Source organism: Salvia hispanica, chromosome 4 (assembly GCF_023119035.1).
Source record: "Salvia hispanica cultivar TCC Black 2014 chromosome 4, UniMelb_Shisp_WGS_1.0, whole genome shotgun sequence".
In the NCBI taxonomy this organism is placed as follows: Eukaryota; Viridiplantae; Streptophyta; class Magnoliopsida; order Lamiales; family Lamiaceae; genus Salvia; species Salvia hispanica.
Genome location: NC_062968.1, coordinates 32378719 through 32441039, shown reverse-complemented (window position 1 = coordinate 32441039; position 62321 = coordinate 32378719). Strand labels below are relative to the sequence as shown.

The 62321-nt window shown below is 35.7% G+C and overlaps 5 protein-coding genes, 1 non-coding gene and 2 pseudogenes across 10 annotated transcripts; 5 read left to right on the top strand and 3 right to left on the bottom strand.

Annotated features, from left to right (window-relative positions):
• Positions 1 to 7226: 7226 nt before the first annotated feature.
• On the top strand, positions 7227 to 12250 carry LOC125222730 (CAAX prenyl protease 1 homolog). Of its 2 annotated transcripts, none has more exons than XM_048125496.1 (14): positions 7227 to 7344; positions 7860 to 8007; positions 8117 to 8201; positions 8312 to 8407; positions 8610 to 8675; positions 8815 to 8913; positions 9111 to 9224; positions 9329 to 9439; positions 10586 to 10648; positions 10812 to 10904; positions 11098 to 11211; positions 11500 to 11571; positions 11655 to 11720; positions 11955 to 12250. In XM_048125496.1, exons 1-14 carry the CDS (start codon positions 7314 to 7316, stop codon positions 12069 to 12071), a joined length of 1275 nt encoding a protein of 424 aa, XP_047981453.1. In that variant the 5' UTR covers positions 7227 to 7313; the 3' UTR covers positions 12072 to 12250. The 2 variants fall into 2 exon arrangements, with proteins under 2 accessions (XP_047981453.1, XP_047981454.1); XM_048125497.1 differs by lacking the exon at positions 7227 to 7344 and adding an exon at positions 7636 to 7654.
• A 4226-nt stretch (positions 12251 to 16476) lies between these two features.
• On the top strand, positions 16477 to 19643 carry LOC125224123 (annotated as a pseudogene).
• A 1359-nt stretch (positions 19644 to 21002) lies between these two features.
• On the bottom strand, positions 21003 to 21074 carry TRNAC-GCA. Its single transcript has one exon. It is a non-coding gene; the product is annotated as a tRNA-Cys (tRNA).
• A 717-nt stretch (positions 21075 to 21791) lies between these two features.
• On the bottom strand, positions 21792 to 24298 carry LOC125222664 (peroxisomal membrane protein 11C-like). Its single transcript, XM_048125397.1, has 8 exons — positions 24121 to 24298; positions 23138 to 23346; positions 22945 to 23019; positions 22785 to 22859; positions 22623 to 22703; positions 22449 to 22523; positions 22195 to 22368; positions 21792 to 21990 (listed from the first exon to the last, which is right to left on the bottom strand). Exons 2-8 carry the CDS (start codon positions 23327 to 23329, stop codon positions 21955 to 21957), a joined length of 708 nt encoding a protein of 235 aa, XP_047981354.1. The 5' UTR covers positions 23330 to 23346; positions 24121 to 24298; the 3' UTR covers positions 21792 to 21954.
• A 7844-nt stretch (positions 24299 to 32142) lies between these two features.
• On the top strand, positions 32143 to 33998 carry LOC125219330 (RING-H2 finger protein ATL67-like). The gene is made up of 3 exons (XM_048121278.1): positions 32143 to 32730; positions 33292 to 33389; positions 33482 to 33998. Exons 1-3 carry the CDS (start codon positions 32572 to 32574, stop codon positions 33774 to 33776), a joined length of 552 nt encoding a protein of 183 aa, XP_047977235.1. The 5' UTR covers positions 32143 to 32571; the 3' UTR covers positions 33777 to 33998.
• A 1247-nt stretch (positions 33999 to 35245) lies between these two features.
• LOC125218694 (ATPase GET3A-like) lies at positions 35246 to 37879 on the top strand. The gene is made up of 7 exons (XM_048120430.1): positions 35246 to 35613; positions 35895 to 36019; positions 36260 to 36410; positions 36740 to 36850; positions 37039 to 37177; positions 37262 to 37377; positions 37567 to 37879. Exons 1-7 carry the CDS (start codon positions 35353 to 35355, stop codon positions 37741 to 37743), a joined length of 1080 nt encoding a protein of 359 aa, XP_047976387.1. The 5' UTR covers positions 35246 to 35352; the 3' UTR covers positions 37744 to 37879.
• A 150-nt stretch (positions 37880 to 38029) lies between these two features.
• Positions 38030 to 42162, bottom strand: LOC125218695 (agamous-like MADS-box protein MADS3). 4 transcript variants are annotated; one of them, XM_048120431.1, is made up of 9 exons: positions 41880 to 42162; positions 40299 to 40374; positions 40134 to 40195; positions 39815 to 39914; positions 39435 to 39476; positions 39024 to 39083; positions 38687 to 38823; positions 38570 to 38613; positions 38030 to 38165 (listed from the first exon to the last, which is right to left on the bottom strand). In XM_048120431.1, exons 1-9 carry the CDS (start codon positions 42059 to 42061, stop codon positions 38077 to 38079), a joined length of 792 nt encoding a protein of 263 aa, XP_047976388.1. In that variant the 5' UTR covers positions 42062 to 42162; the 3' UTR covers positions 38030 to 38076. The 4 variants fall into 4 exon arrangements, with proteins under 4 accessions (XP_047976388.1, XP_047976391.1, XP_047976390.1 ...); XM_048120434.1 differs by lacking the exon at positions 41880 to 42162 and adding an exon at positions 41159 to 41752; XM_048120433.1 differs by having other exon boundaries at positions 38111 to 38203; positions 41880 to 42161.
• A 15202-nt stretch (positions 42163 to 57364) lies between these two features.
• The window catches only part of LOC125220920, a 5667-nt pseudogene continuing 710 nt past the window's right edge, over positions 57365 to 62321 (top strand).

Below are 62321 nucleotides of genomic sequence, written 5' to 3'. Positions count from 1 at the left end.
ATGAGACAGCTTGGCGCGAGTCACGCACAAAGGCTCGTCATGATTCTGGGGTGGCTTCTGGGGCAGCTTCTAGTTCTTCACTATCCACTAGAGGATTGGCGCGGAATGTAACAAAATTCTTTACTAGGAGAACATCCTCGCGTACATCCAAAGGGGTAGCTGCAAACAAGTTTACACCTAGTACTTTGTGGTTGTTTGTTAGACGTAGACATTTGTGATATTCAACTTAACTACATTTTGTTTAATTTTTAGTCCATTTTTCTACATTTGATTTCATCTCTACATTTTTCTCCATTTAATATTGTTATACACTCCATACATTTACATAGCATACATGCTTAGAAAAATGAAAGAGTTATTAATCTTAAAAATCATAAAATTTAAGCAAATATTAGTACTACTATTTTCTGTTCACACTTAAAAAACTCATTTGTGTTTTTAAATGAAACAGTCAATTAGTAATATTACTACAATTGAGTCAACAAATAATGTCCAAATATAAATAATGTCTAGCTACAAACCAACAACATCAAATAGTATTAAATAATGTTCAACTACAAACCAAATCAAAATAGTAGTAAATAATGTTCAGCTACAAACCAACAAAATCCAATAGTAATAGATGCTACAAACCAAATCAAACTAGTAGTAAATAATGTTCAGCTACAAACCAACAACATCCAATAGTAGTAAATAATGTTCAACTACTAACCAAATCAAAATAGTAGTAAATAATGTTCAGCTACAAACCAACAACATCAAATAGTAGTAAATAATGTTCAACTACAAACCACAAACAATCACACAGTGCGCCCCGTTGTGCAGTTACGCCTGTCATGCCCTACTTGTCTACAGATCTTGCAACTCCTCTGTCGCCTGGGTTGATCAGGTTCATTTTCGTCCATCTGGTTCTGTATTCTTGCTTTTCTGTATCGACCGCGAGAACGAGGAACAAATTGCCCTACTGAACACTCCAATGTCTATGGTGGTATCTCCCAATAGTCCTAGTGCCTAAGTGAACGAAAACCAAAAGAATATTGTTTCACCCAATTTGACTTCAAATAGTTCTTACTCACAAGGCGTAGAATGTTATCTCCTCGATCTCTAGCAACTGCCGCAGCGTGAGAACAAGACAACCTCCACATCTGTCATTTCCCACAACTACACCTTTTTCTCAAATACTTGACCTCATAAGAGTTTCCACCCTTCCCTTTGGATCGTGCCTCGGATAAGACATCATATCTGCCCTCATGGATGTTGACTCGTCTTACCACATGTTTTCGGCCTCTTGCATCATTATCATTCAATTTGTCATGCGCCCATAGGCTCAAATCAGTTTGGCATTGTGCCGCTTCTGTTGATCTTGTCTGGAACCATTTAATTGTTCTCCAGAATGTCAAATTGATACAAGCCCTAATAGGTAGATCTCTGGCTCCTTTCAAGACGTTGTTATATGCCTCCACCATGTTCGTCGTTGCTTCACCCCATCTACGACCTTTATCGTATGCCATTGTCCATTGCTCCGCATCAATACGCCGAAGGTACTCAACTGCCTCTGGACTAACATATCCTAGGTGACGTCTTCTCCTAAAATATTTTCTCTCCTTCGTGGCTATCCCCATTTTCCACACTAGACTCTTCACCTTCACACCCTTGTGATGCTGCAACACATTTTTTCGTACATGTACTAAACAAAATCGGTGAATGCCTCGTGGCGGTTGTTCCCATATACCAGACTCCATTGCATTCAGCATTCATGGGTGTCTATCAGATATAATGCAAACATCTCTATCGCCTTTCATAACATGAAGTTTGATTAACTTTATAAACCAATTCCAACTGTCACTTGTTTCATTATCAACAATTGCGTAAGCAACAGGTAAACACTTCTTGTTTGCATCAAACCCAACAGCGCAAAGAAGTTTACCTTTGAGCCTTCCACGCAAATGAATTCCGTCAACTGCTAGCACTGGCTTGCAAAGCTGAAAAGCCTCCACACACGGCCCGAATGCCCAAAATACATACTTGAACAACTTTCGTGTCTCGGTACTATGTCTTTCATCATGATGCCACTTAACAATTGTTCCACGGGTGCGCTTCTGCAACTCAATCATATAACTAGGCAAATCTTCGAATGATGACTCACATCCACCAAAAGCAAGCTCTATAGCCTTCCTCCGAGCATACCATGCTTTCTTGTAGGATATTTCAACATGATACTTTTGCTTCACATCCTCAATAATGGAGTTAGGCGTATACTCGGGGTCCTTTAGAATATGATGCTTAACACACAAAGCCACCATATCTGATGAAACGTTGGCGTGGTCCCTGGAGTTGGGATTACCTACACAAGTATGTCTATTAGTCCATTGTCTGATTTTCCATTTACGGTCGCGCTTCCTCAATGTTGCTCGAAGTTTCCAAATACAACCGGTTTGATTATGTCGTCTCCTATTTGTGGTCGTGCTCCCCGCCTCTTTGGGTGGCTTCAGAGTTTTGCATTCCACATTCCACTTTGTTGGTTTACTTTCCACCACGTAGTATTCTTTTGTGGATGACTCCAAATGCCACAAAGTAACAGCAGTCTTTAATTGTAGCTTGGTATCAAATTTGGTTCCTAACCCAATCCGTGTAGGATTCTTCTCATCCCAAAATCAACTGCTAGATTCAGAATCATCATGGTTACTTTCATAGTAATTACCTTATGTCGTCGGTAGAGTACGAAAATAAGGTAACCCTGGATGCTCATACTCCTGCTCACTTTGCGGGACTACTGGGACATACCTACGAGGCGCATTCAATGTCTCATCATCAGATGCATCTTCGGTTGCTTCTGATTCTTCACTCAATTCAGGTGAGGTTGTTGATTTTTCTAACACAGCGTCTTCAGATTCAGAATCGTCACTAACTTCATTATGGGGAGATAGTGCACCATCCCCAAAATCAGGCCCATCATCCCCAAAATTAGCCGGCTCGTGACTAACTTCATTATGTCCAGATGGCCCATCATCAAATTGTACTCTATCTTGAACTTGTCGTTGTCCCCTTCTAGATATCATAGACAACGACCGTATGTGGAGTACGTTGTTGTGCTAACTTAGCTTGATAGTCAACAAATAACTCAATTTGACCTGATTGAATAGCTGTTGCAAACATATCCCTCATATATGCATCGCAAAGTCGAACGCCAACAAAGTTATATCCACGACCCACTTGAATTGCACGCTTCCATGTCAAACTAATCATATACTCATTAACATTAATTCCAATGTAATCACATGTTCTGTTAACCAACTCATTGTATGCAACAAACTTATCTAACACAAGGTATGCATTTGCCACGGGTGGCTCATAAGACAAACCAATTCCTCCAATTTGTACTATTCTTCCATCCCAATATAAAAGGACACAAATAGATTCTGTGTCCATAATCCTGCAATACATACACAACTTTATCTCAAAATTTAAATAATTCAAAATAAACTATATACCAAATCTTTAGAAATTAACAATTTAAAAGACACTACATACCAAATCCTAGTAGCTAATAACACACATTGAACATACAATTTATACCAATAGCATAAAATTTTAATTTTTAACTTCAAAACCTAAAATTACAATTTTCACCGTAAACTATGAATACATGCTAAATGAAGAAGAAAAGCATGTAACTTACCTTGAGGGAGAAACAATTAGACGAATTTGGGCGATTTATGCAAGAAACGGACGACAAGGTAGCATCTTCGAAGGGTTTCGCGAGGGCAGGCAGGGAAGAGAAGCAGCGGCGCGTTCTGTTCTGAAATGCCAATTTTATTCAGGTGAAATACGCATTCTTAGAATGCGTATTTCAAATACGCATTTTTGAATACGTTTTATGTTTGAACTTTGACTTGTTGTTTGACTGGCGAAATCACCTTAGTTGCGCATTCTAAGAATGCGTGTTTAAATACGCATTCAATGCGTATTTAAACACGCATTCTTAGAATGCGCAACACCCATTTACAGAAATTAAAAAAAAAAACCCACCTATTAATGGAAGCATTTTTTCAGAATGCCCTATTTATAGAATTTAGCCAAATTAATAGTATAACCTCCGTCCTCCGCCTCATCATTTTTTTTGAAGTCTTGTTCAGTGAGTTAGTTCTGTTTTATCTTATATATTTTTATTTTGTAAACTACTGTCAAGATTGCTATGCAAAATTGATGTTATCAACAATTCGTGAATTTCGTGATAATGTCAAATTTTATTATCAAATTATATTTACTTTTTTCCTTACGTGATACTTCTCCCGTCCCCCATTAAGAGTCACACTATTCCATTTCGGTTTGTTCCTAATTAAGAGTCACACTTCATTTTTATCATAAATAGTAAGTAGGTCTCACATTCCACTAACTCAATTCACTCACATTTTATTATAAAATCAATATAAAAAAATGGATCTCATATTCCACTAACTTTTTCAACAAACTTTTTTTTACATTTCTTAAAACTCGTGCTCGGTTAAAGAGTGACTCTTAATAGGGGACGGAGGGAGTAATTAAAAATGATGCATTGAATGTGGTTACGCAAAAACACAAACACATCTACAGATAATAAAATATTTCAAAACTTAGAATTCACAAAATTCTCTCAATCTAAATTGAGTTTATATAAAAATATAATCAAATTTAAAACAATTTTAACAATCCTCTCCTATTAAATATGTAAATATATTTGTATCAATACACAAAATATGTTTTTTCACAAATTCAATTCATGTTGTTTCACTAAATTTGAGTATTTTATTATATATTTCTTGAAATTATATTTTTCTTAATTTCTTACCGTATTGTTTAATCGACGTCGCAGAAGTTATCCCAAAGCATTATAGTAGAAAAAATCATGAAACTTCTATTGTGGAGATTGTTAAATATAGTATATTTGCTCATAATTACTAAATTTAGAGAAAGTCTTTAATGGTAAAGACAAAGACAGACATGCGTCGTCTTCACTAGATTTTCAGACGATAAATATGCTAGTATTCCGTTCCTTAGGCAATATAAATATACTAATAGTGATAAAATGCAAACTCCACATATCGTATAAACTCCAAACTTTTCAATATGGTGTCAACATAATATTAACACAGTGTAAAATTTCAAGATTTTAATATCAAGACAACGTCAACATGGTGTCAACCGTGGACACTATGTTGATATTTTCTATTATTGTTATTTTGTTATATGTTGACATTTTTTACTATCCAAATCATAGTTTAGAATTTGTATAATATCTAAAGTTTGCATTTGATTACAATCAAATAGTCCCTCCGTTCCACAGTAATAGAGGCGTTTCGTTTTGAGCTCTCATTTTGAAAAAATGATAAATAGTTAAAATAAAGAAAGAGTAAAGTAAGAGAGAAAATAATGTAGTGAAGAGTCTTATCTACAATATTCTTTCTCTTACTTTACTCTTTCTCCACTTTAACTATTTATTATTATTTTTTCAAAATGAGTGCTTAAAACGAAACGCCTCTGTTACTGTGGAACGGAGGGAGTAGTATATTTCCTCATTTGTTCAATAATAGAGCAAGGAAATTACATAAGAAAATAACCACAAATATGGTTCCTCTTTGTTTTAGCTTGTATTATAGTAGAACTTATGAAGCTTGGAATTTACGCATCTGAGTATAGGAATGTATTTATTACTACAATCCAATTAATGTTAACCTTAAAATATTTATTTTTTTAATCAACCATAAAAGAGATTTGAACATGTGCAGAAGCTTTAGACACATTTTGCTTATCTATGTATTAGAATATTAAAAATAATTCATAAATATATAAATAAATCACATTGTAATAAAATATTCATTCTTAAAATATGGGAAAAAAAAAATAGATAATGAGTTTTTTTCAATATACAAACTCTATCTCTATAAGCAGAACAGTTTTTTTAGCACAAAATTTAATAAATTGTTATTTAAAATGTTTTTATTAAAGAGCTAAGTATATAGAAAATAAAATATTAGAGAGAAAAAGTAGAGGGGTGAAGTGAGTACAAAATATGTGAAAGAATAAATTAGGAGAGATGCAATGTACTATCTTTTGCTAAATAAAACAATTCACTTATATGGAACATTTAAAAAGACAAAGTGACTTAGCTTATGTTGGGATGGAGGGAGTGTATTTCTCATACTTATTATTTTTATCACTTAAGTAATTTATAATCTCTCCTATTAACTTTATCCATTAAGTACTTATTTTTTAATCTTCTTATCCATTATGCACTTAATTTTTAATCTTCTTATGTAATTTGTCACTAAGTACTTAGTGTTAAATTTTCAAAATGGCTCAGATTCTTAAAGTTGGCCATTGGTAAAATATTAGATTTCTTATATAACTGTAACAATTTATACTAAAACTTTGCCTTCATTTTGACGTGGGATGCCCTACCAAGTACACTTCATTATTAACGATTTAATTTTAAATAATTTCTCACCTTTATGCATTCGAGTATATATCTTCATCTTTGAGATTGAGATTCCATAATTTCAATCGGCAAATTAATCTTTTTTAAATGCCACTGACATAGCATCTTGGACATTAATTATTATGAACATAAAAAGAAAATAAAACTTACAAATAAATTATACTCTCTCCCCGTCTCAATAAATATGCAACATTTGCTTTTCGGCACAGGATTTTATGCAGTGATGTTTTGTGAGTTAATGAAAAGAGAGTAACGTAAAAGAGAAGAAAAAGTAGAGAGAGTATTGTTTTCATTTTATGAAACGTTTCATTTTAATTAGAACAACCTAAAAAGGAAAACGTTTTATTTCTAATGAGACAGAGGGGATAATACATACAAACACAGAAAATGTTCCTCAAAAGTCAAAATAGAAAGCAAATCAAATGTACCTTATTTTAAAATCTACTAGAAAATATTTTTAATGGAACTGATATAAATATTATCTCTTACTCCACTTAGATTACATCAAACGCCACGTTATTATTAGATTACATGCGGCACTTATCAATTATTATACGGATATTTTTAAAAATGATTATAGTGAAAGATTTACACAAATTGATCTAGCATAAATTTATTTGGATGACTTGGTTGTAATTTGATAACTTTTCTTCCAACTTGAAAAACTTAAATATACTCCATTTAGTGAAAAAGTGAAAAAAGAGAGTAAATGACAAAGCCAATTGAATTACGAAACATTTTCTTATTTGTAGGTCCGTATAAATATTTTATTTAACAGACTTGGCCTCTGAAAATCTCATTTGCATTAGGAAAATCCCCCCTTTCTCTATCCTCCGCCATGGCGTTTCCCTACATGGAGGCGGTCGTCGGTAGGTTTCACTCTCACTATTGCGTCATATTTATACGATTATCGACTTACACATGTATATCACTGATCGTTCTCATTTGATTTGACTTGATTCCCCTTTTGGCGGTTACTGCCCCTTTTGTCTGTATTGTGAGGTTTGTTAGGGTTTAAAGATTAATTCCTTATCGGAACAGTTATTTCCCCCCATTTTCTGTTTGATGTGTGCGTTTTTTATTGATGTGGAGTAAGTCTTAGGGTTTTTACTTATTATAGTGCTATTGATTATTGCTACTTTCAGATTTTGAGCTTCATGTCATGGTTCTTGAACTAAGGTGGATTTTTTAAAACTCTCTCTCTTGCTCCCTCTCTGTTTAGAATGCTAATGAAATGCGTTCGTGTGATTTTGTGGTTATTTATGTTTTGAATTAGTTTTGCTTGAAGAGGATGACATTACCATCCCCTTTTTGGGGACACTAGCTACGGGTTTTGCCACTCTATATTTTTCGTCAGTCCTTATTTGGCTTCTATTTGATCCAGGTTTTATGATACTGGTGTACATTTTCGAGACTTATCTTGATTTGAGGCAGCATGCTGCTCTTAAGTTGCCAAATTTGCCAAAGCCATTGGTAGGAGTAATCAGCCAAGAAAAGTTTGAAAAGTCGCGTGCTTATAGTCTTGACAAAAGGTATTGACCATTGGACAGTCATTTAAAAACTCATATTAACAACATGCATATGTTCTTTTAACTAACCAGTTGTATCTTGGGTGTCTTGGTTATAAATGGTTATTTTCAGCAATTTCCATTTTGTGCACGAATTTGTAACTATACTCATGGACTCCGCAATTTTGTACTTCGGCGTATTGCCCTGGTTTTGGAAGGTGAGTCATTTTATAGTGTGCCATCTTTATTTGTTTGGTGGTTGTTGACTTTCTGTTCTCTTACTTTGTTTTTTTGTCTTACTGTTTTTTTGTTTTCTTGTTAACCACAGAGGTGTGGAGAGGTTCTGGTGTATGCTGGCTTTAATGCTGAAAATGAGATAATACACACTCTTGCATTTTTAGCTGGTGTTATGTTTTGGTCACAGGTGTGTTTATGAGTTCCATTTATTTTTTTCGCACAGACTAACAAATGGTTACATGGTGGATTTGTGGACTGTTTTAAGATCGCCATAATCTACCAAAATATTACATGTCTTGGCTCTTTATTGCTGTAAATAGTTACAAAATGATGGTTTATTTTTGTAACAATTTGGTACCTAACTAACTAACTAAGTATCTCTTCTGCAGATAACCGATTTACCATTTTCTTTGTACTCAACTTTTGTCATTGAGGCCCGCCATGGTTTCAACAAGGTGTGTAGTTTACTTTGATAGTTCGGTCATAATCCATACTCCAATTAAATATCAACTTGATTTCTACAGTTTCCTTTAATTTAGTTGTGCTTAGTTACCAATACATTTGTTGTGATTAATTTATTTTTTTATTTTACAGCAAACACTTCTGTTATTCTTTAGGGACATGATCAAAGGGATTATATTAGCTATAGTGATCGGTCCTCCAATTGTAGCTGCTATCATCACTATAGTGCAGGTACTTCCGTCTTCTGTACATGATTATATTTAAGAGATTGTATAGATTCTAAGCCACAAGCAATAGTCAGTTATGGCAGCACAGTAATGCTTTACATGTTGATATCCTTTCTACGTCTCTCTCTCTCTCTCTGCATTTTTCATGTTAAGAATTTGTATGTGGTGAATTGTATAACATTCTCAAGTGATTGATTGCAGAAAGGAGGTCCTTACTTGGCCATATACCTCTGGGGCTTCATGCTAATTGTGTCCCTTATAATGATGACTGTTTATCCTGTTCTGATTGCCCCTCTTTTCAACAAGTTCACTCCTGTAAGTAATGCAAATGCTGTTTAATGTAATAGCAATATCTCATTTTCTTTTGATTACGCAAAATAACATAAGTGGCTAATCAATGTTGTCTAAAACATGAGCAGCTTCCGGAGGGAGAACTCAGAACCAAGATTGAGAATCTTGCTTCATCTCTCAAATTCCCCTTAAAAAAGTTGTTCGTTGTTGATGGGTCAACAAGGTCAAGTCACAGCAATGTGAGTAATGCTTTGGTTTTTTATTTTTGTAACCTTCTGCTCCCTTCGTCCATTAAAATAGTTTTGCTTTTCCATTTTGGTCCATCCACCAAAATTAGTCCACTTCTATTTATGGTAAGTTTCTCCCTCTAATGAGCTGAGTCCCATTTTCCACTGATAATACTTCAAAGTCTTCAACCACTTTTCTTTTTATCTTTCTTACTTTACCAATTTTGCACTGAAACCCATGCCTTCCACTACCAAGACTATATTTTGTGGACGGAGGGAGTATTATTTTGATTATTTGTTTCTTATAGGGCTATAGGAATAGGAACTGTTTATGTTTTGAAGTACTATATTTCATCAAACTTTGAATATAATTACTTGCTTAAGCATATGAATGATATCTTGAATAGTTTTCGTATACAGTGTCGTGATGTTGTATGATTTGATTATATTTTCTATGGAAAAACTCAATGATGTTTAGGCTTATGTGTTTCTAAAGGGAGAGAATGAAAGGAAAGGTCATGGATAATTGGATATCAAACTGTATTATATTATACATATTAAATTGTTAACTGAATATTTGTGATACCCAGGTTTCATTATTTGATAGCTATTTAGAGGATATTATATTATAATAAGATATAAGTTTGATAAATCATAAATGCATGGGTTTGGGTAAGAAATGAGTTAATGAAAAAGAAAAGCAAACAAAAAAGATTTCACAAGTGCCAGCCCAAGATAAAACCGGATCTGCGTTTCTGGCTGCCTAAGTATTGAATAACAATCCATTCACTTTGAACGACTATATTGATAAACAAAAAATCAATTACCTAGAACTCTCGAACAACCCTCACATATTGGCCCATCTATGTAACCCTATATAACTTTATCAATTATGAAAATACGATATAAACTGCGGAATAGAAGATGTAGAGATGACCATGTCCTGTAGGGACCCAATCTGTAAAAACTGAAGAATTTCTAATTTGCAAGGGGACCTGGGCATTGCAATAACTTAATTTCAAGTTTGCAATGTTTTTTTACGAACTTCATCTGTCCCATGTTTGTCATAGTGATTTGGGGTTGCATTTGTTCTCACACTCTTGGCTCTACCACTCCTTTTTTGCTCATGAAGACTCACTTGTAAACATTTTTCTGCAGGCTTACATGTATGGGTTTTTTAAGAACAAAAGAATTGTCCTGTATGACACTTTAATACAACAGGTAAGGAGTATGCAACTATTGTTTTTATTTGTGTTAGTTCAATGCATGCCAAATTCCCGTTTCGTGGCTGTAGTATATAGCTGCCAACTAAACACAGAGAACCTGGGACTCAGAGTTAACATATGGAATGTTTCTGAACACCCACTTTTCATATTCTATGTAGTGTAAGAATGAGGAAGAAGTTGTTGCTGTAATTGCTCATGAACTTGGTCACTGGAAGCTAAATCATACGATGTACTCCTTCATTGCAGTTCAGGTATGTCGGGTGTTCTAGATGGAATTGCGGTTAAAGTATTTTGTGTGGCCATTTATTTGGAAAATTGCCATAGATGATGAGATTTTTTTGTTAACCTTTTTGAGTTGTTAATATTTTGATTTAAGTCATTTTTACTGATCTGATAATTTAGTGCATATATGTTTCTCATGCTTAATGGTGAATGGCAATGCAGATCCTGACATTGTTGCAGTTTGGGGGTTACACTCTTGTTCGGAACTCAAAAGACCTCTTCCAAAGTTTTGGGTTTGATACACAGCCTGTTCTTATTGGCCTTATCATATTTCAGGTATGAGCTGAATCCTTTAGGGTTGCACGTGCACTGGTTGCTTTTGTGTAATTTGGCTAGCACATGAACTTCATGTTGTTAATTGAGCTATGTGCTTTATCCGCATTACAGTGTCATTTTTAAGCATATTTACATGGCAATGCACATGTAAATAATGAACCAAAACTAGCATGTGTTTTCCCTTTACATTGTATTTTGTGTTGTTTATTGATGCTGAATTGTATACGTGGCAGCACACTCTCTTACAATTTAAATTTGATTATTGTGTCTGGTTTTGGGTCACTGCAGCATACTGTGATACCTCTCCAACATGTTGTGAGCCTTTTACTCAATCTTGTGAGCCGTGCTTTTGAGTTCCAGGTAATCTTCTTGTGTTTTGTCCTAAATTGATTGTCCGTATAAATATATAGCAACTGAGACTAATGTGTTGTATTACTCCGAAGGCTGATGCTTTTGCCAAGAAGCTTGGTTATGCTGTTCCTCTACGAGCTGGTCTTATCAAACTGCAGGTAATTTGTTTTTTGGTTTCCGTTGCATCGCACTTACAACTAAGTCTTGACAAAAAAATTATAGAGAGGTGTGTATACTGAAGTCGGAAGTATTTATGATGGTACTACCATTGCCCTTGTTTGTTTTGAAGCAGAATCCGTTGTGGTCTCTTTGATCTGTGTGCTGTCTTCTGGGATGTGTTATTCTTTTTGTCTCTCGACCATGAAGCTTACTTCTTTGTTGATGTTTTACAGGAGGAGAATCTATCATCCATGAACACTGACCCTTGGTATTCTGCTTACCACTATTCGCATCCACCCTTGGTCGAAAGATTAGCTGCAATCGATGAACCTGATAAGAAGACTGATTAAACCCAGTAAATGAGGTGTTGCATATAAATTAAACCTTGTTAAGTTGTTGCTCCAGTTATGAAAATGTCTGTAATCTTGTTTTTGTGAATTCTGACAGACATTCGCTTACGTGTAACGAGGTTGAAACTAGTACGAGGAAATAGCATTACGAAAAATTACGAAACTGAGATTTTAGTCAAGATTTCCTTGTGGCTGCGTGGAGCATTATGAATTAAGTTTTTTGCCATATCATGCCACACAACATGAAAAATTCGGCTCTTTACATTCATTTTTTTAGGTAGCTATGTCGAGCCAGATGAAAAAAAAAGGATGTTACTACTTACTACTAAACCTTGATTTGCCTCATCTAATTTCATAGTTCTACAGTAATACTTCCGTCCGCCCTTGCTAGTGAAATTGTCTTATTTTGTAAGAAAATGCTTCTCCAACATGAAATTCATCCGCATCATCTTTTTTTGAAAGTCTTGTTCAGTGAGTTCTATTTTATCTTATGGTCTATTTTTATTGTGTAAATAACTATCAAGATTATTATGCAAAATTGATTTTATCGAACAATTCTTGAAACTTTCCATATCTAGAATTAGTCTAATTTTGACGGACAGTCTAAAATGGTAAAATTAGTGTATTTTTATGGAGGGAGGTAGTATTTGTTTAATTGGTGTGGGGGAAGTTATCCCATAGCATTTTCGATAGTAGAAAAAAAATCATGAAACTTCTATTTTGGGTATTTGTTCACAATCGGATTTTAGTAAATTCAGAGATTTAATGGTAAAGACAAAGTCATAATAGACATGCGTTATCTTCACTAGATTTTCAGACGCTAAATATGCTATACCATTCCTTAGCAATATAAATATAGTCATAAACATATAGTTCCTCTTTTGTTATAATAAGAGCAAGCAAATTAACTAATTAAACAAATAACCACAATATATATAGTTCCTCTGTTGTTTTAACGAAAAACTTCGAATGCTTGGAATGCTCTTATATGCATATAAACTTAATACTTTTTGTTTAATTAATTAACTTTATGTGCGAGATTTGAACTCAAGACCTCTCGTTGTTGCGTATTTGACATGGAGCATGTAGCATGCGCATGGCACCGTGTGGAAGCCACAAGATGGTTAGAGGTAATAATACTAAGCCACGAACCATGATAATATAATCTTGCCTACTGTATCTTGATTTTGACCAATATGTATATGCATAGACATAAATACATAAAAAAAAAAAAAAAAAAAAGAAGAGGTAGTACATTACACTTAAAATGAATTTAGAATGCAATTAACAGAAGAAAGCCAAATCCATTTAATTAGAAAACAGCGTCAAACAAGACTGATTAAAATAATCCAAATATCGTCATTGGTATGCTAAGAAATTAAGGCTTAGTTTACAATTTACAAATAAGTTTAGTATAATTATGTTTGCTCAGCTGGCCGGCATTTTCCTTGTATATCTCACTGTGCAAGTATGGAAGTCAAATATTTGAATTTACTCCAATAATTTTTAGTTACTCCTCTATCAAATAAACAATTACTTATACTCCCTTTGTGACGTTTTCTATTTTCTATTATTAGCTTGCGTACAGTTTTATCTAATGTGTAAAGATTTATAATTAATCTACTCGCTGTGATTGATTTGCAAGATTTTTTAAAAATTTAAAATCGACATGTTGCATGGTATAACACATGTGGACCATGAACACAGGTAAAAACCTTGATATTTTAGGGGCAATGAGCAGTTGAGCACGCGCGACTTAAATAGGAGTAAATTTTACACCTTTATTTAGTTACATAAGCTGAATTGCAATTTTGATCATGAAATTAGTTCTTATGATGAATTTATCTCTTTAATGAATTAAGTCTCATTTTTAATAATAATACTTTAGTTATTTTTTCTTTCTAGAATAAGTACTTTTTATACTACTATTTTTACATCAAAATTTATATTGTTGGCTACCAAGACTATTTCTCTTGAACGGATGGAGTATTAGTTCATGGATCTCAAACCAATAGACATGTTTGAGTTGAGTTTTTTTTTTTAATAATAATAGTAATTATTATTATTATTTTTAATTACAAACTAAATTGTTTGGTAGGGATATCAATGAGGTTGACTCATCTGGTTTTAGATCAACCCAATTTGAGCTGCGGGCCAATGGGGTTAAAAAAATTTCTACCCTATATTAACCTTTTATTTTCTATTCTTAATTATCTGTTAATTACTCTATAATATAGTTCTATAATAAACAAATACTGTATTAAAAGTATAAATCACGTGACATCATGAAAAGTCTCTCCAATGAATAATGAGAAAAATAAACCATATATGTATGTTATTTATTTAATCAAGAATATACTTATACTCAAGCATAATCAAACAATAGTAGTATAAAATTTTAGTTATGGTACTGGATCAAAATGATTTAACATATACGAATGTGTTATAGTATATAGTATATTGAAATGGAAATGTAAACACATTTTGATAAATTTTAAATTATGTTCATTGTACTATAAAAATATTAAGCACATATGTATATTCAATATTTTGGAGGTGTAATTTAAATATTTTTTGGAGTTATTCATTTTGTCAATATCCATTAAAGTGTTTAATTAATTATCAAACAATATGAAAGAATAATTTTAAATTGTACTTAGAGCCAGCCAACTCATCAAAATTTAGAACATCTCTACTCATTTGCAAGTTAACCGTTTGTTAAGAGCATCCACAATAGTGGACTAACACCCGCTCTAGCCACTGGCTCGGGCGTGATGTTAGCCCACTATTGCGTTAGGTTAATGCAACGGACGAGTGGGCGGGCGCGGACTAACACGGCTAGCCGATCTTTTTCAATTTTTGTAGTTTTTTTTATAAAGTATCCAATTCTCATTTTATTTTTTTCTATGTGTTTTTCTTCAGTTCATTTCGTTGTTGTTGTTTTTGGTGTTTTTTTTTCTCGGGAGGACTAGGGCATTGGCTATGCTATTGTTTGGTTTACCTATTGCTAGGCTGTGGGAAGGACATGGGAAGGACATGATGATGTGGCAGGAGGAATTTTTGGGTAGATTATTACTAGCTTATGACTATTGTGGATGCTCTAAGTAATTAAGTCCAAATTATTTTAAAAGTATATATTTACAATCCTAACCTTATAGCAATGGGTTTTATACACTCTTCTAACTCATCCAGTCATCCTCATTTATGTAGTACTTATTAATTAAAAAAAAATAGAATCCATAAATATTTTCATGAAGTAAAATCATTGTTGTACATGCAATAACAATGGAAAGTGGAAACAATTACCAAACAAAAGTGTTCATTTCGAATGTTAATTGCAAATATTGCTATAAACGGACTCTAGTAAATATGAATAGAGCTAATACAATAGGGTAAATCGTGTATATAGATTTTTCCACAAGCAACAACATTCCGTTTGAATTATGAAGTTTATGTTTAATTTAGCGCCCAATTCAATTCAATCTGCAATTGTTATTAGGGTTAGGGTCGTGTGGTTTGAATTCATGTGGATGTTGGTGTCAAGCCAGTCTACCCTGAAGTTTCCTCAGATGTTAACATTTTGCTTACAAACTGACTTGTTCAAAGATGCAGCTCATCTGTTTGAATTTATTACTCACAGAAACGAATTCTTGAGGAGTTAATTATAAAGTTCTTTAAATGATCAGGAGATAAGATGGGCGACTATTATTCAATTGTGATTGGATATAGACTGCATGATCTTGAGAGGTTGCTTCTAGTCCATCATCAAGCTCTCCTATATGTGCTACTATGCATTCTATTAGTTGATTTTTTTAGTTTGACATTCCAACTTTGCAGTTGCCAACTTAGCAACTGTTGGCCATGGTACGAACCTTAACATCGAGGTAAATTTTTTTTATCGGTTTTGCTATTTTGGTTAAAAAAGTCGCTTTTGTGAAGTCTAGGTTGCATTTTTCACTCTTCAGTTCAGTAAATGTAACAGAAAGAAATATTAGTAAAATACTAGTAGATCTTAGTTTATGATGTCAACTCTTGATTGTGCCTGCCTATATAGTAATATATGCCTTGAAGATTTGGTCACTTAAAATCTAAGCTTTGGTTCTTGGACAATGATGTAGTAAATTAATTGGAAGACAATTTGGAGTATTATTATATAAGGAGAAAATGCAAGGAATTTTCTAATGATAATGAAGCTGACGAGTACAACCTATTTATTTTCTACGTCATTAACAAAATCTTGTAGGTGCTATATTGTTTATAAGTATGTGGCAGTTATTCAAGGATCATTGTCAAGTCTTCCAAAACAATGTGTTCCTTTTACATGTTTGTGGCACTTGTCTTGCTTCCCCTTTTTAGTTCACAGTCTTTTGCTGCACGTTCTATTGATTTTCATGTTGGCGTGATTCTTGATTTGAATTCAATGGCTTCACCTGTGGGGCGTATAGGAATGAGAAGCTTAAAAATGGCGCTGGATGATTTCCATTCATTTCATAGAGACTACAAAACTAGACTGGTTCTCCATCCAGTAGATTCAAAAGGAAGCTTTGTTGATGCTGCTGGTGGTGGTATGTGACAACTTTTCGCTTGCCATAATATTCTGATCATTGCATCTCTTGCAATTTGATGTATTCTTACTTGTGCATTGCAGCTCTTCATCTGCTGCGAGATGTGAAAGTTGATGCCATAATTGGTCCTCAAAAGTCTGCACAGGTCAACTTTTTGATGGATTTGGGAGATAAGGCTCATGTACCTATTATATCTTTCTCTGCAACAAGTCCCTCCCTTGCTCGTCAAACTCCTTATTTTGTTCAGACGGCTCAGAGTGATGCCAATCAAGTTCAGGCTATTGCTTCCATAATTAAAGCGTTCTCATGGACACAGGTTGTGCTCATCTATGAGGAAACGGAATATGGAAATGGCATTGTCCCTTATCTGTCTAATGCGCTCCAAGATGTCAATGCTCGTGTTCCATATAGAAGCGTGCTTCCCATATCAGCCACCGACGAACTTATAAGCAATGAACTTTACAAAATGATGACCATGCAGACACGAGTTTTTGTAGTGCACATGACTCAATTTCTCGGAACCAGAGTTTTTCTAAAAGCAAGCGAATTAGGGATGATGACTGAAGGATACGTATGGATCATGACCAGTGGGATGACGGATCATTTCAGCTCGTTCAGTTCAGATGTTGCTGAGGCTATGCAAGGGGTTCTTGGTGTAAGGCCTCTAATCCCCAAATCTAATGAACTCAATTCCTTTGTTGCGAGAATGAGGATGATTCGTCAAGATAATCCTGATATAAATCAGGGTGAGATGAGGATATTTGGTCTTTGGGCGTATGATACTCTGTGGGCTCTCGGTCTGGCAGCTGAAAGAGTTGGCAGTAGTAGGTCAAGTTCAAGTACAGCTGAGAATGAAACCAGTTCCAACTTCACTAGCCCTTTTACTTACAGAGTTTCAGAAACAGGTCCCGAGCTTCTCAAAGCATTTTTGGATACGAGGTTCAATGGACTTTCTGGAGAATTTAACCTTGTTGAAGGACAGTTGAAGAAGACATCATTCGAGATAGTTAATGTTGTCGGAAGCATAGAGAGGCCTGTAGGAACCTGGACCCCGTTGTCTACCTCAATGGCAACATTTAGGAGTATCATTTGGCCCGGAGACTCAATAAAACTGCCAAGAGGTTGGGAATTTCCGATAAAAGGTAAAGAACTAAGAATCGCCGTGCCAGAGAAACTTGGTTTCAACGATTTCTTGCAAGTGAAGACAGATAATCGAACAAATGAAACAACTGTCAGTGGATACTACAAAGAGGTGTTTGATTCTGTCATGCACGCGTTGCCCTATGCTCTACTGTACAAATTTGTCCCATATTCATTTATTAAGCCCGACGGTTCAAGATTTGGGAACTACAATGATCTTGTGTTTCAAGTTTCGTTACAGGTGAGTTCTTCATCTTCAGTGAATATGTCACTTTTGTACTTAGCAATACTTTGGCCACGGTTTTGTTTATTTAAAAAATTCTTGGTGATGACAGAAAGATTATGATGGTGCTCTTGGAGATATCACCATTACTTCTAACAGATCTGATCACGCGGATTTCACTATGCCATTTGCAGAAGGAGGTGTTTCCTGTATAGTTCCCATCAAGTACGAGGATGTGAATGATGTGTTAATATTTTTACATCCCCTTACTATACAACTGTGGATAACCACTGCTATTCTTTACATCTCGACCGCTATGGTAACATGGATTCTCGCAAAGAGGGTCGTGCAAAGCTCTAGGGAGTCGCTCAGCCAACATGTTGGCATGAGTTGCCTCTTGCCATTCTTTCCTGGTGAGTAATGATATATCACTACATTTCCTGCTTCTTACATGGCTTCATCTGATTAGTCCTTGTCATAATCATTTGCTTGCAGGAGAACGGATCGAAGTCATCTTGATTTGTCTGATTCTAGTGACGTGGGCTTTTGTAGCAAATCTGCTTAGCTCAACCTACACTGCCAGTTTATCTTCCAGGCTCACGATTGCAAATCTCCGAGGGAGTGTGACAAATGTGTAGCAACTTATCGCCAACGGAGACTATGTTGGGTATCAAGATGGTTCGTTTCTTGAGAGTTACTTGATCAAGTTGGGATTTGATCAAGCAAAACTAAAAAATTATACATCTGCTGATGGTTGTAAACAAGGTTTATCCCTGGGAAGCAAAAAAAATGGTATATCGGCCTACTGCGATGTGTTGCCCCACATCAAGCTTATACTATCTCAAGCGTGTGGCAAGTACGTTATGATCAAACCTGTGTATCGCACAGATGGATTCGCCTTTGTAAGTGCAGCTACCTTTCAACTCCATGGTAGTTGTCATTTTTCTTAATGATAATTGTTCACACTTTCATCCGTCTAGATGCACAGTGCAGACGTCTTGACAGGAGTCTTTTCCTAGTAGTATGAAACATAGCATCATTTGGTATCTGTTTGTGAATGGCAGGCCTTCCCCAAGGCTTTTCCTGCAGTGGCTGCTATCTCCCGGGCCATTATTCAACTGACGGAAAATGGCACTATTCCTAACCTTGAGCGGCACTACTTGCCCAAGCCGGAGTGTGAGATTTCCGACAGTAGTAGCCCCCCGCTTGCCAGAGTGTCGTTGCAAAGCTTCTCTGTGCTCTTCGCCATCACGGGTTTTGTTACTCTGACATGCTTAATTGTTTCACTGGCACTCCATCTACACAAGAAGACACCTCTTGATCAAAGGATTGCAGACTTGGGAACCAATGCCTGCTCAAGAATCCGCCACTATGTGAAGCGAGACCACCGTCCCTCTTCTCCTCCAGCGATAGAGATAGGACAAGTCGAAGAAATTAGGTCGTCTTCAAGTGGTGATGTCGTGGAGATAGAGGTTATACCCTCTGACCACTGATATTCAAATATCTTTGTTGCTTTATGTGTTAGTGTTACAGATATGGTTAGAAGAACAATAGAGAATGTAGTGATTTCTCCTGAATATTATATCGAGTAAATGCCAAAATTGATCCTGAACATATGATCATTTTACGTTTTTGGTCCTAAATTTGATCATTTTGGTCCTCCGTCAATATTTTCGTTAAAAACTAACGGTCAACGGGTTTAATCCCGATTTTGACCAAATTAAACTTTTAATTCTGATTTTTTTACTCCCTAATTAATTCCTAATTATTTTTACACTTCAATTTCATCTTTCTTCCTTCCTCTCATCTTTCATCTTCTTCTTCCTCTCAAATTGCCCCACGGTTCCACCTCCACTTTTCCAATTTTGAGATTTTCTGTGAAAATCAAAAGGCTATTCCAAATATTATGCCTGCCCATCCAATTTGCAAAAAATCTCACCGTCTCTGCCTCCAAAATTCCGCCGATTCCACCTTCGTCTTCCGCGCTCCCTTGACCGCCTCCTCTCCGGCGCATCACGCTGACGCGGCGCCGCCTGTTTTGATCTCCCTCCCTGAGAAGGCTCGGATCTAGGCCGGCGTCGACGGCGAACAAGTGCGAGGAAGAGGTTGGAGTGGTGCTGGCAGCGAGCGGCAGCTCCGTGACGATGGCAAGGCCCGACCTTCCCGGGCACCGGCGCTGAGTAGGCTCGAAGCCGCGACTTTTGTAGCAGATCGGATGTGCGAGGTAGAGATGGCAGACCGCGCTGAGAGAGAGAGAGGAAGAAGATAGGCGGAGGTGGAGCTGAGCTTGTCGAGCTCACCGCCGATGAATTTGACGGTGTAGGCAGTGGACGGTGATGAATGAGGAACGAGGCTGAGTTGAGAGAGGGACTAGATGAGAAATTTCAATCCCATTCTGGAATCTCTGGTAACGATTAAGAATATCAAAATTGGAAAAGTGGAGAAGAAATTGAAGCGTAAAAATAATTAGGGAATTAATTAGGGAGTAAAAAATTAGAACTTAAAATTTAATTTGGTCAAAATCGGAATTAAATCTGTTGATCGTTAATTTTTAACGGAAATATTGACGGAGGACCAAAATGATCAAATTTTCATATGTGCAGGACCAAAAAATTCAAAAGATAATGTTTAGGACCAAAAACATAAAATGACCATATGTTCACGGCCAGTTTTGACATTTACTCTATTATATATACATAGATGCGTTTATAAGTTATATACTTATATTGTTGTGATTCCTAACTTAGAAGAAGCTTCATCTTGTCTATAGCAGCAATGAATACGGAACCCACGTAGCTGAAGAAGACACTGTTAGTTCCATATCATCCAACTTTATTAAACCTATCTCATTTTTCTACTTTTTTGTCCTTAACCCCCTTATCAAAGTCTTTATTTAAGACCCCGTTCAAGAGCTAAATAAAAAAAAATGTTGTAGTTTTATTGAAACAAAAGTGGCTTTAGAATTCAAACATATTAGTAAATTTTGAGAAAAAATAAATTCATAGGGCCCAACCGGGTTAGAACCGGTGACCTATTGATCTGCAGTCAATTGCTCTACCACTGAGCTATGGACCCATTTGTGAATATGACATTTTAATTCTATGGATAAACATTTTTAGATCAAAGTAATTTTTCGATTAGTAAACAAATTAAATTCTTTTATGCAGGAGTTCATTGAGATTTATTCAATTTAAACTCAAATTACCGTTGAAGTGCAGTAGTAGTATAATTTTTTCTACAATAGATTTAATATAACAATGCCCAAAATATTGACTGAAATTACTGCGTCGACTGAGATGCAATTAGAATTCATGACGCTTTAGGATGAATCTTAAGACTTGATTGCAAATGAAAAGTTCTTATTTTCATGTATATCACAACAAAAAGTAAAAACAAAATAAAGAAATCAAGGTCAAGACGTTTTAAATAGACCCTCACAATAATATAGTGAACACGAACATAGTCAAGATATGATATTCAAAAAATTTAAATTGAAAATGTGGAGAATACTCTAAGAATGGAACAACACACGAGGCCCTGTATGGAAAGCAGTTGAGATTGAGCAAGAAAGAAGCACCGGATAGAAATATGCCTACAACTAATATCACAATTTTCCCTTAACACAGGCATATTATCAATCTCCAACCCTCTTCAAGAATGTTTCTGGAATCCACAAATTCAATCCTACTGTGTTGGGATGAACTATGATTCTCAAATGCTATTTGAGCCCAATACAATCATCATCGTAATCACCATCATCAAGAGATTAAGATGCTGAGAATTACACTGGTCTAAACCAGAATAGGTCAATGCATACATTATTCATAAACCGGTTTGCAACAAAGCGAACGACACTGGGAGCAGTACGTACACTAAAGATTACAATCATGCAATGTATAATTCAAAGACACATCAAGTTTTTATCACAAACTTAAACTTAAACCTAAACCAGCCTTCAAGTAGTCTTTGTCTTCTGTGGTGATGGGAGCAACTGTCCAACAAAAGAATGGATTTCATACCGTAAGCACAATTGTAAGAGAAAACAACATATCAAGCGGTTTTCCGTTTGTGACAAGACATGAAATTTTTAAGATTTGTTATATCACAAAAACTACGTTGAGAGAAAACGCTCAGAAACAAACATCACAATGTAACAACAAGGGAAATTGAAATCAATTTAAAGGCAGATACATACCTGGTAGCAGGAGATGAGAGAGCTGGCGAATCCAAAAGCACCAGTTACACGAGGGGTAACTTTCTTGGGTGACAGTTGAAGCAAACCAACAGCAACAACTATGTCCATGCCAGCCTTGATAAGAGCAAGTGATCTCTCATTTGATTTTTGAAGCTTAGCTTGGTATTGTTCATTCTGCACACAAAGAATATCAACTACTAGAATCCAAGCTTGAAACTGCCATATTAAATTTATTAGGTGTCTCAAAAGCAGACCTTATATTTATTAGTGTTCTTCAATTCTTTTTCTAACTTTTTCATCGATCCGGATAGCCTTCCAATTTCCCCAATCTGAAGAGAAAACATAATAAGCACATCAGGTATTGATGAACCTTAAAACTTAACAAAAGTAATATCAAGTTGAAGCGAGAAGACAATGAAAGAGCACACCTCGACAAGGGTGGTGCAAACAGAAGAACTGAGCCAGCAATACAGAGATATCCTTCCAATCAATTCAGTGCGTTCTTTGTTCTGCATAGTAAAATTTGCTACTTACATAAAATGATCTTTCGTTTCACCAAATCTGTCAACTAGGAAAGTTTTAAAGCATACCTTATAGATGCCAGTCCTACCAAGCCACACAATTTGATCCAAAAACAAGAAAGAGGACAAGAGTGCATTTTTCGACTGAAATAAACACCAAAAAAAGAGATCAGTTGTACTAATACAAGATAATATTAGGTTCAGATTTCTATACAAGAAGAACGATTACCTTTCCCAACAAAATCAGAGGAAGTGGAGTTCCTGGAGCATTTGGACTAACAAGAGCATGAAGATCATTGATGAACTGCAAAATGGATATATATTGGAAACTTTTAAGGTTATACGTAAATAGCAGTATATCTCAAAGGGAAAAAGAGTAGGAGTAGTAGTATACTCTAAATAATGAAATCCTCACAACTGACCTTGAACAGTCGAAAAACTTTTCGAGCCAAGCTAGTTGATTTGTCAACATTCTGCGCTGTTCCAGGCTCTCCATTACTCAAGAACTTTGAACCATACTGTATTGCCCTGCATATCTTGTCCCTTGCTTCAGCTTTGTTCAGATATAAAACAGCAAGGGCAAGCTCTGCTCTGGCAACATCCAGTGAACTCATGTTTTATTTCGTTGAAGCTGAAATTTTGAGATGCCACATCAATCAATGAAAATATTGGGTTTAAATTTAATTATAAGTTGCACGCTGTTTAGTGTCATATTCTACTTTTTCAATGGCATAATGAGTAACATATTAGCATGTAAAAGTTTTTTCAACAGAGAATACCAAGATGCGGAGCATGTAACACAGGACTAACTGTTCCAACCCAAATTCATGCTCACAAAATGAATGAAGCACAAGCACCATAGCAAGGAAACAATAAAGCCATAGAGCTGAAATCTAGTAATTCGGTTGACAGAAACGGGAGTATGTGATATTATATGATGCAGTTTAGTGTGATCAGAAACAAGAAAATCACATGATCAAATTCCACAGCCAACACCTCTCATGCTTGATGAGCTATTTAGTAATGAATAGTGCTCACATAAAGAAAACCCCCAATTCCCAACACATAATTCATCAACCTCATAACTAAGTATACTATTGCCCCAAATTTCAACAGACAATTAGATAGAATTAAGCTGATAGCTTAACCAGCAGAAATTCAAACACTGACTACTCTATTTTTGCTGTTTTTAGTTGGCAAACACTGACCACTCTTAGAAAGAGGAAATTACACACACGCAGCACTTGGCTTCAAATAACACGAATCTAAATTTCATTTCCTTAGAAAAACATACAAATCAATCCCTGGACAATCGAATAATAGCATAAAAGTCCAATAATCTACGCAAAATCACAGTATCAGATTTTTACGCTACACAATTTGCCAGATGGAATTGTGCTCAAACCTGTTCTCTTGAAATCCACAACAGAAATTTCTAGCTCCGTCTCTCTCTAAACTCTCACTCTCTCTCTGCACCCTTTAAAATGAGGATTATTTGCTAAGATGATTCAGATAATAGGCCGGCGGCGGAGATGAAGGCGTGTTTGGTCCTCTTCTTTTCTATTTTCATTTTATTTAAGTAATGTGAAGAAAACAAGAAAATTTACAAAGTGCAAATTTTTTATGGCTTTCATTTTGTGGATAGACATCCAACGTCATTAGGATATCTATCGATTAATCCAACGGTCCACATAGCTTGCAATTTGCGTGTGAGATTATATTGTTTTTGTCTGCTACCAATTTTATTTTTATTTCTTTGGGAAAAATCAACCAAGATATTTCCATTATCCCATTTCGAAATATTAATAAATTTAACGTCATAACTGAAAAGTGAGGATATCCAATCTTACCCCATACAAGAACGTTGTGGGGACATGGAGTAAGTAGTAATTTTCGACACAATATTAATTCACTTTTGAGATTATAGGAATTAGTATTTTAGTCGAGGAACTAATTTATTCATATAACTAATTAAATATAAAATCCAATATTTAATGAACCTAAGTACCTAACACATACATATCATATGCTTAATAAATACTCCATTTATATGTTCTCACAATAATGCTTTGGACAAACAAATTTGACCAAGTACTCATCCTCCAAATTGAAAAAAGGAAACTTTTACAATTTGGGCTTGGAGGCCCTAACTACATGATTGGGCTTACCACCTGGATCTATATAGTTTATGATCCATTTCCCAAGGATTACCTATTTATGATATTTAATCTAACTATTTTTGTGATGCTATTTTTAATTTATCAACACAAGACAAAAGATAATAGATGATCCAACCAACAAAAATTGAATCTAAACAAGAAAGAATGGAAGATTAGGAATGGAAAGCATGTGTATAATGATGAGATAAAAGAGCTACAACCATAGGACCTTAACCAAAAAGATGGAGACAACTCTAGGCAACTTTCAATAGCTCTATCACCCCTTGGCTCCACTACTCAATGGATACACCCCATTGATGCATACCTCTACTTGAATCAATCTATGGAATTGAAACAAGCAACCTTCAAGGAAGGAATTGGATACATTCCTCAAAGAGGAAAAACTCACTAGGGAGATAACTTCAATCACAATCTTATCTCAATCTAGAATGAAAAATGACACCAAAAGGTATTTATACTAAGGGCCCAAAATGTGGAAAAAGGCCCTTAAAAACTAAGTCTCAGGTGATTCACCCGGTCGGGTGAATTGCAGGGTGCAAAACACCCGCTCGAGTATTCTCTCTGGACTCCCTCGCCAGTTCTGCGCGACTTCTGTAAAACCATCATAACTCCCTCATTCGGACTCCGATTGAGATGTGCAAGATACTCACGCGAAGCTGTTTCCAAGACGAAGACGATGGTGGTAGTTTCATAGCTTTTGGATATCATCTCGATAGGACGGTTTCTGGTTGAATCCAACTGTAGTTGAAATCCTTGACGCACGGCTTCCATGATCGTATCATCCTCCCCTTCTTGGAAAGGATTTGTCCTCAAATCCAAGCCTTCTCTATTCCTCGCATCCTCGGGAGACCCTCTAGCTTTATTGAATCCTTGGCACGTCTTCACTCTCTTCCTTAGACCCCAATCAATCCATGGCTCACGTCAAGGTGAAAACACTTGATGTCTAGCAATCGTGGTCATATCATTCTCCCCTTCTTGGCAAGGATTTGCCCTCAAATCTGGATTCCGCACACCTATGAAATGGAAAAAGAGTAAATCAAATATCAAAGTATGATGAAAAGGATTAAGACCACTAACGGCTCTAAGAGACAATACTACACCAAAGACGTTGTATGGACCTCTAAATTCATGTTCCCTCAAGCTCAAGGCCAAATCACAATAAATATGAGAACACAAATTAATGAATCATTTCATGTCCAAATCTCACCCATAAGGAATCAAGACAAACTCATCAAGATACCCTTCATACCAAAACTCAAACAATCTCACAATATAGGTACAAGATGTGGGTGCAAATAAACATAGGCATTCCTTCACAATGTAGTCCCAAACAAAGCCATTAGATATAAAGTTCTTCACAAATAGACCATAAAATATCCCAACTCCATTGAATGGTTTGATGGACATGCAATAAAAGCAATCAACATGCCAAAACACACATGCCCCAAGCACCTTGTTTCTATTTGGTTTGACCATCCTCATACAAATGATTTCCAAATTCTTGAACATCTTGACAAAAGATTTGGCATTCCCAACAAGACTAGGCATATACAAGAAAGGGTCCTCATATGGTACAAAATGGAAAGTTATAAAGAGAGGTCTAAGCATAAAAATTTTATTCTCACGCTCATGCAATGAACAATCATTTTCAATCATTAACACACCACTCTTGCTCAAATAAGTTCTCTTCCACAAATTGACAAACTCTTGGTCAAAATATAGAGGTGGTTCATCACAACATACATCAAGTTTGCAAGAAGGATTACCATTCAACAAACAAAGTTCATCACAATGGATTTCACTCACTTGCTTCAACAATTTCAAAAAGTGGTCAAAAGCATATGCACAATGTATCCATAAATTATGCTCCACATGGATCATAATAAGCACAACATCATGCATATGTAACTTGTGTAAAGTCATAGTACGCATCATAAGATTTTTATCAAAATATGCCTTACACAATTCCTCCAACAATATAAAAACAAGACCACAATTATGGGAACAATGCAATTTTATGCTCATATTCACAACATCATCCTCAAGAGACATATAGGTGGAAAAATCCTTCAAAAAACGGCCATAGAACACTCCAATCTCATTGAAGGGTTTAACCACCTTGAAATGAAAACATAGCAAACACCAAGTTCTAAAGTCACTATCCATGTCACTCCTCTTGGTCCTACTATTCTCAGCCGCACACTCATGAAGCTCAAAATTACCAACAAATGAAAGCTTAGGCATCTTAGCATAAAAGAAAGTCACTCCAACATTCAAGGTAGAATCCATAAGAGAAATGCCATGTCTCTCAATGCTTGGGCTTATCAAGAAAGGATCAATATATGGTGCAAAGGTAGATTTAACATTCAAAGATTCAAGCTCATGAGACCACTCTTTACACAAGTCATCAATAACAAATCTATCAACACAAAGAGACTTCTCTAGTGTAATCATATGCAAGGGAGCATCACAAGGAGACAAGGATAGTGCACTTGAACCTTGGGCAAGGAGTTCATCCACTTGCCCTTGTTCCTCTTGGTCCTTCTCCGGGGGCATAGTTTCCAAGCCATGTGCAATTTGATACTTCACTTCCATGTCTTTAATTAAATTTCCTACACATTCATCAACACAAAAAGACATAGAAGAAGTGTTTGTGGGTAAGAGCTTATTTTCTTCACCAAGGGCAAGAGGCAAAAGATCATTTGGTGCCCACCCAAGGTTGGCCTTAGAATCTAACAAGCACCCTTTACTCACTTGTGTTTGTGGTTTTTCTCTCATTTGATATTTTTCTTTTCTCTCACCCCCACCACTCTCTCTTGAATTTTGCACCACACACTCTTGTCTTTTATCACGCTCTCTTGGCTTTTTAGACTCACTTTCACTCTCAAGCCTTTTCTCTCTCTCTCGTTGTTTTTCTCTACTAATTTGGTTTAAGCTCATCGAAGAGGAGACATTTCCATATACATCATGAGGCTTATGTGAGAAATGGAAAGAAGAGGATGTAGTCAAATGACTTGATGAGTTACCTCTTTGGTTCGTGTCAACACCACCATGTAGGTAGGTAGGCCTCAATCGAGCTCTATATGAGACTTCTTCTTCAATTGGCCTCTCAAATCCCTTATGGCTAACATGATCTCTCACCCTCCTAGAATGCCACTCTCTATGAGACTTTGGAACTCGTTCCCCACGACTTCCTCTATCAAGTCCATCTTCATGGTACCTTGATTCATAGTCACCTCTATCATCACCATAGAGCCCAACTCTCCCTTGTTGATTGCCCATCCCAAATCTACCATAGCCTCCATTCTCATCCCGATTTGCCATATTCCCTCCTTCAATTTCCCCACAAGACTCCACCCCTCCATGTTGGTTTCCTACCCCAAAACGACCATACTCCTCATTTCCTCCTCCAAACCACCTATTGGCTCCATTACCCCTCGACACTACATGCTCTATGCCGGAACCTTTGAGATGTAGATGGTCACTTTTAGGAGTGACGGATCTTGATGCACGAACCTCCTTTAAGACTCCAACCAATGTGTTTTGATTGGATTTCCATCGGGTCTCGAACTCCTTCTTCCGGGCATCCATCCGGGCATCCCATTCTCTCATCTCTTGTTTGAGATCACAACTAAAATCTTCCATCATTTGGGACATCATGCTCACTAGATCCCCTTCGGGTTTGGAATTACTTGAGCCCGCGCCCTTCTCGACTTCCTCCTCGTGGATGTCCACCATTTTGTTGGATCGAGTCATAGGAGGCATCAAAGTTTCCTACAAACACAAAAACAAAGACTAGGGACTAGTCTTAGAGATTAGTAAAATTAAGAAAGAGAGATTTAAGAAGCTAACTCACCCCAATGTAGTATCCCAACACCCCCCCAAGTCACTCACCAATGTCACTCGGTAGGTTTAGAATATAGTGGGGCTAGTATCACACACTCTCGATCCAATTCCCACTCGTTGGCGCCCGAACAACTCAATCAAGGTATACACCTCAAGAACATATGGACACCAAGTAGTAAATACCAAAGTAATAATGATTAAACATATGAAAGCAAGGAAAACTAGGCCTAGAGCAAACACACACACTAACGAACACAAGACATGGGATGAAGCTTTTTGCTGAAATCTGGCTGATCTTTATGAATTTTTTTGGTATTGATCCCCGCGCCCAATTTGGATGAATTTTAGTGGATAGATTCTCAAACAACTCTAGATCAAGGGAAAAATAGCCATATATAGTCAGATTTGATAATTTGATAGGTTTTGTATGGTTTTTCCCAACTATGCCAAAACAGGGCAATGATGTTAATCTCCACAGTTAACTAGGCAAACGAAGAAAATTTTTGATGAAATTTTGCAGGTAGCTAGGAAAGATAACATAGATCATACAAACAAAATTTCAGCTTAATCTAAGCACAATTGATCAATCCGATCATCCCAACAAAAACAGAGTCAAAACAAAGAACCAAAGGAAAAATAACCCAACCCAAAGCAACAATAGATCTAACACCTAGTGGGTACTAGGCTCTAGATACCAAATGATAAGGATCCATGTAGTTTATGATCCATTTTCCAAGGATTACCCATTTATGATGCTTGATCTAACTATTTTTGTGATGCTATTTTCAATTTATCAACACAAGACAAAAGATAATAGATGATCCAACCAACAAAAATTGAATCTAAACAAGAAAGGATGGAAGATTAGGAATGGAAAGCATGTGTATAATGATGAGATAAAAGAGCTACAACCATAGGACCTTAACCAAAAAGATGGAGACAACCCTAGGCAACTTTCAATAGCTCTATTACCCCTTGGCTCCACTACTCAATGGATACACCCCATTGATGCATACCTCTACTTGAATCAATCTATGGAATTGAAACAAACAACCTTCAAGAAAGGAATTGGATACATTCCTCAAAGAGGAAAAACTCACTAGGGAGATAACTTCAATCACAATCTTATCTCAATCTAGAATGAAAAATGACACTAAAAGGTATTTATACTAAGGGCCCAAAATGTGGAAAAAGGCCCTCAAAAACTAAGTCTCGGGTGATTCACCCGGTCGGGTGAATTGCAGGGTGCAAAACACCCGCCCGGTGTTCTCTCTGGACTCCCTCGCTAGTTCTGCGCGACTTCTGTAAAACCACCATAACTCCCTCATTCGGACTCCGATTGAGATGTGCAAGATACCCACGCGAAGATGTTTCCACGACGAAGACGATGGTGGTAGTTTCATAGCTTTCGGATATCATCTCAATAGGACAGTTTCTGGTTGAATCCAGCTATAGTTGAAATCCTTGACGCACGGCTTCCATGATCATATCACCACCATTAGTTTTGGAGGATTACATGCAATTAAATATGTGGACAGATCAATGAAATACTATAAAAAGAACTGAAATCTTTTGTTATAATGGATCCCTCGTTCTATAATTAATTGGTTTTAAAATAGAATCCTAAAAATTTCTATTAATATAGATAAATGAGGGGGGAGGAGTGGGGATGCTCCGGCGAGAAATAGTGGCTGAGGCGAAGTCGACATCAATCTTGGGTTGCTTCTATAGAAACCATTTCTAGTAGAACAAACGTTATATTTCTGCCCGTAGGGGCGTAGCGCAGTTGGCAGGATAAATCTTACTGCAACAAACGTTATATTTCATGTTTGTAGCTCAACGTACTGGGATATAATTAGCCCTCCACGCAACACACTTTTTTTTGCAAGTGTAAACAAATAAACAATGTCATTCATCCACTGATATAATTAAAAATATTGTAGACAACAAAATCAACATAACCGTATAATTACTATGAAAAATCCAGTTTCAAAATATATAGGTCAAGCACCACATGTTAGTTATGATGCCCACCACACAATTAGGTTCAATTAATAATGCTTAATGATCATTCCAAATATCACGCAACAAAATTTAACTTTATTAGCCACCAACCAAATTTTGAGATGAAATGATCTTCTTATATGCGAATGCCAACGACTGACTTAGACTTGAACCAATTGCCATAAATCATAGATTTGGAATCTAGGTTTTAGTCAAATATATGAATTTTATGTATTTTGGTGCGTTTACTTTTTATGATTGATAATGCGTGCAAGTGATTTTTTTTCCTTTATTATTATAGTTTCTTCTATGCGCCGGTATTTAGAGATGAGATAGAAAGTATTTGGACGACACATAAATAGTTAATGGAAGAGACTATTTTAGTGACATAATTGCATATGCCCTTATTTATACCTATTATCATATTATCAATATGTGTTTTGAAATAGCGATTAAAGAAGTGCAATTGTGCCATATGAGCTAGTATTAATTATTGGGGTTTGGATCCCCTGCTGTGGCTCCAAGCACAGCAAGGGCTGCTGTCACATACAGCCAAATTTTTAATATTAAAATATAACATTAAAATAATATATAAAATATTAATTTTTTTTATTTTAAAATATTTGCTATGTGTAACAGCAGCCCCTGCTGTGCTTGGAGCCACAGCAGGGGATCCAAATCCTAATTATTGGTAGCGTTTTTTTTTCCATTTTTCGGTTGAGGTACTACTTCTTTTCTCGTGGCTGAGTGGGCTACACTGCACATGCCTTGATGCACTCTTGCATGCCGCTTGCGCGCTCCACAGTGTACAACATGGGAGCGTATGGTCCAGGTCGAGTGCCACAGTTAAAAATTAATTTTAAAGAATTATTATTTAAAATAATATATTCATATAACTAATTTAATTTTATTTTTAAAAAATTATTATAATAATAATAGAAATAAATTATACTCCACATATTTATATAAATATATAGATTTGTTGAAAAGTAGAATTATACAATTAAGGTTAATTAAATAGTTAAAGTTGAGATTACTCTAATAATTGAAGTTAAAATTTTGAAAAAATGTGGATTAATTTTTTATTTTGAGAAACGAGATAGTTGAGGTACGAGGCTTTAAATTAGATAATTCAAATAAGGAGCCCATTGTAGGCCATATCCAATAATGAAAATTAGATAAAATCATAAAATTATATGCCACCCACTGTTTTTTTACTGAGGATTTGAATTGCAGAAGAATGACCTTTTCCACACAGTCCCTTTAGCCGCCATTTTCCCAAGAAAGATTCTTGATCACCAACTGTTCGATGGAAAGACAGTGGGTCCCAGAGAGTTGGCCCTACTGGAAAATTACAAGTGCACAAATGTGGATAGGGGATGGAAGGAAGGAAGACTTGTTTTGCACCTCTTCATTCTCATCCCAAGCGATTAAATAACTGAAGATCCCCATTTTCTAATTCTTGATTAGTGCCGACTTCCTGGTGAACTTGTCTTTATTTTATTGGACGGTTCTATTTTATAATTTATTCTGGTGCATAATTATTGGTTTCTGTTTGTCTATTCACTCATTTGGCCTTTCTTCTTGCTGTTTCTAAAGATGTGTAATGTCTCCTCATTGGCTCCCACAGAAATACACCCTTTTTTCCTCTCCCATTTCTTGAAAAATCTTCATGTGTGCTTTACCTGCCCATTTTGCAGTTGATTTTCTTTTTTTGAGGGGGGTGATTTCTCACCTAACAGTTGACTTTCAGATGAAAAGAGCAATCTTGATCTAGGATTCTTGTTAATTGCACCCTGTTTTGTTTGAAGAAAATAGGCGGTGTGATGTTAGGGTCTGGGATGAATCTGATCACCACAATTATTGGGTTTGGAATGAGTGCAACTTTCATTGTTTTTGTCTGCACTAGACTCGTTTGTGGGCGCCTCCGCCGCTTGGAGGCGCAGCAAATGCTGGAGATGCATTCAAGAATCGATCTTGAGCTGGTATTTCTGTGTTTTCCTTGTTTTTTAGATAACTGTTGGTGTGTGATTACCTATGATCATTGCAATCTTGATCATTTCCTTGTGCTCTTGCTGTGGATTTAGGGTAATTGAATGTTTCTCATAATGCTGCTTAGTTAAAACTATGTGATTTTTTTCCTTGTGTGATTGTTTCATCTCTTTTTATCCTAACTTGAATGTGTATCTTCTGTGGAATCTCTTTGTTGAGATTACATTGTCAGTGTGTGCTTTTTTGGACTGAAAAATCTGAATAGTTGGAAGTTCATGTACTTGGACACCTTTTAGTTCATGTGCAAAACAAGAATCGAGCGAAAGTTCGTTAATTAGGCACAATTATCCCTCATTTATAATGGTTAAGCTTGTCTTTGCCCCTTTTGAAAGTTGCATAAAAGGGTAAGTGAGGAGATGGGATGTAAACAAACTATAATAAGTAGATTGCTTTATTCATATGGAGATGAGGCATGAGGTTTCCATCACCATTGCATTCTTGAAGCTTACTATCACCAAATATAATAGCTTCTTTGGATGTGTGGTTTTTGGCAGCCAGAGCATCGGATTAATGGCCTTGAACCAGTGGTCGTTGCAGCAATCCCTACAATGAAGTTCAATCGTGAAGCATTCAGCTCGATGGAGAATACACAGTGAGTTGATATGTAGTAATAAGTTGGTGTTTATTGTTAATTATAGTTGATTGAGAAGATTGTGTTTGAACTGAATATTTATGAAATTGCAGATGCAGCATTTGTTTGTCAGAGTATCAAGAGAAAGAAGTGTTGAGAATTATGCCAAAATGTGGGCATAGCTTCCATCTATGCTGCATAGATACATGGCTTAGGAAGCAGTCCACCTGCCCAGTTTGTCGTCTCTCGATACAGGAATCCATCGAGGCGCCTCCTCCGACAACGCCACAATCGTCTGAGATCTCAGCCGAGCATTCGCAGCAGTGGCTGCTCCCACGCCGAGAGGCTAGCCCGATGCATCCCTATCCCAATGCAGCATCTGTAGAAGCAATCTCTAGATCAACATAGCATCTACTGCTTCACTAGCTTTTTTTTCTCCCTTTTATGATTCTGATAAATTGGAATTTGCAGAATATAGAAGGGATTGTAGGCTGTGTATTTATGTTATGTAAGTTTCTTGCTGTATAATATCAGCAGATTCGTTTCATTTTAGAAGGGAATTTGGTGTGTAAATGAAGTTGAGATTCATTCATTCATGGAAATATATTACATAGTACATCACTTGTAGAAGCGAAAATTTTAAGATGATTGAACTAATTTTGTGGGACGGGCAAAAATAGACTATTTTTTGGGAAGAATGGAGTATTTATTTACGAGATATTGTTTCTTGTGATTAATTTAAAAAAATTACAGTACCAATTTGGTTCACGAAAAAATAGTTATGTTTTTTCTTATACGTCCACCAAAATCATTGTGTCTATTTATGATAAGTTTCTCCTTTTGATAGTTTGATGAGATAAATCTCATTTTTACTAACTATATTTTAATTTTTTTTTTTCCATCTTTCTTACTTTATCAATGTCCTACAACTACGTATCTTGTATTACCAAAATTATTTTTTGGACGCAGATGCTATTCTACACACATGCAGAACCACTAAACATTTGTTATATCATAAATCGTTAGAACCATTACATTAGCACACGAGATTATAAATATACCATATTACACTTGATACATTATTATATGAGCATACAAGGTGTGTGAAAATATATACTGGTGTCATTCGTTTGCTATGAGTCTATGACACATTTATATGTGATTATCCATTTAAGATTAAGTTGTGAGATTATTTTAATAGGAAGGAGATGATTATAACTTATTACTATTATAGTATGATTATTCATCTACGCTTAAGTTGTGAGATTCAATCTTATTAATCAAACATAATGCATATTCAATTATAAGATATAATCTTTCAAACACATAATGTATATTCAATCATAAGATATAATCTTTCAAACTGAACATCCTAGTATTATACTCCTTCGGTCCCACTTTAGGAGTCCCGATTTACTACTTTTGGGTGTCCAATTTTAGGAGTCTCGGTTGGAATATTCCATAATTGGTAATAGGCCCCACATTCCACTAACCTTTTCCACTCTCATTTTATTATAAAACTAATATATAAAAGTAGGACCCACATTCCATATCTTTTTTCACCAACTTTCCTTTATATTTCTTAAATCCCGTGCCGAATTCAACCGGGATTCCTAAAGTGGGACGGATGGAGTAGTAGATCTTAAAAGCAAAATTGAACTCATGACCTTTCCTTTTTAAAGTCCTGTAATGTGGTTAGTAAAAGTAGATAGTATAGCATTAGTAAATAATTGTAGAGAATGAGATTATCAATATAAACAAAATTAGAAATAATAAGCACGGGATCATTGTTTAGCATCAAATTAACGTTTCAAAAGTTAATAATTTTTGAAAGAAAGATAATAGTAATAGGTAAGCATCAAATTAAATGAAGAATTTAGCGTGAAAACATTGTTTGATCGATGTGATCGCAATCGCAACAATAGAAAGGCATTGATCGAGAAAGAAAAGGTATTTGGATCGCAGAATCAATCAAGATTGATTGATGGGTTCGAGCGACGACATGCCGGCGGGCACGGTGAAGAACATTCTGGAGCAAGAATCGCTCAAGTGGGTATTCGTCGGCGGCAAAGGCGGAGTCGGGAAGACTACGTGCAGCTCCATCATGTCAATTCTGCTCGCCAAAGTTCGGCCCTCTGTGCTCATAATCTCCACCGACCCCGCCCACAACCTCAGCGATGCGTTCCAGCAGAGGTTCACCAAGAACCCCACCCTCGTTAGCGGCTTCACAAACTTGTACGCAATGGTCAGGAAATTCACGCCTCAATTTCTGTGTTTAGGGATTTTGAATTTTCACCGACCTGCCGTTGCATGCATATAAAAAAGTGCAATTTTATCATCTCTTTCTTCAAGTAGGGCCCATTTTGATTGATGAATCTAATTGATTATGTTATTCAAATTTCGTGTTGACCTGATGTCAAACTGGGTTGATATGTTTATTGTGTGGAGTATAAGAAGAGTTTAATGTAAACCTTGTTGATATGGCTAAGATGTTGTATGTTTAGTGATATAGCCCCTTTCTTCTAGGAAGTTGATCCTAATGTGGATAATGAGGAAAACCTTAGTTCAGATGGGGCCGATGGGTTTATGTCAGACTTGACAAATTCCATCCCAGGAATCGATGAGGCTATGAGTTTTGGAGAAATGCTCAAGTAAGTCTGCTACCATTACTGTGATCAAACTTTATGCAACTCAAAAGTTTGTTTTGCTTTTGGTGTAAACAGATTTTTATGAAAACCTGACATGTTTCACAAATAAAAGACACATTTACCTTTTCCATTTTATGGCTGCTATTATCATTACTTCTAAAATGTAAATTTATGCTTGATTTCTTTTATTCATGATTTATATACATTTGTTCAATCATTCTTAAATCTGAATATGTATTGCAGGCTAGTGCAGACTATGGATTATTCTGTTATAGTGTTTGATACAGCTCCAACTGGTCACACTCTTCGGTTGTTACAATTTCCCTCGACATTAGAGAAGGGTCTTTCAAAGCTAATGAGTTTGAGGAATAAATTTGGTGGATTGTTCACCCAGGTACAGGGATGCTGACTTTTGAAGTAATTTTTTCCCAAAATGTAATACTGTAGTATATTTTTGAAGGTCCTACTGTGAATCTGAGACGTAAGGTAAACATTTAGTGAATGCCTCTCAATAAAAGGCATCTAGGATTTATAATTACTGTATTCTCATTAGGCCTTGTTTACATGTCAGTTTGATCATGTGCTAGGATGTTGATTATCTCCAGACATTTGTTTGGCTTTCTGTCATTTTTTAGTTCTAACGATCAGTGTTTCCTTTTCTCAATGGCTCCAATATTTTTCCTAAGAATATTCTTCATGTTAATGTCCAGCTTTTTCATGCAGATGACTCGCATGTTTGGTGTTGGTGATGATTTTGGTGAGGATGACATCTTAGGGAAGCTTGAAAGTATGAAAGATGTGATCGAACAAGTAAACAGGCAATTTAAGGATCCCGTAAGACCTTTAAATACTTCTCTTGTGCTGTTTATACCTGAGGTTTATTTATCCGTGTTATAAATGAGTCGTTTGGTTTTGTTTTTTCAAAAGCATTTCCTTGTATTGTTCATTTTGATTAACACGATTTTTGGTGCTCTTGGGTGATGATTATAATAGAATCTCTGTTTCCTGATTACGTCTGGCAGGATTTGACTACTTTCATCTGTGTTTGCATTCCGGAGTTCCTGTCTCTGTATGAAACTGAGCGACTAGTTCAAGAGCTTACAAAATTTGAGATAGATACTCATAATATCGTTATTAACCAAGTAATATTTGACGAAGAAGGTGAACATTTCATTTTCAGTGCTGTGGTGTTTTTCTTATATATCAAATTGATTTATTTTGATCTTTGTTGCATCTTAACTTCAGTTGTTGAGTCAAAATTGCTCAAAGCTAGAATGCAGATGCAACGGAAGTATCTGGATCAGTTCTACGTATTGTATGATGACTTCAACATAACTAAGTTACCATTGCTGCCCCAGGAGGTATATAGTCATTGCATTGATGCTTTTATTGTGGTTCGTTTGAAAACCCGTATCACACATTTGCATTTGCAAGAGTGTTTCCATCTAGAGTTTCATAACATCAACTCTATCATTGCTTGATTTCCGAGCTTTATGATATAGTCTAACTACCTGATATATTTATGTATGCACTTGATGGATATTGAACAGGTTTGCGGAGTTCAAGCCTTGCAAGCATTTTCACAACATTTTTTGACACAATATGAAGCATCTATTCAACGCGGGACGGTAGAGGAGGTGGAGCAGAGAGTATTGATCTTAAAAGAACAGCTCAAAGGAGCTGAATTGGAACTTGAAAGTGTTAAAAAAGGGAAACAGAAGGCTTGAACAGTCAGCATTGCAGCCCCTGACTTTGTCTCATTTCAACTCCAACATGGGTATCATTAGCATGTGTAGTTAATTTAAATCTTGCAGAAACTCTTTTTCCTCAAGGCCAATAAGGGAAGATTTATTTTTTAATTTTTTAAAAATATTAGTTTTATTATTCAATGAAGTTAATTTTTGTATCTGACCAGAAATTCGGAGTCCATTTTATTCAAATGTCAACATTTACAGGCTCTCTATAAAAGAGTTCTACTTGTCGGGCATTAGGACTCCTCACTGTTATGCATGTGAGTGAGCCCGATAGAACGAGAACCTTGTCAGGTATAGGCTTCGCCTTCACCACGCCTTTGAAGCTCTGTCCCTGCAGCGCCTTAGAGAAGGTGTGTGAGCGTGGCTGGCTTCACCATGATCTCTATTCTCTACCCCTGACCGAACGGTGGCAACTGTTGATTTCAGATTATTGCTGCAAATGAGAGAAACAAGTAATCTGACAAGAATTGTACGTTGTGACATTTGCATTTTCCAGATTTCACACAATTTCAACAATATTGATTTTCCAGATTTCACAACAAAAAAACAAGTATACCTGACATTTGCATCAGATTACATGTTATGTCACATACAAGTTTTTAACTATCTGAACTTAATTTACAAGTTTGTTGATCACAAAAATCAAAGTGCACCTTCATATAAAAGTTTTGAGGCATATTCCAAAATAAGACAAGCCATATTGAACTAAGACAAAACATATATAAGTATTTATAAAAGATGGATGGACAACAATATCAAAGTGTCCATCCTTGGAGCATGTTATTGTCAACAGCCATACTTCTAGGAACAGATGGTCCTTCTCCAAGATTATAGTGATGATACCTGTCACAAAAATATTTATTTCATTTTTCAATTTTATAGCAAAAAAAATTTATATATAGATGTTGATATATACCCTATTTGTAGAAAAGGCTCAGGCTCCATTGCCATGTGAGTGGAAGCTTGTATTTGAAGTGGAAAGCTACTGCCTTCAGATGAGGTCAGATTCCATGGACATGGAAGGGCTCTCAGGCCTTGTCCCTCCATCTCCACCTGCAAAATTCCCAACCTCATTTATTTCGATTTTTTGCACAAATTTAGACGATTTATATAACATTTGATCTCAAACAATAACAAATCTATTATTTGACCAATAAAATCACACCAGTTATATATATGTCTACTATACAAAAATGTGGGTTATGAACTGAAATTTAAAGTATGTATTATGGTAAATTAAATAATTATATTACCGGCATTTCTAGGGAAATCTTGATCTTGAGCTGCTTGTTCATGTCTCCTAGTTCACGTTCCTGCAAGAATGTGATTATTTAATGAATAAGTTGGTCTTTCAAAACAATATATTTGAGGTATGTAGTTATAGCATTTAATTTTATTTTTAAAATAATTAATGACAAGATCATTTTTATTAAAATCATTTATAAGGTGTGTTTTGGTCAATGGGATTACTTTATGGAGATAAGACTCTTCTTCTTTTTAAAATATTTTTTTTTAATTTTAAGTTCTAATTTTTTTGTTTATTTTATACTAATGCATGCCAAAGAATTTTTTAGTTTAGATTTCGAAATGTCTGTGTTACATTTGTACAAATTAAATTATGCAATTATTGTGAAATATAATTATTTGCTTAACCCAAAACTTACCTTTCTGCGAAGCTCTTCCATTTGTTCCATCAAAATCTGCGTCTGCAGACAATTTCAATTTTTAATATTATTATCAGCCCATGCCAAAAATGTTAAACATTTTCACACCCTATGCATAGTGCTAAATAAACCATCACGTATATATGTTATTTAAGCAATTTCTTAAGAAAAGAAATTAAATTACTGACGTAATAATGCATGACATGAAAAAATCCCTAAATATATTTTATTTACCCGATCAACAAGCAATTCACCATCTTATGGATGTGGCAATACCAAAAATTTACTTTGAAATTTGAAGTTGGATAAATTGGTTAATATATCACCACTGTCCAATTAAATCAATAGTATAAGAAAATTATAAATTATATGAATCCTACCTTCCTTTGCCTGGCCTGCGCAAGAGCACCTTCAAGCTGTTTTTCAAGATTTTGTAACTCCTTAATACTCAGAGGTCCAAGATCTTCTCCAAGCAAGTGCCTACCCATTAAATATCATAATACATGTATGTCAACACACACAATAAAATCAACACATTAATTATATATGGCTATTCCAAGCATAAATAAGTACCAAGATGAGTAATTTAATGTAATTTGCTTTCTCATCAAAGTCTCTAAGACCAAAATTAATAAACAATCAATGGTCAAGAAACACACTGGGTGTGTGTGTGTGTGTTTTGGAAAAGTGAGAAATAACCTTTGTGTCCGTTGAAGGGATTCATACTTGGCCTTCAATTTTGAGACCTCGTGGTACCAGCTCTGTAGGTGTAATCAACAAAAAAGAAGCCACTAATCAGACTTTCTTATGACGAAATTGATTTAATCAGCTCATTTAAATAATTAATTAATTAACTAACTAAACCTGTGTTTCTGTTTCAGTGGGATTGTCTTGAGTATTAAAGCAGCAACGATGGTAACGTTCAAGGGTCCTTGCCATGCTGCAAAAGCACCACAACTTTAATTCTATGTGAATCAATCAACAATTCTTGAAACTTCTTAATATAGTTCAAATTCCATCAACTTAATTAATTGATTTCCTACCTTGATCCCTCAAATTAATGCTACTAAAAAAAGATTTTTTTTCCTTCTCAGATTGTACAAGATTAAAATTTTTCAGACCAATTGTAGCACAAAGTCAAACTCTACTCTTAGGTTACTAAAAACGGGTGTCTCAGTTATGATTCGACGTGAAATTTATTTCTACAAGTCAATTTTTGTGAGAATTATAGAAATAAAGGCTAATATCACATTAGAAAGAAAAAGAATAAATATGCATAAGCCATGATTGTCTTCAACATCAAACAATTTAAAGATTGGTAACAGTTCTTGGATGAAGCGCAAATAATTACTTAGACACAAAACAGAAGAGTGAGATAGAAAGAGAAAGGAGAGGGAATCGAATATAATTAGGTTGTATTTCCAAACACAGAAAACAGAATTTGGAAGAGGAAGTGCAGCAAATACCCAAAATAAACTAAAAAATAAAAATAAGTAAAAAAACAGCACAACTGACATTGTTCAATTTAGGGGTGGGATCAGAGAAAAACTTGTGACAAACAAAAATAATCACTACAAAAAAAAATAAAATCAAGAATCTTCACACTCACAAAAGAAAATAAAAAGGGTTTCAGTTTCACCAAATAGGTTGCTACAGTTTTCTCTTCTTTAAAAGCCTGAGATTCAGACTACCCAAAAACCTCAAAAAAAGAAGAAAAATCTGACCTGCAGTTTGTAAAACTTTCATCGAGAAATGCTCCAATTGCCCAGAAACACATAAGCCTCACTGAGCCTTGTGTTTCCCTTCAAATTATGCAATAATTCACATACATACATTCTCTCTCTCTCTCTAGAATTGGTGTACGTACTGAATTCAACGATTAAACCGCAAGATCTAAGAACGTAAAGCAAACAAGACAAAATCTGAAACTGGCCCCACTATTAAAATATTGGTGAAGCATTAAAGAAACATAGGTAGAGAGATAGAAGAGGAGAGAGAAACCCTAGATCTTGCACAGAGGTCCAAGAGAGGTTGGAAAAAGAAAAACCTCCCAGAACGTGTCGATTGCAAAACTCCATCTCCATTTTCAACAATTTAAAAAGCATAAAATAAAAAAGTTTCAATCTTGGAAGTGATGGTGAAAGAATCCCAGAAACCCAAATCCCAAAAAAGAGAAAAACCCGTGGATAATGAAGTACAATTCCAAATTAACAATTCAAATTTAAACCTCTGCAAAAGTTAACAGAAAAGACCACTTTTTTATCTTGATTTTATTTTGAAGACTCAAGAACATAGTTTGTAGTTGTTGTTGTTGTATCAAAACAAGTAAACATAAAATCTTGCATGGTTTATTAGAGCCCCAAATCAGAACAACATTAACACATACACATGAACAGTTGATTGTGTGGCCATAGTTAGTTAGTTAGTTTAGTTAGTTGAGATTACCTAGTACTACCAAACTCATAGAGTTTTCCTCTGCTAGAGAAGATGATGAGGGCGACCTCGGCATCGCAGAGAACAGAGAGCTCATAAGCTTTCTTGAGAAGCCCATTTCTCCTCTTGGAAAAGGTAACCTGTCTGTTGATCTTGTTCTCTATTCTCTTCAACTCAACTCTCCCTCTCCCCATCTCTTTTTTTCTCTCTCTCTAATTCATTCACTGTGTGTGTGTGTGTGTGGGTGTGGGTGTGGCTGTGGCTGTGTGGGCAGTGAGGGTATGTATTTATTAGTAATAAAGTAGGGGGTGTCTGAAAATTCCTTGTCTTCATAAATACACATGAACATGTAGTTCTTGGATTTTCGTGTTGCGAGGAAATGGGTGTGCCACAATTCTTTAATTTCTTCATCATTTTTGGGCCCTTTTTACCCCAAACAATTTATTTTACTGTTCCTTTTATTCCATTTCTACTGTACTAGAAAACCTAACTGAAGACTCAATTTGTCTCGTGCGACACTGGGTTTTCTTGGGTAAACACGTTTGCCCACTCCTTTTCCTTTCTTGCTCATCAAATATGCTAACCTTGTTGGCCCCCCTTTTCACAATTTTATTCATTCTTTTCTTTCTGGACGAGGAAATAAATTTAAATTAATTTAGAGTTCACGCAGGATTCGAACCTGAGACCTTATCGATTGGTCAACTCACGCACACAAATTCATTCTCTTCATTTAGTGGGAATACGAGAACCGCCTAATTCATCCATTCCTTGTTATTACGACATCTCTCTTTAGTAGTAGAAAAAACAAATTGTCGTTTTTTGTCATATAAAAAAGGAACAATTCACTTATCTTGTCCTCCTTCCGTTATGAACTCACTTTCCTTTTTGATTTGTTCGAACCAAGATGATTTATTAATAAAAATGGAAATATCTTTCTCTCTACTTTATTCCTCCTCTCTTATACTTTACTCTCTCCACTTCATACACAAAATAAAGTTTGCATAAATTCTTGTACTGTCGGCCAAGGAAGGGGTCATCTCCTTGGGACGGAGGGAGTAACGAAAAGAAATACAGATAACTTAACAAGGGACGAAAGGATTACTTAAACATAGAATATTGTTCATGTATTTCATAAATATAAGTTGATCTTTTTAAGAATAAAATACGATTATAAATTAAGAGAGAATTAAGAAAGAGGAATAAGAAAAGAAAGAGATGAAAATATAAATGATCAAATTTTTCCTTAAGGCTGAAAAAGGTAAAATGAAAAGAAATAGTCTTAATTATAAGTAAAAAATGTATCTCAAATGAATTAAAATTTTAGTCTGGAGACCTATAATTAATGCAACTTATTTATGAAGTAACATAAATAAACATATTGCATTTACCAGATACAAAATTTATAGTTCACTCTAATTAATAAGTAAGTGGTTGCTGTTTGATTAATGAAAAATTGAAGGGCTGTTTATGAATTCAACAAAGCATGCAATCTAGAGAGTACATTTTCTTTCTTTAATTACTTTTGTTTAGTGATCAGCTTTTAATTTTTGTGTTAGTTTCACTTGATGTTATATATTTAAGAATAAATATTATTTTAAACCCCAAACTATAAAAAATATTTAAAAGCATAAAAAATATATAGTCAATTTTTCGGCCCCCGAAATGTTGACGTAGTTGGTCGGTTATCAATATCATTGTACTAATTTTGAAATTACATGACGTAAAAAATGATGTTATTTAAAATGATGAGCTACGTTAAGATTTCGAGGTTAAAAATGGGCACATAATAATATAAAGTCGATAACATATTTTTTATAATTTTTTCATCAAATTTATGGTGTCCATATCTTTATTTTCAGGTGACAGTCTAGAGGGAACATATGAATAATTATACTTATATTTTTCATATGAATCACTCTTCGTGGTGATAGTGGGGACCACCAAGAGCATTAGACAGAAAACCCATACCACGGCCAAACAAGATTTTGAATTATATGTATGAAATTAATATATATATAAAAAATTTCAACTCAAATTAGTGATCGAAAAATAATTTTGAATGTGTTCACATTCTCATTCACCCAACCCATTTACTAATTTTGAATGTTAACGTGAACGGAGGAAGGAGTACTATTTCAATTTTCAATCTTTATTTCTCTTTCTCTCTTAATACCTCCACATTGTATCCATGCAAAACTCAAGTTATTCTTTATGATGACTATTTTTAGGAGAGTATAACTTTTAATAGTCAAATGGTAATCTTAAAAATTTTCCACTCTCTAATGTTTTTTCAATTTTACTCCCGAGTAAGGATATTTCATGTGACCACTAAACTAAAAAGGATATGTAACGTGACCACCAAACTAAAAAGGAAATGGATTTTTACTTGAGGTTGGATGCTCCACTAGCTGGTCTTTATGCAAAGGTGATTATTTCCTCCTCCTGTGAGTTGTGACAATTCAGTTAAATTAGGTGACAGTCATATCACTCCATAGTTTTAGGCCCCATGCGGCTTTAACATTTGTACTACTAATTCACATCCATGACATGACTATACCTTGGAGTATATAATGTGACATAATTTTACATATACTGCCTTATTAGTAGTACTGATGTCTACGATTTGGTACTCCCTTTCCCTTTCGTTCATCAATACAAGATCAAATTTGATCCAAGCAATATAAGTTTTAAGAAATATAGTAGAAGGTGAGTTGAAAAAGATTAGTGGAAAATGCATCATATTTTATATATTAGTTTTATAGTTAAATGTAAGTGAAATAAAGTTAATGAAATATTACAAAAATAATAATAATAATAATAATAATAATAATAATAATAAAAAAAAACAAATGAGTCATTTATTGATGGATGGATGAAATTGGTAATATCGGACAATTATTAACCTGGGCCATAAAATTATCTTATCAAATAGGGCCTTAACGGCAATATGTTATAAAAAACATGGGCTTTAAATCATTCGAAGACTACCTTATTCTAAGTCAAGTCTTAGAAAGTTGTCAATTTTGAAAATTAAATTTAGAAACTTAATTGCAATTTTTATATGTTCCATATCGATAAAACCTCAAATTCTCAAAATTTATACTCTAGCCTCATTTATACTCCTCGGTCCACGACCAATAATATATTTTTCTCTTTTGATTTGTTTATAAATATTAGTTCATTTTTATTTTTGGTAATATGATCCATTATTTTTTTTCTCTTTTTATCTCGTACTATTACTGTTTCATTCTCTCTGATATTTATCCATCTACAATTAATAACACTCTGATTTATGCAAATTTCGGTGCATAAATTATATATGTTGATCTTTTTCACTATATCACTCATGAACGATGTAATTTGGAAGTTACAATCTTAGAACTAATTATTAGAATCATTCAACACAGTCGATATTTTGATTTTTTATTATTTTTAACTTATTCGGCTCTTTCGACGTTAGAGTTGCTTTTAACCATAGTCAATGTATATGTCTGTAGTTTACATCACTCATCCTCTTATTATTATCTCATCAACATCTTGATCAATTTTGTATTACCAAAAAAATATTAAGTGAAAAGTTTTATGGTAGAATTTAATTTTACCCCTTTCAATTGAGGCAACATTACTTGGCTCCATTTTTAGCAAAATATGATTATTGCAATAAGAGTCTATTTTCACTTTTACTAAAAATATGGTATAGTTGGTCTTATATTCCATTAAACTCACACTCCCATTTTTTTTTATAAAATTGGAGTATAAAAGTGAGAGTTATATTCTAATAACTTTTTCAATTCTTTTTCTTTACTTTTCTTAAAATATATGCCGAGTCAAATGTAGATTTTCATCACGGGACAAGAGGAGTAAATTTTTGAACTCTAACATTATCAATTGAGGGATTTTTCGAATCAATCCATAACTTTCGAATTGAGTTGACATCCATATTCCCAACGTCACAATTTTTACCACTAATATGCCCAATTTTTTGTATTTACTTAATTACTTTTATCAACGCTCGTGTCGTGCATTTAGTTTATTAGGACCGAAAACAAGATTTTATTTAAATCATACATATATAAGTGCTAATTGTGTCACAATGAATTCTATAAACCCAAATAACCTAACTTTTGGATTTAGTAGGTGAAGAATGAAATAGATTTTGGGATTGGGTAGCAAATTTACTGCCAATAATCCAATATGTTTATGACGGTGGCCCCACATGTTGAGAGGAGAGTGACATATTGCGTCCAGAACGTCCGCACAGTACATTTATATTCTACTGATTTTTTTCCATATTCTTCACATTTCTATAAATCAACACCGAATAAACCTGCAATTTTGAATTATAGATAAAGTGTACTAGTATTTATTAATATTTTTATTGTGAAATGTGAATGAAAATTGAGATTCATTTTGTCATTAGGAATATTATATAGTGAAGGAAAGTTGGGTTTTCATTTACAAATTGAATAATTGGTGATGTGTGTAGCGAGTATTATTTCTGTTTTGAGAAATTATAACTACAACCTTTTTTTATTTTGTACTCGAGTTTTTCCATTTTATTCCTTAAACACAAGTTTAGTTACATATAGTTAATTATACTCCTATTATCGTGATTTCACGATTCATGCCAAATCATATAAGTGATGTGACGTGGACATGGCTTCACCACCAATGGACCCTAAAAGTACATTTTTATTGCACAAGGGGACCCTATAATTTCAATACCATCCAATGCATTGGATTCAATTTTAATGCAACGAGAGAGATAGGACAATGATTCCCAATCAATTTTAGAAAAAGTTGCTGGTTAGAAACTAAACCATTTTAGAAAACGACCTCATAGTATTAATATATAAAAACGACTTGATTTAAATTTTATTCATTTAATAGGGTCATCGGCGCGTAAACACGTTTCCACCAACTTTAAACTTGACAAATTATATCATAAACTTATATCGGAATGTCAATTTCCCACATGTGACAAATTATGGCTTATTAAAAATGACGTGGCAGATGAGTAGACCCAATTACCGTAAAAGCTCTGAGCGGTGGATACGACTAAAAGAGTTAGAGCATCTCCACAGATAGACTTAGCTCCCATCGTGAAAGGTTGCAATGTGGGCCCTTTATTTCTAACCCTTTCAAATAAGATGACTTTGGTGTGGTATAGATTGAATGGATAAAATGGAGCGCTTTATCTATCTACTAAAGACGAGGTCCGTAAATTATTTCTCAATCATTACGTTAGCTTTTGAGCATACGGATTGATTATGCACTATTTTGACTTCCCAAATGGTGGGGTTTTTTAACAATAAGCCGGTATTGGGAAAAGGGGATTAATATCTATGGTCTGGATTTATTATTTTAAAAGCGGGGTGAGTCTCGTTTGATAACATCCTCAAGAAGCTTAAAAAAGGTTTTATTTTTTGGAACCTGCAGTTGGAGTTTAATTACTCTATGAATAAAAAAAAGTTTTTTTTTTTGGAGTCCTCTTTTGGGAATAAATAAGATATTAATTAATTAAGCCCTTTAAGATAATTAATTAAGGATTTTTCTATCTTAGGGGAAAATAAATATAAAGTCGTTGATCGTGCGAACCTCGATCACGAGATAACGATGAAATATTATTTTAATAATTATTTAATTTCTAAATTAAAAGATATTATTAAAATATTATTATTTAATGAAAATAAATTATTTTGGGAAGATTTCCCTAGATTTTAGGAATGTTTAGATTATTGACCATATCTATGGATATTTTTAATCCTGGATTATGTGGACAAGAATAATTTAATAGTTTCCTAATTATATTATTATATATCTAGAATCCTAATAAGGATTGGTATGTAGGATTTCATTAAATAATAAAATGTATTATTCTCTTTCCAATCTTAATAAGGAATTAATTTAAGTTTATTTATTCATGTCCGTCAAAGATATAAATAATTAATTATTTTAGATCAATCTTATAGAAGATATGAATATGGATTAAACTTTAGTAATTAATACTCCCTCTGTCCCATTAGAAATGCAACGTTTTTCTTTTTGGGTTGTCCCACTAAAAATGAAACGTTTCCTAAAATGGAAACATCACTCTCTCTACTTTTATCTCCCTCTTACTTTACTTTCTCTTCATTAACTCACAAAACAACACTTGCATAAAATCCTGTGCCGAAAACCAAATGTTTCATATTTATTGGGACGGAGGGAGTATATATCATCCTTTAATAAGATGTATAAAAGATTATAAAATATTTAATTATCCAGTCAATTAAATACAAACAGAATTTAATTAAACCTTTAATCTGCACTAAGGCTAGGGATAATTAATGAAAAACCATAACTTAAATATCTAAGCGATAATTACGTACTAAGTTTGTATATGGTCTCCATCGATTGGTCCACAACTTATAAAACTAATTTCTGAATCTTATCGCCACCCATGCTATGGGGACAATAATCCTAAGAAATAGCGAGTTCATATAGGTGGACTTCTCAAATGTAAATAGTATGGACTAGGAAGTAATTTCCAATATTATCGTCACCCATGCTGTGGGGACAATAATCCTAAGAAATTACAAGTTTCAGAAGTTCAAACAGAATTTACGAGATAGCTTGGTCTTGTTATCAACGCATGAGCATTGTTATGGGAGTGTGTTGTAGAAATGAGATCTTGTAATGCTAAATCCGATGGTCGTGCTTAGGCAACATTTGGCGGCCATGTCGTGCTGCGGTCTCTGGACTATTCGTCGGTGTTGTGACCGGTAAAAATGTTAAAATTTTAATGCGTATTGACCTCTGCTTGAGGGTACAAAATTTTAATTTTACGGTTGTGAGTTTTTGAAAAGTTTTATGGTTAATCTACTCATTTTCATCACATAAGTTTATAATGAAATAGTAAATATTCCTGTTTTGCAGTGCAAACTAAATCGTCAACATGTCACTCAATCCTCTTTACTGCAATTCTTAAAGAAAACAAACTCGAGGGCCAAAATTACATAGAATGGAAACAAAATTTGAAACTCTTTTTTGAATCAACCTAAATCTAGCCCTTTGGGTATCATTTCAAGACTAAAAAAGGGTTGTCTGGTGATACGCCTTTTTGGTTTTTAAAGGGCCCTTATTTGGTCCGTTTTTTTTATCAAAAACACTTCATGTCCATTATTTGCATATTCTATACATTTTGGTATTTTGACGTGTTTTGTGAGAAATGTGCATATTTGAGCCGAAAGGGGAGTAAAAACGCATAGTCTGGAAATCTGGAGTCGACGGCTGACCACGACCGCCGCGAAAGAGGACGGGCGACGCCGGCGCCCTATACGAAATATGTATACCCGCCTAAATTTACGCTAGGAAGAGTTCCTGCTTCGGCGACCGCCGGAGGACATGTGGCGGTCCGCCACCGAAGGGCAGAATCTCCGGACTCCAACGCGGCGACCGTCGGAGAAGATGTGCGGCCCGACGGAGAAAGGCGGCGAATCCGACCAGCCCTAGATTTGCTCCAAGATTTACCAAATTTTGAAGATCTTTTCCTTCTATGATGAGGAATAATCTTCCCCTATAAATAGGACCTCAAGCTTCATCAAAATAGAGTTTTTTTTGTGGACACACAACAAGAACACATTCATAGAGATCAAAAGCTAGAGTACTTCAATTGTGCAAGGAGTTGAAGAAGGATTTTCAAGAACATCAAGAACGACAAGGGATTCAACCTACGCGTTTTATTTCGCTTTAGTTTTATGCTCGTTCAAATTGTCTTTCCTTCAATCTATGTTTTTAGTTTATTCAATTCTCATGGTGTAACTAAAACTCATAGATTCTATAGGGATGTGTTAGTAGCAACTTTGGTTATACAATTCCGTTTTCATTTAATATCCGTTTTGTTTTTACTTTGTTTCTTCCCTAAGTCAATCATGATGCTTCATAATCAGTGACACAATTATGTATGATTCAATACAACTCAGCTTCATAACTCAGTGGGATGCAGTTCTAGCGTAGTTAGATCCACTTAGTGTATTAATTAAGGCTAGCTTCCTTTAACACGGCACCGTTAATTGAGAGTGAGGACTCTTCAAGGGTCTTAGGAGCTTTTGGAGTTACGTGTTAGATTGACAACCCTAATGTTAGTAGACAACGTTCGTATCGCATGAGCATAGCCAGGTGACTCGTCCTTTCAAAGTATTATCTGTGCTATGGTATTGTAGTTTGGAATTTGTATAACCATAAAGCGAAAGCACATTCCCGGAATTCCCCTTATCTCTATACTTTTCTCTCCGTGATTTGCTTCGCATTTAGTTGTTTAATGCTTTTAATATTTACCGTTTTCAAAAGTTTCCAAAAATTCTTGTTTCTCCGCATAGTAATTTGAAGTTCTCTAGTAGAAGATAGACACTTTGTGTACATCTTCCCCGTGTTCGATACCCGTACTAACCTTTGCTATACTATACCTACTCTCGTATACCTCATGTGTATTTATAGTGCAAATAAAAAGTGCATCAAGTTTTTGGCGCCGTTGCCAGGGGAAGACAATTCACTTTGGAGTGATATCTTCAAACGAACAATTTTACTACTTTGGATTTTACTGCTTTCAATTTTTATTTTATTTTATTTTTATTTTCGTTTTATTTATTTTTATTTTTATTTTTATTTTGTTTATTTATTTATTTTTTAGTTTCTGCAGGTTGTGCAGATTTACGTATCTTGTGGAGAAAATAAGATGGCGGTCAATGGTGTTGATGATGATATTGTGAGGGTAAGACTTTTTCCCTTTTCCTTAACTCGATGCCGCTAAAGAATGGTATGATTTGGTTCTGCCTACGTATAAACCACCACCTGGAAGGATCTAGTGGTACTCTTTCTAGACAAGTACTAATTCCGCTCGGCACCATCCTTAAGCTTAAGTGTGAGATTTTTCAATTCATGCAAGGATCCGATGAGCCTCTATATTTAAGCTCTCACGTTTTCAAAACTCTCCTCCGCAAATGCCCGGCCCGAACCATGGTTTTGGAATACACCATCGCAAATGAATCCTTTATAATGGGTTTAACGAAAAATTCTGGGCTTATTGGATTCAGTGGGCTTAATGGGGGATTCTCGAGGAAAGGAGGTGAGCTTGCCGCTATGGAGGTGATAGAGGAATTAGCTACCAATGGGGTTGGTCCAAAGAGTAGCACAAAGCCGAAAGGCTAGATGCAAGGAAGAGACCAAGGGAATGAGACATCTCAAGAATTTGCATCCATCGTGAAAGCAAGACTTTGAAAAAATTAGAAGCTGCATGTGCAAAGAGGGGAATGTCATCAAAGATGCTAAATATGTCCAAAAAATGGGGGGTTCAATGTGAGCAAAGAAAAAAGAGTGGGAGCCACCTACCAATGGAGAAAAATATGAGATGGGCATCCAAAAGATCTTGGAGGTGATGTTCTGGTGATAAGAAACAATGAGGCCAAGATTGGATTTATAGAGGAGAGAGGAACACCTCAGCAAGGAATAAGTACAATTACCACGCCGGTCACGAACATTCAAACTCAAATGACCAAGTCCACAAGATACTTGAAGAAGACAGGGAAAGGCGCTGAAGACTCCAGTGGCTGCATATAAACAAATCATTAAGTGGGTCGCAAAGGTAAGGACGAAGGCAAAGACTCCGAACGGAATTCGAGGACCTGCTCGACACCCACGGATCAGCCAAGACAACCTCCGCGGCGGGCCGCCACCGAGAAGGCAGAAGCGGCCACCCAGCAGGGACTCTGCGGCACAACGGGATTGTACTCCCTTTTCAGCCAAAGAGGAAGTTCAAGCTTGAAGAGCAGTTCAAGCAATTCCTTAACATGTTTTGCAAGGTCCATACTAACATTCCACTTGTTGAATCGTTGCAGGAGATACCAAAGTATGCAAAGCTACTAAGGGAGGCGGTGTAATGAGGAAGAAAAAGCCGACTAAAGCCGACCTTAAGCTACCGCATCATTGCAGCGAGATCATCCAAAAGGAAAGGGCAGTGAAGCAAAGAGATCCGGGCCAGTTCATCATTAGGTGCCGAATTGGAGAAGGAAAGGTTGACAAGGCCCTCTGTGATTTGGGAGCAAGCATCAACATCATGCCGCTGAAGTACTATGAAAAGCTCAACATCGGGCCACTCAAGACCTCGGACAAGTGGGACCATAAGGTTGGCCGATAACACGGCCATCGGTGGGTATGATTGAGGATGTCTGGTGAAGGTAGACGATTTCATCTTTCCCGCCGACTTCATTATTCTTGATATGAAAGTAAAGACAAGAATGTACCTTCTAATCTAGGCAGCAGATTTTCTAGCCACACGCAAAGCTCTTATTGATGTAGGCAGGAGAAATCACAATAAGGATCATGGAGGAAAGTCGACTCATAACATCAGTGGTGCCATGATGCTTAAGTATGAAGAGGCGAAACAAGCTAAGATGGAGCATGATTGCAGGGAGGTCATGGTGACCGATTTGTCTAAGCCTTATGATCCATTTGGAGGGGAAGATCCTTCTTAACCCTACTATTTTCATTGTTAACACTTTACCTCAAGCTCCTAAAAAAGGGCGAGCCTAATCCTACTAAGCCCATCTTGCAGAAAAGCCTAAGAGAAAGAAGAGGAAGAAGACTCCACCTCAAGATGACCCCTAAATCTACGTGATCAAAACCTCGAATGGAAAATTCAAATGGTGGAAGAAAGTTCTCAACAAGTTGGTTCCATTCGCGGTGCGCAGACTAAGATTGTTGGTACAAAAGGCATCCCAAAGGAATCCTTACGATGGGGGATAACTCATGAGCTTCAAAGAACGTGTGGCCAAGCTAAAGACGAAAAATAAGCGCTTGTCAGAAACCCAAACCATTTTGAAAATTTTGCCAGGATTTCTAAGTATTTTCGGGTTTTGTTTATCTGTGCTTTGCAAAATCTTCTGAGGTCTCCACCTCCCAACACCCGCCTTAGCCGTGTGGGCGGCGGTCCGCCACTCCGAACGCCGGAAAGATCTTGACGCATGGGCTACCGCTCGAACAAATGGCAATGGGATCCTGCCACCCGGGCACAATTTTCCAACACATTTTTCGAAATTCCTTTCGAATTTTCGCCCGCCAACCTCTACGCGAAATTTTTCGTGTACGTTTTTTTCAAGAGGTATACTCACGTCCCTTGTCGGGATTTACAAACTTATTTTACACTTTGTTGTAAATAAGTTTGGGGGGGATGAAGTGCGGGACCGTGGAAAGTTTGAGGGTTTTCTTTTTGTTTGTTTTTGCTTTAATTTTCCAAAATCCCGTAGATTTTACACATGTTCTAAAAATATTTTCTTGAATCCATGTCATGAACATAACATGAAGAACTTAGAAACACGCATGCTTAGGGACACATTAGACCGAATAATGATATTATATTCCACCTATGTTTAAGTGTGGTTTAACGCTTTGATATGATGGTCAAAGTAAAAGGTGCATAATTAGTGAATTGCTTGTTTCGCCTTTGAATCGTGCTTCTACCTTGTGAGATTTGAGCCTTAAATTCTTTCTTGTGTGATTTATCTCTGTACGCATGTATACGTTTTCTAACTCGCCTTCCCACCCTAAGTTTACATAGTGTTTTTAAGTTGATTTAGGAGGATGTTAAATGCCTTTTCTACTTACTTATATCCAAAATTTTCAATCTCTCAAATTTTTCCTTTGGAGCCAATTTTGAGCCTTTAAGCTCTTTTCTTTGGAAGCCAAAAGTAAAGTATAAAAAGTAGTGTGCTTAATATTAAGAAAGTACAAGTTGTGAAATTGAGAAAAATTCCAAATATGTGCTTGATCTTAGGAAAAAAAAAAGAAAGGATGTGTAAAAAAAAAAAGAAAAAAAAAAAAAAAAAAAAATGTGTGAAAGGTTGTGAAAAGAAAATAAAATCAAAGGATTGAAAGTAAATTGAAGGAGAAAAATAAAGTGTTAGTGAGTGATTTACACTTTACCTTTATACACTTTGAGAGTGAGAGAAAGAACACTTCCCATCTTTGGAAGTTTGCCACATGTGAGTGCTTGAATTCAAGGTGTTCCACGAGTTTGTAATGAAAGTGCACTATTAAGTCTTGCTTGATTTGATTGTGTTAATCCATGCTTAATCTATTCTTTCATCTTTTGAGGCAATTATGACGTCTAGTCCTTGTGCATTCCGTGCGTCTAGAAGGGTCGTAATCTCTCGGACTCCAACGCGGCGACCGCGCCACGGTGCGGCGCTCACGGGAGAAAGGCGGCTAATCCGACCAGCCCTAGATTTGCTCCAAGATTTACTCAAATTTTGAAGATCTTTTCCTTCTATGATGAGGAATAATCTTCCCCTATAAATAGGACCTCAAGCTTCATCAAAATGCAGTTTTTTTTGTGGACACACAACAAGAACACATTCATGAGATCAAAAGCTAGAGTACTTCAATTGTGCAAGGAGTTGAAGAAGGATTTCAAGAACATCAAGAACGACAAGGATTCAACCTACGTGGTTTTATTTGCTTTAGTTTTATGTTCAAATTGCTTTCCCTTCAATCTATGTTTTTAGTTTATTCGACCATGCGTAACTAAACTCATAGGATTCCCTAGTGGATGTTAGTAGCAACTTTGGTTATACAATTCCGTTTTCTATTTAATATCCGTTTTGTTTTTACTTTGTTTCTTCCCTAAGTCAATCATGATGCTTCATAATTGAGTGACACAATTATGTATGATTCAATACAACTTGCTTCATAAGTGAAGATTCTAGCGAGTTAGATCCACTTAGTAGACACTACGTTAGCTTCCTTTAACATCGCATTGAGTGAGAGTGAGGACTTTTCAAGGGTCTTAGAAGCTTTTGGAGTTACGTGTTAGGATTGACAACACGGAGCTACTCGATCATATTTGTTTTGATCGACTTAATGCGAGGTGACAAGACGGCTATATAATGGAGAGATTGAAGTCCAGTGGGCGACGCTACTAAAGTGGCGCCGTAGCAGGAGAGACGTTTATTTGCGTTTTAGTAGTGATAGATTTTTGGTTATGAAGAATGTTTTGTTGATACCTTCTTTTAGAAGAAATTTAATTTCAGTTTCTAAATTGGTTTTTGATGGATATTCGATTTCTTTTAATGACAGTTGTGTTATTAAGAAAAAGATGACTCTTATATCTGTCGTGGTATCATGGACACAATCATATCTACACAATTTAATAATCGCAAATTAGAACTCAATAATGCATCGAAAATTTCGAAGAAAAGAAAAGAACCTTCAAGTTCAATGAACGAAACGTTTTTATGGCCCCTCAAATTTTTGGTCTCCCAACCAAAAGAGGTTTAAAAACCCCGGGATCAAGACCTTCTTAAAGGGCTAGATAATGAATCTTTTCCCCCCACGTGTAAACCCCGGTTTGGAAAGGGCAAGAGACTAAGAGACCTTTTAAAGTAAAGGAATTGGGCCAAAGGGAAAGACTAGAATTCGTTCATCCGGTTGCGGGACCAATGTAAAAGAGGGGGGCGGCTTTTTTTTATTTTATCACTTTTATTGATGATTACTAAAGTTGGAAATTTTTTTTATGCTTTTAAAAGGTTTTTTGACAAGTTCAAGGAGTTTAAGGCTTTTTTTTGAAAAAAATCAGGGAAAAAAACGTTTTTCAAACCCCCGGGCCCCGATCACGGAGGCAATACCTGGCCGTTTTTGGCCCTTCATCGGTAGAGGTTGAACCCCAAAGGGGTAGCCGGCACACCCCCCGAAGGCGAAAATTTGGAAAAGGAAGGGATCTTGTTAAACATGGCCCGTCGATGATGATTACCCCGGCCCTATTTCGTTTTTTTTGGGGGACATGCCTTGCTTTTCTGCGAGCCATATTTTAGGCAATTTTGTCAAAATTTTTTCCCCGCCCCCCTCCATAAAATTAATGGGGGCAACCCCAATCTAGACCATCTCAAGATATGGGGGATCCGGTTTAAATTTTTGGGAAAAGGATCCAACAAAAAAAGGACTAAAAGGGGCGGGGTATGTTTGTTTAAGGGATACCCCGAAAAGGATTGAGAGCTTATGAATTCTATATTTCCCAGGACAAGAAAAGTCAAAAAGTGAGTCCCAAAGGGGCGTTCTTGGGGGAAAGACTTTGTTATGAATCATAAACCCACGGGAGGTAAAAACTTGAAAGTACTTTAACCCCAAGTTCCATTAACCAAGAACAAGACCCCATAAAACAACCAACCCCCAACCTTAATTTTTACACCTAATGTTTAGGAAAAACCCCCCGTGGGGAAATTTTCTCATGGCCCCCAAAAGGGACATTGGTTTGGGAGAATCTATGGACCCCCGGGCAAAAAAGTACTAGATCCTGGAATTTTGCGGGGGGCACGGGAGGGGGCCCATCATTGCCAATTGGGGAAGTGCAAGGATTAACTACAATCTATGGTAGACAAAGCGTCCCACGATTTTTCCCGTCCTTTCCCCCAACCATCGCCATTTGGGGGCAAGTGGATATCAAAAGTAAACGGGGACCCGGGGGGGGCGAGTTAAAGTCTTTAATGCAAGGTTCTAAAGGGTACACCCAAAAGGAAGGTGTGAAATTAAGCGGGGGCCTTCTCTCCGGTGGCCATGCTCAAATCGATCCGGATACTCCTCCCTTTAACCTTTTAATGGGTTGGGATGTGAAAAGGATGGGCGAAGGCTGCGTTTTTGAACCGGGAGTCTTGAGAGACCATCTACATGGAACAACCCGGGTTTTGCCCAAGGGAAAAAAGCACATGGTTTGGGGAAACTTGAATGCCATTGATGGCCTCAAATTAAACATCTAGATCATGGAATCAAAGGTTTGATCAAACCGTTCATAAGTTTGGATTCAAAAAAAAGCCCTAACGAGGAAAATTTTTTTGGGCAAGAAAAGGGTTTTAAAAAGGGTGTTCTTAGTTTTAAAGAGAGACATTCTTTTCCCAATTGGAAAGAAGAAAAAAATGTTGTCTCAAAACAAGGGTTGTCAAAAAAGGGAGATGAAGAATATGAAGATTGGAAAATTCCGGGGATCAAAGGGGCCCACGGGCCCCTGAGAAAAAAGGGTGTTGGGCTTATCTCAAAAAACCACATCGACAGGGACTTAGTTTTAAAGCAAAATTTCCAAAAAGGGGTTTTTTCCTTTCGGCATGACATCCATTTATCTTTAAGAGATGTGTCCAAAATCCCTTCCCAGATAAAAAAGAAAATGAGAAGGATACCAGCTTCCAAATTAGGTTTCCCATACTATGCTTTTCGGCCCCCATTTGCATTCCGTTGGGGTGGGAGAAATATCGGGCCAATCCGGGCGGGGGCATTGGGGTCGGAAAGAACATACTCAAGTACCTTAAACGGACTAAGGACTATGTTTAGTTTACAAAACGGGACATGTCCTTTGGGATATCCCTTCCCAAATTTTAAAGGGTCAGGGCTCAAAATCTATCAAATTTTTGTGTTTACCCCAGGGGGTGGAGTCGAATTTTGGGAAAAGTGGGAAAAAAAATGCATTTGGAGACTCTACCATGGAAGCCGAATATGTGGCCGCCCTTGGGGGCCGAAAAGGGGAACTATGGGTCAAAAAACTTTCTTATGGACTTAGGTGTGGTTACGAAACCCCCCAAAAGCATCCCATTTATTGTGACAATTCCGGGGTTGTGGCAAATTGGAAAAAACCAAAGCTCACAAAGCGAGCAAACACATTGAGAAGGGATCATATAATCGGGGGGATATAGGCGGAAAAAGGGGAATTAACCCCAAGTTGGGGATCGGAGAACAACCAGATTTCCCTTTTTCTAAAAAGGGGTTGGCGGGCCCAAAGTTTGAGGGATGTAGAAGGGAAAGGGGGTTCGACTGCTTTAAAACCTCAACTCGCTTTCGGATAAAAGGGGGGAATTTTTAGGCGGGTACATTTTTTTTTATCCCGAAAGCTTTTTTTAGTATGTTGGGGGATTGTTAGGTTTTTATACTAGAAATCACCTTTTTGAGTGATTGAATCTTTTTAAAACTCTCTTTTATTTTCCCAAAGGGGAAAAAACAAATTTTTTTTGTCATAATGTTGTTATGTTTTACATTTAAGGATGTTTATTGTATTTTAAATGTATAAGTAAAACATAAGTCTAAGTCTTTGTTTTAGTAAAAGGGTGGACGCCCCTTTACTTTAAGGTAACACGGCCCTTTTTTAAACAAAGAAAAAAAATAATTTCACAACCTAGATAAAATTAAAACTACCTATTTGTGGGGAAAAGGGGCAATTTCTTTTATTATTTCTAAGCCCCCGGAAAAAAATGACATTTGGGGGGATAGCATTGAATGGGTCTAATAAAAAACCAAATTTTTTTCTTTTTCTCAAAGACAGGTCTCGTAAATTATTTCTCAATCAATGACCCAAAAATTGGATACGGGATTGATTAACTACTTTACTTGCCAAATGGGTTGGGGTTTTTTTTAACCCCGTGCTGGGATATTTGGGGAGGGGGATTAATATCTAGTGGTGCTAGGATTGCTATTATGTTGAATCGTGCGCGAGGTGAGTCTCGTTTGATAACATCCTCAAGAGAAGCTTGAAATAAGGTTTTATTATTCTGGAACCTAGCTAGTTGAGTTTAATTACTCTATGAATAATAAAAAGATTTTCTTGAGTCCTCTTTGGAATAAATAAGATATTAATTAATTAAGTCCATAGCATAATAATTAATTAATGGATGTTTCTATCTTAGGCGTGAAATAAATATAAAGTATTGGAAACCAAGTACTTATAATTTCGGATTTGGATGGGGAGTGCAATATTACTTCGTAGTGGCGCTGTAATATTCAAATTTTAAGCTTATATTAAATTGGGTTTAATTTAATTAGTAAAAAGCTAATGGAGGAGCCCATATCCAAAGCCTTCCATAGATCCTGTCGGTCACAATATATGAGTTATTATAAATAAGAGAATAAAGGAGACTAAAAAATACACTTGATTTTACTCAAAATTTTCTCCCTCTACTCCTAGTAGTGGTTGAATTTTTCTCCTTTCGTGGGAAAGGATTGCTTCTCTATTTAAGTCCTAGTGCACTGTGAGATCGAGCCCACGATATCGCTTACATCCGGAACCGTGAGTAAGATCCGTGGTTTGTACTAAAGATCTTCACGTGGAGAAGGCGCTAGCCATCTTTGATTCTTTGAGAATCTTCAAGGTATAATGGCTAAACCTAGAAAAGCATGTTTTAGGTTTCAATTAATTTAAAGCATGTTTTATTCTGAGGTATGAGCATGATACATGTGATAATTACGCGAATAAATTTATCTAAATAATCCGCTAAATAGATCAATTATTATGTAATTGATTTATGTGAAGCGTTTCCCATTGCCACCCCTTCATGGGGTGCCGGGTGAAACGACCCCCAACGTCCTCAACTCGTCGCCTTTATTCAACGAGAAGTGTCGGGCATCGGCCCGACGCTCATTTTTTGGACAACGGCATGATATGGGCTACTACTGGCGGATGGGATATACCCTAGGTGGCATGTCTTTGTGAAGACGATCGACGCAAGTGATGAAGAAGGCCTATTTGCGGAAAGGCGGGAGTCGGCGCCAGAATCGGGGAGCAGCGCATTTGGTGTGCTCCGAGTCTCGATGGGCGAATTAAGGGTCCAACGCGTTTGTGGGATGTCGATGCGTTTTCCAAATAATGCCTGCATTATCATGCACAACATGATCTAACATATTTGCATTGGAGATGCTCTATGCCGTGGTAAATGTGCAACTCATCTTCCACGTCATTTCAATAAACCGGAATTTGTCGCCCGTGTGACAATTGAGCGATTTTGAAATTGTATGACTCATCTTCGAATTTTAAAAGGTGCAGAAAAAATTAGAAGCACATCTTCCACGTCATTTCAATAAGCCGGAATTTGTCACCCGTGTGACAATTGAGCGATTTTGAAATTGCATGATTCATCTTCGAAATTTAAAAGGTGCAGAAAAAATTAGAATTTAATGAAACTTCGTACTAAATTTTTAGTTAAATAACAATTAGTTTTAGTACTACCTTAACACAAAAAAAATGAAATAAAAGTCCTATCAAATTGTTAAAGGCAAAAGGATTATCGAACCAATGGCCCTTTTAGAAAGGCTGCTACATTTTATAATTCTTCGAAAACTGCATTTTACGGATAATTTTCTCAATCTAGCGTATCACCATTCCACATATTTTTTATAGCTTGATAAACTTATTTAAACTATCTTTTTGGCTTCTTTGGACATTGGGGGTACTTTATATATCATGTAATTTAAAATCAATACTGAAAAGTTAAATAAAGCATGCCACAATATACTTGCGTTGTCTGATAAAATTAAGCATATAGTTTGAGATAATAATATTATAAAATTTGATTTAATATGTGATAAAGACAAGATAGAGAGAAATCATACAGTGTATATCATTGTATTAAAAAGAATGGATTATTATTATTATTATTATTATTATTATTATTATTATTATTATTATTATTATTATTATTATTATTATTATTATTCCGCCTTCGGTTAGCAACGAAAACTTACAAAATCATTAACTGAAACACGGATTGGGTATTGTAGTCATGGGCCCAATATATATAATTGGATCATTTGGTTACATTCGGCCCAATTAAACAACTGAATTACTCATTTTTTCTTATAAGTTGCAAAAATAGTTTTTTCATGTAATTTCTAACATAATCAAACTAGTATACTTTCATTTTCAAACATATAATCTTGATATCCAATCATTCACCGATTTAGTTTGACGAAAACCGTTATCACTTCACAAATTGCATAGAAAAAGTAAGGTTTGTTGATGAAAACCGAATTTTTGTTGAGGAATAGTATAACAGAAAATATGTAATATTATCGGCAATTAAAATACGATACCTAAACCACCTTTACCCGAAATATAAACTTCAATTATTTTTTAAATATTATTAATTGTACAAAAAATATCTTCATGTACTGTTGACTTAGAAGTTCTTATAATCTCCCAATTATAAAATTTGTAACATAGTTGTCCTAATTCGGATGAATTGATCAGTTTATTCATGTTAGGAATGCAGTTGAATCAGATGTGACAATTCAATTTTCATCTTAAAATGTTCCTTTGAATCGAAAATAACCTTTAACTGATATTCTTGTGGAGTGTATTTGGTGGTGCATTGCTTCTTAAAATGTCCCCTCTATGACTCCATCTATGTCTTTATGTCTACAACTAGTAACATGCATTGCTTATATATAGTTTTCATCATATGAATTGTCACTCCAAAGCCAAGAATATATATACTTGCAAGAATCTAGAATTCTTTTGATCAAACTTGCTGGATATACTTCCAAGTACAAGCTAGACTTATGTATAGTAGTTTTGATTTTGACCATCCCTCCAAAAATAGGTACATGCACCTTTCTCTCTTAATTTCACTATCTGATTAATTAAGAAATTAGTTTGATCAATTAATTGAATATAATGATGACTGTGATGATAAGAAGCAATGCATGAATCTCAAATAAAAGAGTTGTGGAAATACAAAGAACCAGTAAACGACGATGATCGATGATATAACTTTCACCATTATTTGGATGTTTTCCGACTAAATTAATAAAACAATTTATTATTCAAACAAATTAACTGAGGCAACATGGAGTATAGTGTAAGTATATTATTGTGATTTGAGATTTTCCATGTGATGATTCATAGCACCTAGCTTTTATCGGAATCAAACGGTGATAAGAATTCGAAGAACAACAACATAAACCTTCTCATTTCTTCTTAATTTGATGGATGATGTGATGTGATGTGATTTGATTATTTTGCATTTTGAATCTCCCTTTTTACTCCACCACCATTTCTCTACCTTTTTCTCGCCACTTCTGCTCCCCGGTTGCTAAAAGCTCAAATTCTCCACCACCTTCTCACTCCAGCTCCAATACTTCAATTTTTTTGTTTACCAAAAACCCCCCATTTTTAAATAGTGTATAGGGTCGATTTTGTTCCATCATTTGAGTATTTACCTGAAGAATGTCCCGTCGTTTAGGTAATTACCATTTTTTACCCGCTGTTTTATCTTTGGTAATAAAATCCTATAAAATTTTATTACAATTGAAATATCGACGTGACAAGTGAAATTATATGCCCATTACCTACATTACACGTTTATTACCCAAAATTATAGTACTCCATTAATCTACTTAGAGTGAAATATTTCTTATTCGGCACCAAATTTTATGTAGTACTTCCTCCGTCCCCAATTAAGAGTCACACTTTTCCATTTCGGTCCATCCCAATTAAGAGTCACTTTATTTTAACCATAAATCAGTAAGTGGGTCACATTCCACTAACTCAACACTTACATTTTATTATAAAACCAATATACTAAAAAAATGGGCGGCGAGCACTGCGGCTACGCCAGCAGCTTCACGGGGAGGTTCTCCGCGAAGCTGCCGTGGAAGGAGACGCTGTGATGGAGG

Coding starts and splice junctions, on each gene's coding strand:
- LOC125222730 (XM_048125496.1), top strand. CDS start 7,314: ATGGCGTTTCCCTACATGGAGGCGGTCGTCG. Junction 9,225..9,328: donor TTTTCAACAAGTTCACTCCT/GTAAGTAATGCA, acceptor AAACATGAGCAG/CTTCCGGAGGGAGAACTCAG. Junction 10,905..11,097: donor ACTCCTTCATTGCAGTTCAG/GTATGTCGGGTG, acceptor ATGGCAATGCAG/ATCCTGACATTGTTGCAGTT.
- LOC125222664 (XM_048125397.1), bottom strand. CDS start 23,329: ATGAGTTCACTGGATGTTGCCAGAGCAGAGCTTGCCCTTGCTGTTTTA. Junction 22,704..22,784: donor GTAGGACTGGCATCTATAAG/GTATGCTTTAAA, acceptor TTTACTATGCAG/AACAAAGAACGCACTGAATT. Junction 22,369..22,448: donor AGAACACTAATAAATATAAG/GTCTGCTTTTGA, acceptor CTTTGTGTGCAG/AATGAACAATACCAAGCTAA.
- LOC125219330 (XM_048121278.1), top strand. CDS start 32,572: ATGTTAGGGTCTGGGATGAATCTGATCACCACAATTATTGGGTTTGGA. Junction 32,731..33,291: donor CAAGAATCGATCTTGAGCTG/GTATTTCTGTGT, acceptor GGTTTTTGGCAG/CCAGAGCATCGGATTAATGG. Junction 33,390..33,481: donor AGCTCGATGGAGAATACACA/GTGAGTTGATAT, acceptor ATGAAATTGCAG/ATGCAGCATTTGTTTGTCAG.
- LOC125218694 (XM_048120430.1), top strand. CDS start 35,353: ATGGGTTCGAGCGACGACATGCCGGCGGGCACGGTGAAGAACATTCTG. Junction 36,411..36,739: donor TTGGTGGATTGTTCACCCAG/GTACAGGGATGC, acceptor TTTTTCATGCAG/ATGACTCGCATGTTTGGTGT. Junction 36,851..37,038: donor ACAGGCAATTTAAGGATCCC/GTAAGACCTTTA, acceptor TACGTCTGGCAG/GATTTGACTACTTTCATCTG.
- LOC125218695 (XM_048120431.1), bottom strand. CDS start 42,061: ATGGGGAGAGGGAGAGTTGAGTTGAAGAGAATAGAGAACAAGATCAAC. Junction 40,375..41,879: donor TATGAGTTTGGTAGTACTAG/GTAATCTCAACT, acceptor GTGCTTTTGCAG/CATGGCAAGGACCCTTGAAC. Junction 39,915..40,133: donor TCCCTTCAACGGACACAAAG/GTTATTTCTCAC, acceptor TTTAATGGGTAG/GCACTTGCTTGGAGAAGATC.